General features: G+C 39.5%; 1 protein-coding gene and 2 long non-coding RNA genes across 4 annotated transcripts; 2 read left to right on the top strand and 1 right to left on the bottom strand.

Moving 5' to 3' along the window:
• Positions 1 to 1,207: 1,207 nt before the first annotated feature.
• Positions 1,208 to 3,227, top strand: LOC127530412 (uncharacterized). 2 transcript variants are annotated; one of them, XR_007937002.1, is made up of 3 exons: positions 1,208 to 1,849; positions 1,895 to 2,144; positions 2,213 to 3,227. It is a non-coding gene; the product is annotated as an uncharacterized LOC127530412 (long non-coding RNA). The 2 variants fall into 2 exon arrangements; XR_007937003.1 differs by having other exon boundaries at positions 1,208 to 1,894; positions 2,032 to 2,144.
• Positions 3,228 to 34,696: 31,469 nt separating this feature from the next.
• LOC127530304 (uncharacterized) lies at positions 34,697 to 51,635 on the bottom strand. The gene is made up of 3 exons (XR_007936857.1): positions 50,274 to 51,635; positions 49,286 to 49,357; positions 34,697 to 41,150 (listed from the first exon to the last, which is right to left on the bottom strand). It is a non-coding gene; the product is annotated as an uncharacterized LOC127530304 (long non-coding RNA).
• A 1,037-nt stretch (positions 51,636 to 52,672) lies between these two features.
• Positions 52,673 to 54,407, top strand: lratd1 (LRAT domain containing 1). The gene has a single exon (XM_022207946.2). It carries the CDS (start codon positions 53,077 to 53,079, stop codon positions 53,878 to 53,880), a length of 804 nt encoding a protein of 267 aa, XP_022063638.1. The 5' UTR covers positions 52,673 to 53,076; the 3' UTR covers positions 53,881 to 54,407.
• The last annotated feature ends 17,682 nt before the right edge of the window (positions 54,408 to 72,089 follow it).

Raw genomic sequence — 72,089 nt, 5'->3', positions numbered from 1 at the left:
GTCCTGGTTTTGTCCTGATCATAGACTGGTTTTGTCCTGGTTTTGTCCTGATCATAGACTGGTTTTGACCTGGTTTTGTCCTGATCATAGACTGGTTTTGTCCTGGTTTTGTCCTGATCATAGACTGGTTTTGTCCTGGTTTTGTCCTGATCATAGACTGGTTTTGACCTGGTTTTGTCCTGGTTTTGTACTGGTTATAGACTGGTTTTGTACTGGTTATAGACTGGTTTTGGACTTTGACTGCAGAATCCAATAGAATATCCAAACCAAACCCAGTGTTCTTGGGATCTTTGTGGTTCAAACAGGGCTGAGCTGAAGTTCTTAAGACTCTCTGCTGTCGTGTTGAGTCTGGAGTCTTTGTGGCTCAAAGCAAAGATCAGTTCTGCGACAGCGAGTGTTAAAGTGCAGATCTCAAAGATAGCTCGACGCTTGTTAGCAGCTCTCAGCATTGGAGGGTTTGTCTCTGGAAGCTGCACTTCACTTCAACTCCAGGAGATTTAATCTTGTTCTGGCGTCTGCAGCCGGCTGTCAGGAATTATTCTTAGATATGATAATCACTGAAAGTTAATACAAGAAAAAACATCCTGAATCCTCCTGAGACGTCCGAACCGAGGAATCCTCTCAGGAGGCTCCGTCAGGAAAATAAAGACGTCATGAAGAAGGGAAATGAAAACAGACGGCGCTCTGATGGATGAAAGTGAAGCAGAGATGTAAAGACGAGCAAACAGCAGCAGGATGCAGCTCAGAACCACAACGCCGAGTTTAACAGGTAGAATAGACGCTTCACAGGAATACGACGTCTTCCACATACAATATCTGTTTATAGACAGCGAGGACATGGCAAAAAATGTCCAAAAATAACCCAGAAATTGTCTAAAATTAGACAAAAAATGTCCAAAATGATATAACAATGGCCCAAAATGACACAAATCTAAACCAAAACGACTCAACAGTTGACAAAAAATGGCCACAGGATTGTTTTTGGCTGATTTAAGGCTTTGGACTGGTTTGAAGATGGTGTATCGCTGGTGTTGGACTGGTTTAAAGCCAGAATTGGGCTGGTTTGGTGCTATTTTTGATTGGCTTTAGACTGGATTTAGGCATGTTTAGCATTGTTTCCTGGCTCGTTTAAGGATTCAGACTGGTTTTAGGATGGTGTTTAAACTGGTTTTAGGATGGTGTTTAAATTGGTTTTTGGTTGGTTTAATTCTCTGCCAGGGTGGGTCTAGTTACCTTCCATAAGGCTCGAGGTTGGATGCTCCTAAAACTGGCTGACGAATCACCATGAAGTGTAGAGTCAGAAGGCGGGCGTAACTAAGTGACGATAGAGGCGCAACGATTCTGACAGAAACAACCGGAAACAACTGGCCTAGCCGCGCTAGACAACCCACGGCAACAAATTTAATTCTCTGCCAGGGTCGACAACAAAAACGACAACAGTCGTTGAGCTCCATTAGCACCGACTCTGAATAATCTTTCTGTTAACATGTCTGTAATATACTTGAGCTTCACCCATTGACTGTATAAATAAGGCTTCACCGAACTACCGCATCCTCTGATTTCCGGTGCTCTAGGAGCCTATTCGTTGCGCTGATTGGTTGTATACCTACCCAGTTGCTGCAGAGTGATTTGAAAGACAACCTTTTAGCCCGCCTCCCTCCCTGTCGAGAGTTCCTAGACCCTTGCGTCTTCAGACCTGGGTCTAGCGCGGCTCGGCTAATTTAAACTTGTTTTAGGATGGTGTTTAAACTGGTTTTAGGTTGGTGTTTAAACTGGTTTTAGGATGGTGTTGGACTGGTTTTAGGATGGTGTTTAAACTGGTTTTAGGATGGTGTTGGACTGGTTTTAGGTTGGTGTTGGACTGGTTTTAGGATGGTGTTTAAACTGGTTTTAGGTTGGTGTTTGGACTGGTTTTAGGTTGGTGTTTAAACTGGTTTTAGGATGGTGTTTAAACTGGTTTTAGGATGATGTTGGACTGGTTTTAGGATGGTGTTTAAACTGGTTTTAGGTTGGTGTTTAAACTGGTTTTAGGATGGTGTTGGACTGGTTTTAGGTTGGTGTTTGGACTGGTTTTAGGTTGGTGTTTAAACTGGTTTTAGGATGGTGTTTAAACTGGTTTTAGGATGATGTTGGACTGGTTTTAGGTTGGTATTTGGACTGGTTTTAGGTTGGTGTTTAAACTGGTTTTAGGATGATGTTGGACTGGTTTTAGGATGGTGTTTAAACTGGTTTTAGGTTGGTGTTTAAACTGGTTTTAGGATGGTGTTGGACTGGTTTTAGGTTGGTGTTTAAACTGGTTTTAGGATGGTGTTGGACTGGTTTTAGGTTGGTGTTTGGACTGGTTTTAGGTTGGTGTTTAAACTGGTTTTAGGATGGTGTTTAAACTGGTTTTAGGATGATGTTGGACTGGTTTTAGGATGGTGTTTAAACTGGTTTTAGGTTGGTGTTTAAACTGGTTTTAGGTTGGTGTTTAAACTGGTTTTAGGTTGGTGTTTAAACTGGTTTTAGGATGGTGTTGGACTGGTTTTAGGTTGGTGTTTAAACTGGTTTTAGGATGGTGTTGGACTGGTTTTAGGTTGGTGTTTGGACTGGTTTTAGGTTGGTGTTTAAACTGGTTTTAGGATGGTGTTTAAACTGGTTTTAGGATGATGTTGGACTGGTTTTAGGATGGTGTTTAAACTGGTTTTAGGTTGGTGTTTAAACTGGTTTTAGGATGGTGTTGGACTGGTTTTAGGATGGTGTTTAAACTGGTTTTAGGATGGTGTTGGACTGGTTTTAGGATGGTGTTTAAACTGGTTTTAGGTTGGTGTTTAAACTGGTTTTAGGATGGTGTTTCACTGGTTTTAGGATGGTGTTTAAACTGGTTTTAGGATGGTGTTGGACTGGTTTTAGGTTGGTGTTTGGACTGGTATTGATCTGGTTGTGGATTATTTTTGCTATGATTTTATCTTTGCACTGGTTAAAGGCTGGTTTTAATTGTTGGACTGGTTTTAGGTCAGTGTTGGACTGGGTTTAGACCTGGTTTGAGGGTGAGTTTAAGCTGATTTTGTACACTTTGAAAATTATTTTTTTATTTAACATCTGAAATATTTCTTTTTTTTACTATCACAAACTCTGTCTTTTAAATAAAGTTTGAAAAAAACTTCATCAGATGGAATAATCTTCCATCAGATTTTTATAGATTCATATGAGAAATGTGAGTTTTCTTTTTAAACTGCTAAACAACATGGTGTTTGAATTATAAGTTAATTTTAATTTATTTAATTTTATTGTATGTTTCATCTTCTACATGCTTTTAGTTTTCTTATCGTTTGTCTTTTCCTGTTGTTTTAGTCAGTTTTAATTATTTTATAAATCTGTGTTCACTTCAGTCAACCTGTCTGTTTTGTTTTCATTTTATCTGATTGAATTAATTTTATTCTGTTGTATTTTTATTTCATCAGCTTTATGTTTTTATTGTACCTTCGCCTGAAAAGCACTTTGAATAATTTCTATGATAAGGAGCGACAGCGTCGGTGAAAATACTGGAAGTTTTGTTTTGTAATATTGAATCGTGGTGGATTTAATTTGACTTGGCTAATGAGAAATTATAAAAAATATAAGTTCATGTTTGAGTGAAAACAGATTTATACAAATTAATGTCAATTAATTAAAAATAAGTGACTGCATAAGTAATGTCCCCTTTCAGTCAATATTTAGCAGATTAACCTTTGAATGCAGTTCCAGGACCTGCTGCTGAAAAACATGATGCTGCCTCCACCGTGCTTCACATCATGATGCTGCCTCCACCGTGCTTCACATCATGATGCTGCCTCCACCGTGCTTCACATCATGATGCTGTCTCCACCGTGCTTCATATCATGATGCTGCCACCACCGTGCTTCACATCATGATGCTGCCTCCACCATGCTTCACATCATGATGCTGCCTCCACCGTGCTTCATCATGATGCTGTCTCCACCATGTTTCACATCATGATGCTGCCTCCACCGTGCTTCACATCATGATGCTGCCACCACCGTGCTTCATCATGATGCTGCCTCCACCGTGCTTCACATCATGATGCTGCCTCCACCGTGATTCACATCATGATGCTGCCTCCACCGTGCTTCACATCATGATGCTGCCTCCACCGTGCTTCACATCATGATGCTGCCACCACCGTGCTTCATCATGATGCTGCCTCCACCGTGCTTCACATCATGATGCTGCCTCCACCGTGCTTCACATCATGATGCTGCCTCCACCGTGCTTCACATCATGATGCTTCCTTCACCGTGCTTCATCATGATGCTGCCTCCACCGTGCTTCATCATGATGCTGCATCCACCGTGCTTCATCATGATGCTGCCACCACCGTGCTTCACATCATGATGCTGCCACCACCATGCTTCACATCATGATGCTGCCTCCACCGTGCTTCATCATGATGCTGCCTCCACCGTGCTTCATCATGATGCTGCCTCCACCGTGCTTCATCATGATGCTGCCACCACCGTGCTTCACATCATGATGCTGCCTCCACCGTGCTTCATATCATGATGCTGCCTCCACCATGCTTCACATCATGATGCTTCCTTCACCGTGCTTCATATCATGATGCTGCCTCCACCATGCTTCACATCATGATGCTTCCTTCACCGTGCTTCATCATGATGCTGCCTCCACCGTGCTTCATCATGATGCTGCCTCCACCGTGCTTCATCATGATGCTGCCACCACCGTGCTTCATCATGATGCTGCCTCCACCGTGCTTCATCATGATGCTGCCACCACCGTGCTTCACATCATGATGCTGCCACCACCATGCTTCACATCATGATGCTGCCTCCACTGTGCTTCATCATGATGCTGCCTCCACCGTGCTTCATCATGATGCTGCCTCCACCGTGCTTCATCATGATGCTGCCACCACCGTGCTTCACATCATGATGCTGCCACCACCATGCTTCATCATGATGCTGCCTCCACCGTGCTTCATCATGATGCTGCCTCCACCGTGCTTCATCATGATGCTGCCTCCACCGTGCTTCATCATGATGCTGCCACCACCGTGCTTCACATCATGATGCTGCCACCACCGTGCTTCACATCATGATGCTGCCTCCACCGTGCTTCACATCATGATGCTGCCTCCACCGTGCTTCATCATGATGCTGCCTCCACCGTGCTTCATCATGATGCTGCCTCCACCGTGCTTCATCATGATGCTGCCTCCACCGTGCTTCATCATGATGCTGCCTCCACCGTGCTTCACATCATGATGCTGCCACCACCATGCTTCACATCATGATGCTGCCACCACCATGCTTCACATCATGATGCTGCCTCCACCGTGCTTCATCATGATGCTGCCTCCACCGTGCTTCATCATGATGCTGCCACCACCGTGCTTCACATCATGATACTGCCACCACCGTGCTTCATCATGATGCTGCCTCCACCGTGCTTCATCATGATGCTGCCTCCACCGTGCTTCATCATGATGCTGCCTCCACCGTGCTTCACATCATGACATGAAGCATGGTGGTGGCATCATCATGTCTTGGCGGCCTCCCTCCCTGATGTCTCAGGTCTGGAAGACGTCCTGCTCTATTCAGATTTATTGATCTTCCTTCCATTCCTTAATGATGGATCTAACTGGACTCCAGGAGATCTTCAGGACCTCTGAGCTCTTCTTGTCTCATCTCCTGACTGATGCTTCTCAACAACTTTTCTTCAGAGTTTCTTCTGTTTTTAAATCCCTCCTTCCTGACAGGTTCTTCTAGCTCAGACCAGTTCCCTCTTCATCAAACTGTCATGTTCTGAACAGATAATTAATAAGTGCAGGTATTTTTCCACTATCTTCCCTCGTCTCCACACTAACCCTGGTCACGTCCTTCTGCTTCAGCCTTCATCCACTGCAGCTTTCAGCCTCTCTGAGTTCTCCGTCTTCACTCTGAGAAGTTTTGTTTTCTTCATTGTGTCAGCATCCCATCTCCTCCTTTATTTATTTTCTCCTCTCAGTTACTGTGGAGTTTGGTTTTGGAAATCCCTCCCTGGAGCTCTGAGATGTGGGCTGCAGCCAGAACAAGGTCATTAAAGTCCTCGGGTCGGTTCTGGATTGGAGATGCAGCCACATCGTTTTTAATGGTTCTGGAGGCTCAGCTGTTCTGATCAGATCAGTCTGATGGCCTGTTGATTAGCGTTAGCATTGCAGAGGGAGCATGCTGGGGTGGATTCTCACACCAAACACATCCTCCTTCCGACCTCAGATTTACCTTGTGTGGATCCTGAAAAGCCTCTCGTTATCTGGAATCCATTATCAGGGTCTGAAAGCTCTTTTCATCCAGCGGACGCTTTGAATCTGAATTATACGAGTCGTTTTCTTTCCACAGCTTCTGAAAAAACACCTTAAAAATATTCCTGTCAGTGGCAACGGCTGCATGAATAACAGGAAGTCATTTCACACCACGCTGGCTGCTTCCACGAAAATACCAGGGTCCATAAAGGAGGAGGAGAAGAAGAAGAAGGAGGAGGAGGAGGAGAAGAAGAAGAAGAAGGAGGAGGAGGAGGAGGAGGAGGTGAAGAAGAAGGAGAAGAAGAAGGAAGAGGAGGAGGAGAAGAAGAAGAAGGAGGAGGAGGAGAAGAAGAAGAAGAAGAAGGAGGAGGAGGTGAAGAAGAAGGAGAAGAAGAAGAAGGAGAAGAAGAAGGAAGAGGAGGAGGAGAAGAAGAAGGAGAAGAAGAAGAAGTTGTCGTCATGAGGAGACAAATCTGCAGAGTTGTTCAGGTGGACAGCAATGATTGTGTTGTTGTGGACAAGAAAAACTATTAATCACTGCAGTTTCCCGAAATTTGCTCAAAATAATTATAAAATCGTCCACATTATTGTGAGATTCAAAAAACTTGTATGGCTCCAAATTAGTTTAAATCAGGTAAAGATTTGTTCAAAATGAAAAAAAAAATGTCAAAATTACACATTATTTGTCAAAAATAACTAAACATTTTCCAGAATGACAAAAAAAAAAAAATCTGAAAGGACAACTTATCAATAATTTGTCAAAATTGGCCCAAATTACTTCAAAATTGTCTAAAATGTCAAAAACTTTGTTTACATCATTTGTCCAAAATTATTCTGACTTTGTCCAAAATGACAAAAAAACTGTGTCAGAACGGAAAACTTGTCAAAAAATTTACACAAAATTTGTCCATAATTATTAAAAAAATGTCTAAAATGATACATAATGTGTCCAGAATGACACATAGTTTGTCCAAAATGTCAAAAATCTGATCCAGAAACACTGAAAAATGTCCAAAATGACAAAACATTTGTTCAGAATAGCAAGAAATTTGTAGAGAGAGAGAGAGAGAGAGATAGATACATATATATATACTTTTTTTTAGTTTTATTTACTTATTTGCTCATTTTTTCTGTGTTTGGGTCTGACAGGGTTAACATAGAAGTTGTAGGTGACCTTGAGGTGTCAGAGGTTTGAGCGTGTTCAGGTTTCGTCGTAGCAGCAGGTGATTCTAACACCTGGTGAAGCTTCAAACCAGAGCTCAGACTTCCTGCTGCTCCTCCAGGTGTCCTGGTCTGTCGTCTTCACAGATCATTCTGGGTTTCCATCGGTCTGTCGCCAGCTGAAGGCTTCTCCTGAGGCCTTCAGATCAACCACAAACCTTCAGGTTTTCTCCAACATGAACCAGTAGAAACCCACAACAACCAACAGATCAACACCGTCATGTCGGTTTTTACACGATGCACCTGAACGCACCTCAGTCAAAGGTCAGGTTAGCTCCTTAGCTAGTTAGCAACTAGCCCGAAATATGCACAAACAACACCAAAAACGCATAACAACAAGTAAAATGGCACAAAAACTCTATGGTGTCTACCCATTTTTGTCTTTTTGTCTGTTCTTTAGGAGTTTCTGGTGTGTTTTTGCAAAAAAGACTTTGTTTTTAGGGTTTCTGAGTATTTTTGCAGGTGAACGATGAAATCTGTTTTCCAGCTGACTTCCTGTTGGTTTTCAGAGTAAATCGTGATATTTGAAGAACATCCAACGCTTTACTTCTTTTCGGTGTTGTTTACGAGCCTCTGATGATCACTCTGAGCATCAGAAGACGCTTTCTCAGCTCGTATTTGTTTGCTGGTTTGCTGAGACGTCTGCATTCGCTCCTCGTCCTCCTTCAGTCTCATCTTTGCTCTGCGGGGTCGATAGGCCAGGTCCTCCTATCAATCTGCTGATTAATAACACACATGATGGAGACGCGCTCGCAGGAGGAATTGATTATTCTGCCGCTCTCAGACGAACCAACAGAAGTGGAACAGAAGCAAATAGTCGAAGGCGGTTTAAAAGAGACACAAACAATCTCTGAGAAGTGAACAAATCTGTCAGAAGGCCTTAAATCCTCCTCTGTGGAAAACAGGCTGCGGAGTGAATGAGATATTTATGGAAAAATGGGTGTAAATGTGGACGAGTTTGTTCTCTGTTTGGGCACGATGCTGCAGGGACGATCATTTTTAGATTCTTCAGCAGGATGGAAACGTTTCTGGAGGATTCTGGTGACTTCAGTAATCAGTCAGTGGTTGATGTTTAACCCCGGTGTCGTCCTGCGGGTCAACACTGACCTGTTTTAAAGTTTGAAAATGGAGAAAAAATAGTTTAACGTTGAAACTTCTGATGTCCACATCTTCACCATTTTGGGGAACATTTTATGGTGGAAAACAAAGAAATGTTAAATATGTTTCTTAAGAACGTTCACAAAAAAATCAACCAAAATCCAGCGATTTTTTTCTGAATATTCATCAAGAAAATATCAGAAGTTTTACTGACATATATGGAATCACTTTACATATTTTTAGGATTTTTTTGGAAGAGTTTTGTTCATTATTTGAAAATATTAACAAGAAATTTTTTTGCCAAATTTGGAAGATTTTTTTTAAAAAAGCCTTGAAGGGAAACTTTAAAGGAATTATAGGAATTTTCTTTCTGAAGGTTTTGAAAATTTTCAGAAATTTGGTGAATTTTTTTGGTGAATTTTTGGGATTTTTTTTCATACAAGGAAACAATTTTTTGGTGTCCGTAAATGAGGACAACAGGAGAGTTAAACGAATAATCAATGATTCTGACAATCGATCTGATTCATTAAAATTTGTCTAAATTCTCTGACTTCAGGTTCCGTGTGAATCTTTTCTGGATTGTAAATTTCCCCGCTGTGGGATTAATAAAGGTTTAATCTATCTATTAGCAACATTTTTGTGGTGAGTTTTCATCTTTCTGCAGCAATTTTGGAGCTGTTCATGCTAATTTTGTATGTTTTTTTTGATGACTTTGTGCCTTTTCTTGTGTGTTTGCACTATTTTTGTGGGAATTTTGACCGCTTAACATCGTTTTGTTTTGAGTTTTCATCTTATAGCACTGATTTTGGAGCTTAGTGTGGTGATTTTGCTTCTTTTTGTGCTAAATTTGCATCTTTTTGTAGTAACTTGGAATCTGTGGTGGTTTATCATCATTTTTGTGGCAGGTTTTCATCTTCATCTTTCATCTTTAACTGTGGAAACATTCCCAGTATGAAGCTGAAACTCTGAACATTAATGAAGTCACTGCAGATAAAGAATCAGCCTAAAGGCCTCAGCCGACCTGCAGGTGTCCACCTTTCTGCTGGTTCTTTCCTGGTCAGCTTCAGAGCTTCGTTTGCTCCTGGAGGCTGCAGAGGTGCGCTGAGGGGAGCAGGAGGCTGGAGAACGATAAACCTCCACACATATACTCATATAAACGTGTGTTTTAGCGGCATAAGCCTGCGACTAATCCCAGCAATGCTTCCTCAGCTGTTCTCCTGCAGAGAACGGAGCAGGAGTAGAAGATGAGCTTCCTCCACCATCTAATGGAGGTGTCGGTGTGGAACCTCCGACTATTAAAGCGGAGGCCGGTTCTGTTCTGCGGCTCTGAGATTAGACGGTTTGTCTGCGGAGCGTCCTGCACCGATGCATCAATCTGCAGCTGCAGCGGAGCGTGGACCGGCTTATTCCAATGATGACGATGGATGTGTTTATCTGCCGGTGTGGATCCCACCTCCTCCTCCTCCTCCTGGTTTGGGTTTTCCTCTTTGTCTTTGCGCAGACAACATGTTCCTGAGCTTTCTGTGGAGTTTCTGCTTGAACAGCTCCTGGTTTTAGAGGCTTCCTGTGCATTTCTGCAGGAAAAAAAAAGAGTTCTGAGGGTCGCAAGAAACACAACGAGAATGCAAATAGACAAAAGAAATGCTGCAAAAACACACAAGACTACGGCAAAGAGACACAAAATGACCACAAATATATATCTGCAAAGATCAGCAACAAGACACAAAACAACCACAAAGAGACACAAAACAACCACAAAGAGACACAAAACAACCACAAACAGGCAAAAAAATAACCACAAAGTTGCACAAAATCAGTGTTTCTTGAGTGTTTTTGCTGTAACAGCTCCGTGTTTTAGATTCTTCCTTTGAATTTTTGCAGAGACAGCCTCTTGATTTGGGTTTTTCTTGGTAGTTTTTACAGGTAAATGCCGTGTTTTTCAGGTTTCTTGTGCATTTTTTAGGTGGTGCTTCTCGTTTTCAGGGTTTCTTCAGCATTCTTACTTGAAAAAAATCTTTGTTTAAGAGGCTTCTGGTTCATTTGGCAGGAATAACTCCTTGTTTCTTTCAGATTTTTGAAGTGTAACTTCCTGTTTTGGACAGACTCCTACAGTTTTGCAGGAACAGTTTCTTTCTTGGGGTTTCTTGTGCATATTTGCACGATTAACTCCTTATGTTTATGGTTTCCTAAGACTTTCTGCAGAGGCAGCGTCTTGTTTTTGAGGTTTCTTGTGTATTTTTGCTTGAACAGCTTCTCTTTTTAGATTCTTCTTATGCATTTTTGCGGAGGCGACCCCTTGATTTGGGGGTTTGTGTGTTTTTCTTTGTTTTTTTTACGTTTTTTTAAGAATTTTTACTTGAAAAGATCTTTGTTTAAAAGGCTTCTGGTTCATTTGGCAGGAATAACTCCTTGTTTCTTCCAAATTGTTTTAGGTGCAACTTCCTTTTTCGTGGGATTCCTGTACGTTTTTCGCAGGAATGACCTCTTTTTTGGGGTTTCTTGTGCATATTTGCAGGATTAAGTCCTTGTTCTTACGCTGTCCTACAAGTTTTTGCAGGGACGACTTGCTTTCCTTCTTTACAGATTTGTTTTTCCACTGCACCTCCGTGTCCGTCTGTATCTTCGGGGGTTGATGAGGTGTAGAATTCAAGCCTCGACTCGGTGCTCCCTGACATCCCCTGAAGAAAACCCTCCATCTCCTCTGTTTTCTGCTGTTTTTAGCCTTTCGCTGCACGACGGGCCTCCGAGAGAGAAATCCAATTTTCAGGGCACCTTCTTTCACGCGTCCTTGTGCACATCCATCCATCTGTCCGACCGCTCGAGTCCCAGAAGCCAGATCCTTTCCCTCTGCGGGTCAGCGAGCCCGGCGAGGATTAGGACGCTGGAGTGACAATCACAGAGGCAGCGGCCGGAAATGATGGAGGCCGCTCCGACATATTAAAACTTTCTGCCCACAGAAGAACTTCCAGCTCATAAAATACTGATTCTGACAAAAGTATCAGACTCTGGGGTTCGCTTTCATTGCAGCAGATCAAAGCAGTCTATGGCCGTAATGATGTAGAGAGTTTTCAAAAGAGCAGCGGAGTTAAATCGAACAAAGCGGCTACTCTGCTCTCAGATAAATAAAGGTTCTGAAACGGTTCCTCTGCTGAAGCTCCACTGGTTCTTTAAAGCACCAACCAGAGAATTTCTGCATGGAAGAGACGGTTCTTCATGTGGTTTCTGTGCACTGCAAAGAGACACAACATTACTGCAAAGAGACACATCACTGCAAAGAGACACATTACTGCAAAGAGACACATCACTGCAAAGAGACACATTACTGCAAAGAGACACATCACTGCAAAGAGACACATTACTGCAAAGAGACGAAACATCACTGCAAAGAGACACATCACTGCAAAGAGACACATTACTGCAAAGAGACGAAACATCACTGCAAAGAGACACATCACTGCAAAGAGACACATCACTGCAAAGAGACACATCACTGCAAAGAGACACATTACTGCAAAGAGACACATCACTGCAAAGAGACACATTACTGCAAAGAGACACATCACTGCAAAGAGACACATTACTGCAAAGAGACACATTACTGCAAAGAGACACATCACTGCAAAGAGACACATTACTGCAAAGAGACACATTACTGCAAAGAGACACATTACTGCAAAGAGACACATTACTGCAAAGAGACACATCACTGCAAAGAGACACATTACTGCAAAGAGACACATTACTGCAAAGAGACACATCACTGCAAAGAGACACATTACTGCAAAGAGACACATTACTGCAAAGAGACACATCACTGCAAAGAGACACATCACTGCAAAGAGACACATTACTGCAAAGAGACACATTACTGCAAAGAGACACATCACTGCAAAGAGACACATTACTGCAAAGAGACACATTACTGCAAAGAGACACATCACTGCAAAGAGACACATCACTGCAAAGAGACACATTACTGCAAAGAGACACATCACTGCAAAGAGACACATCACTGCAAAGAGACACATCACTGCAAAGAGACACATCACTGCAAAGAGACACATCACTGCAAAGAGACACATCACTGCAAAGAGACACATCACTGCAAAGAGACACATTACTGCAAAGAGACACATTACTGCAAAGAGACACATCACTGCAAAGAGACACATTACTGCAAAGAGACACATTACTGCAAAGAGACACATCACTGCAAAGAGACACATCACTGCAAAGAGACACATCACTGCAAAGAGACACATCACTGCAAAGAGACACATCACTGCAAAGAGACACATTACTGCAAAGAGACACATCACTGCAAAGAGACACATTACTGCAAAGAGACACATCACTGCAAAGAGACACATTACTGCAAAGAGACGAAACATCACTGCAAAGAGACACATTACTGCAAAGAGACAAAACATCACTGCAAAGAGACACATTACTGCAAAGAGACAAAACATCACTGCAAAGAGACACATTACTGCAGAGAGACACATCACTGCAAAGAGACAAAAACATCACTGCAAAGAGACACATTACTGCAAAGAGACACATTACTGCAAAGAGACACATCACTGCAGAGAGACACATCACTGCAAAGAGACACATTACTGCAGAGAGACACATCACTGCAAAGAGACAAAACATCACTGCAAAGAGACACATTACTGCAAAGAGACACATTACTGCAAAGAGACACATTACTGCAAAGAGACAAAACATCACTGCAAAGAGACACATTACTGCAAAGAGACACATTACTGCAAAGATACAAAACATCACTGCAAAGAGACACATTACTGCAAAGAGACACATTACTGCAAAGAGACAAAACATCACTGCAAAGAGACACATTACTGCAGAGAGACACATTACTGCAAAGAGACAAAACATCACTGCAAAGAGACACATTACTGCAAAGAGACACATCACTGCAAAGAGACACATTACTGCAAAGAGACACATTACTGCAAAGAGACACAACATCACTACAAAGAGACACATCACTGCAAAGAGACACATCACTGCAAAGAGACACAACACTGCAAAGAGACACATCACTGCAAAGAGACACATCACTACAAAGAGACACATCACTGCAAAGAGACACATTACTGCAAAGAGACAAAACATCACTGCAAAGAGACACATTACTGCAAAGAGACACAACATCACTGCAAAGAGACACATCACTACAAAGAGACACATCACTGCAAAGAGACACATCACTGCAAAGAGACACATCACTGCAAAGAGACACATGCAATGAGACAAAACATCACTGCAAAGAGACACATTACTGCGAAGAGACACAACATCACTGCAAAGAGACACATCACTGCAAAGAGACACATCACTACAAAGAGACACATCACTGCAAAGAGACACAACATCACTACAGAGACACATCACTGCAAAGAAACACATCACTGCAAAGAGACACAACATCACTACAGAGACACGTCACTGCAAAGAAACACATCACTGCAAAGAAACACATCACTGCAAAGAGACACAACATCACTACAGAGACACGTCACTGCAAAGAAACACATCACTGCAAAGAAACACATCACTGCAAAGAGACACAACATCACTACAGAGACACGTCACTGCAAAGAAACACATCACTGCAAAGAAACACATCACTGCAAAGAGACACAACATCACTGCACAGAGACACAAGAGGACCAAAACGACACACTAAACAACTGCAGAAAGACAAAGAAGCTGACAAGACACTAAATTACCTTAAAGAAACTCAACAAGAATGAAAATAGGCAAAAAATGACTGAAAGAAACACACAAAACAACTGTGAACAGACACAAAACTACAGCAAAGAGACACAAACAACACAAACACACACACACATCTGCAAAGATACACAACATAAATACAAGACATAAAACAACCAAAAAAAACAACATACAAAACAACAACAAACCTCTTTTATGGCTGTTTTGTGTCTCTGTGATTGTTTTGTGTTTTTGTAGTCATGTTGTGTATTATTAGTTTCTTTGCAGTGATTGTGAGTCTTAATATTGTACCTGTTTGTGGATGTTTTGTGTCTCTTTGTGGTCGTTTTGTGTCTCTCTGCAGTCGTTTTATGTCTTAATTTCTGTTAATTTCAGTGATTATGAGTTTTAAATTTGTGCATTTTTGTCTCTTTGCAGTATTTTTTTTTCTTTCTGGTATTTTTTGTTTCTTTGTGGTCATTTTGTGCCTTTTGTGGTTGTTTTGTGTCTCTTTGCAGTATTTTTTCTTTCTTTTTGAGCTTGTGAGCTTTTAGAGCTTTAATCGGTTTCCACAGACGGTCTCATTTTCCACATCTGGGCTTCTGTTCTGAGCTTCAGCTTCATCTGTTCGTCCTGACGAAGGTTCTCTGAAGGACTCTGAGCTTCCACACAGCAGATTGATTCAGTCAGAAACAAACATCTGGAACCGTCTGCAGACACAATCAGACAGTTTGTCACCGAGCTGCTCCTGAAAAAGGCTGAGACTCTGATTTATCTTCCAGGACTCGTCGGCGCCTCGAGGCGGTCGAGTCTTCAGCGTCGGCCGTGACACTCGATATCACGACGCCTTAGAGAGTTGGAGGGGGAGATTACACGGAGCATCAGGCCATGACAGCAGCAGGATTACACACTGGTAGGGAAGAAACACTCTGTCTGCAGGAGAAACTCACCAAAGATCCAAACATCGGTCCAGTCAGGGATCAATAACCTGATCAGGTACTCAGCAGAACCGTCTCCATTTGTCTCAGGGAGGAATTCAGTCTGTTTTAATTAAATTATAGTTGATTTATCAAATCTGTTTATGTCTTTTGTGCCATTAATTTGGGTTTCTGTTTGGTTTTTGTGGTTGTTTTGTGTCTCTCTGAGGTCATTTTGTGTCTCATTGCAGTTTTGTGTGGCTTTGCAGTCATTTTTTGTCTCTTTTTTTGGTCATTTTGTGTCACAAATAGGAATTGTTTTTGTGCAGAAAAGAAAAATTCTGAAGCATAAAGTCGTAACTATAAAATAATGAGTCAAAACATGCTAATGTTAGCATGCTGCTAGCTAGCTAATGTTACCAGCTGATCTCTGAAGTTAATAATTTTTTTGTAAAATTTTTAAACTAAACATGGAAAACTAGAAAAGCACTGACCCGTTTTAAAGTTTGAAAATGGAGAAAAAAATAGTTTCACATTGAAACTTCTGATGTCCACATCTTCCGCCAAGGACAGAGAGGAAAACAGGAAACCCATGCAGTAAAGGATCCTGAGCTGGAATCAAACCTGCATCTCTGACACAGTTCTGTTTATGAATCACCTTCTTAACCAGGTGAGCTATCTGGACACCTTGCTCCAATCTGTTGGACAACATACTAACCTATGATGTTTTTGTCATATTTTGGACCACATACTAAAACATACTAAAAAATTCAAAGTGATCCAGAATCCAGGATCCTTTCCGGATTGCCACCAAAATTAAATCAGCTCTTCCTCTTACCATAGTCTACATCCCCTCAAAATTTCATATGAATCTGCCCAGGCTTTTTTTAATTATCTTGCTAACAGACAGACAGACAGACAGACATACAAACGCCGGGTGTCACATAACCTCCTTGGCAGAGGTAATAAAGTGATTTTTATTAAATATTGTGACTTTAAGCTCAGATTTGATTGTTTTTCTGCATAAAACTGTGTGTGACACATGATGTTTTTACAGTTTCTGACTGATAACTGGTGTTTGTTTGATGATTTTTAAAAAGAAAACTGAGCTAAAGTACACACCTAAACATCTAATTAATGAAAAGTTTGATGATAAGGAAGTTATTAGACTAATAAACAAATAACTATGTAGCAGCAGGATCATTTAAGAGATGATAAAATACAGTTAAAGACAAACATGAACCGACATCTCATCTGTGCGCGAGTCTACGTGTGTGTTTCTACACGTGTGTGTTTCTGTGTGTCTACATGTATGCATGTCTACACGTGTGTGTTTCTGTGTGTCTACATGTATGCATGTCTACACGTGTGTGTTTCTGTGTGTCTACATGTATGCATGTCTACACGTGTGTGTTTCTGTGTGTCTACATGTATGCATGTCTACACGTGTGTGTTTCTGTGTGTCTACATGTATGCATGTCTACACGTGTGTGTTTCTGTGTGTCTACATGTATGCATGTCTACACGTGTGTGTTGCTACATGTCTGTGTGGATTCTCTATTGATCTTTTTCCTGATGATCACTCTGATTTAACATCTCCTGATTTAATGAGCTCCACGCTAACATGAAGCTGCTGCTGCACTCAGAGGAAGAAAGGTTCTACCAGGAACCATCTTTAGACCATTTCTGTGTTTTTTTTGCGTTTTTTGTGTCTCTGCAGTTTTTTTTTTTGCATGTCTTTGTGGTTGTTTTGTGTCTGTTTGTGCGTACACACAAAGCAACCACAAACTGACGTCAAAAATCACAGCCTCCAATGGAAAAAGAGCAGAATCTGAACTAAAAACATTTAAACCTTGATTCTGAGCTGGAATTCAAGGCTTCTGCTGTGATTTTAAGGACCTGGACTCTGACCTGGACCAGATACTCGAGTTTAACCTGAAAGTCGACCAGCTGGACCTTCAGTGACACGCTGCTGACTGTAAATGAGGAAGAACGGCTTTCTGTGGTTCTGACCTCTGAGGAGAGAAAATAAATCCTGACTGCAGGTTTTTGTTCCGGTCGGAGCAGAAAAACAGTTTGTGAGCCGCTCTGATCGAACCGAGGAGAGAAATATCGATCTGAGAGCTTCACAGAAATCTCCTCCTTCACGCTTTCCTCTCACATTTCTGCCTCATCTTCATCCCCGAGTGGATTCTACAGCCGTGGTTAGGAGGAGGTCTGGATGAGGAGGTCTGGATGAGGAGGTCTGGATGAGGAGGTCTGGATGAGGAGGTCTGGATGAGGAGGTGTAGATCAGGAGGTGTGGATGAGGAGGTCTGGATCAGGAGGTCTGGATCAGGAGGTCTGGATCAGGAGGTCTGGATGAGGAGGTCTGGATCAGGAGGTCTGGATCAGGAGGTGTGGATCAGGAGGTCTGGATCAGGAGGTCTGGATCAGGAGGTCTGGATCAGGAGGTCTGGATGAGGAGGTCTGGATCAGGAGGTCTGGATCAGGAGGTCTGGATCAGGAGGTCTTGATGAGGAGGTCTGGATGAGGAGGTCTGGATCAGGAGGTCTGGATGAGGAGGTCTGGATCAGGAGGTCTGGATCAGGAGGTCTGGATCAGGAGGTCTGGATGAGGAGGTCTGGATCAGGAGGTCTGGATCAGGAGGTCTGGATCAGGAGGTCTTGATGAGGAGGTCTGGATGAGGAGGTCTGGATCAGGAGGTGTGGATCAGGAGGTCTGGATCAGGAGGTCTGGATCAGGAGGTCTGGATCAGGAGGTCTGGATCAGGAGGTCTGGATCAGGAGGTCTGGATCAGGAGGTCTTGATGAGGAGGTCTGGATGAGGAGGTCTGGATCAGGAGGTGTGGATCAGGAGGTCTGGATCAGGAGGTCTGGATGAGGAGGTCTGGATGAGGAGGTCTGGATGAGGAGGTCTGGATGAGGAGGTCTGGATCAGGAGATGTGGATCAGGAGGTGTGGATGAGGAGGTCTGGATCAGGAGGTGTGGATGAGGAGGTGTAGATCAGGAGGTGTGGATGAGGAGGTCTGGATCAGGAGGTGTGGATGAGGAGGTCTGGATGAGGAGGTCTGGATCAGGAGATGTGGATCAGGAGGTCTGGATCAGGAGGTCTGGATCAGGAGGTCTGGATCAGGAGGTGTAGATCAGGAGGTCTGGATCAGGAGGTCTGGATCAGGAGGTGTAGATCAGGAGGTGTGGATGAGGAGGTCTGGATGAGGAGGTCTGGATCAGGAGGTGTGGATGAGGAGGTGTAGATCAGGAGGTGTGGATGAGGAGGTCTGGATCAGGAGGTGTGGATGAGGAGGTCTGGATGAGGAGGTCTGGATCAGGAGGTCTGGATCAGGAGGTCTGGATGAGGAGGTCTGGATCAGGAGGTCTGGATCAGGAGGTCTGGATGAGGAGGTCTGGATCAGGAGGTCTGGATCAGGAGGTCTGGATCAGGAGGTGTGGATGAGGAGGTCTGGATCAGGAGGTGTGGATGAGGAGGTCTGGATGAGGAGGTCTGGATGAGGAGGTCTGGATCAGGAGGTCTGGATCAGGAGGTCTGGATCAGGAGGTCTGGATCAGGAGGTGTAGATCAGGAGGTGTGGATGAGGAGGTCTGGATCAGGAGATGTGGATCAGGAGGTCTGGATCAGGAGGTCTGGATCAGGAGGTGTGGATGAGGAGGTGTGGATGAGGAGGTGTGGATGAGGAGGTCTGGATGAGGAGGTCTGGATGAGGAGGTCTGGATCAGGAGGTCTGGATCAGGAGGTGTAGATCAGGAGGTGTGGATGAGGAGGTCTGGATCAGGAGATGTGGATCAGGAGGTGTAGATCAGGAGGTGTAGATCAGGAGGTCTGGATCAGGAGGTCTGGATCAGGAGGTCTGGATCAGGAGGTCTGGATCAGGAGGTCTGGATCAGGAGGTCTGGATCAGGAGGTGTGGATGAGGAGGTGTGGATGAGGAGGTGTGGATGAGGAGGTCTGGATGAGGAGGTCTGGATGAGGAGGTCTGGATCAGGAGGTCTGGATCAGGAGGTGTAGATCAGGAGGTGTGGATGAGGAGGTCTGGATCAGGAGATGTGGATCAGGAGGTGTAGATCAGGAGGTGTAGATCAGGAGGTCTGGATCAGGAGGTCTGGATCAGGAGGAAAAAATTACAAAAAATGAGCCAGAATGACACAAAATAGAAACCAAATGACTAAATAAATAAAAAATATACAAAAAAGAGACACAAAAAGGAGAAAACAGAAATATATTTTGTCATTTCATGTCTCTGTTGTCATTTTGTCTCTTTTTATAGTCATTTACATTTTAACTCCTTTTATTTTAAGTTATTTCAGACAAGTTTTAGCTCATTCGGACTAGTTTTAGGTCATTTTGGATTACTTTTTAGTTATTTTGGGCCAGTTTTAGATCATTTTGGACTACTTCATAGTCATTTTGGACTAGTTTCAGGTCATTTTGGGCTAGTTTTAGTCATTTTGGACTAGTTTCAGGTCATTTTGGACTAGTTTTAGTCATTTTGGACTAGTTTCAGGTCATTTTGGACTTGTTTCAGGTCATTTTGGACTAGTTTCAGTCATTTTGGACTAGTTTCAGGTCATTTTGGACTTGTTTCAGGTCATTTTGGACTAGTTTCAGTCATTTTGGACTAGTTTCAGGTCATTTTGGACTTGTTTCAGGTCATTTTGGACTAGTTTCAGTCATTTTGGACTAGTTTCAGGTCATTTTGGACTTGTTTCAGGTCATTTTGGGCTAGTTTTATTCATTTTGGACTAGTTTTAGGTCATTTTGGGCTACTTTTAGTCATTTTGGACTAGTTTCAGGTCATTTTGGGCTAGTTTTAGTCATTTTGGACTAGTTTCAGGTCATTTTGGGCTAGTTTTATTCATTTTGGACTAGTTTCAGGTCATTTTGGGCTACTTTTAGTCATTTTGGACTAGTTTCAGGTCATTTTGGGCTACTTTTAGTCATTTTGGACTAGTTTCAGGTCATTTTGGGCTAGTTTTATTCATTTTGGACTAGTTTCAGGTCATTTTGGACTAGTTTCAGGTCATTTTGGGCTAGTTTTAGTCACTTTGGACTAGTTTTAGGTCATTTTGGAGTAGTTTTTAGTCATTTTGGATTACTTTTTAGTCATTTTGGACTAGTTTTAGGTCATTCGGACCAGTTTTAGGTCATTCGGACTAGTTTCAGGCCATTTCGGACTAGTTTTTTTTGGTCTTTTTGGAGCTGAAAATCATTTCAGACAAATTTTTAGTCATTCTGGACAAGTTTTGAATGATTTTGGACTAATCTGGTTCCCGCAGAGCTGCAGGACTTTATGGAGAAGTATAAAATGCTGCTCAGGGTTGGGAGGGTTCATGCAGAGCCTGATTTAGAAATGATTTCCATGAGGTGGTACATGGCAGCGGTTCGCCTCTAATCTTCCTCCTCTCGGTGTGAAATGTGTTTCTGGATATTGTTGGGCTGCTGTTTGCCAGAGCTGGAGGTGTGTGTCGGCAGTCTTTTCAGCTTCAGCCGGGCTTCAGGCTGAGAGTCTATCTGCTGCGAGAGCTTCCACTCTGAGCGCCACAGATAAGACGGAAACCACAGCTGGAAGTGTCGCAGCTCAAACCGGCGTTCTGCCTTTAGAGACGCAGAGAGCCGGAGGTGGGCGTCAGCAACAACCACAAGCAGATGGCAGCCGTGTGCACTTTGAAATGGAAATGGCGTGAGAGGATGCTGCCAGGTACGCTGACAGAGCGCACGGCGGGGGAAGCGTGCACGGTGAGCCACTTAGGAGCGTGCACGGAGCCCAACGTCTGCAAGCAGAAAAGTTCAGAGATGCATCTTCAGCCTCAGACGTGGAATCGTGGATCAGCAGAAGCATTAAACTCTGAGGAAATCATCCAACAAACGTCTGAGCAGCGACCGGAGCTGAAAGTCTGCGTTATATCAGAAAACAGGACGAGGGGAGCTCAGAAACCTGCAGATAAAAACATGGAGCAATGGGAAAATGGCAAAGAAAGCAAGGAAAAAATCTACAGAAAAATTTAAAAAACGAGTTTCAACATTATGAAAATCTAAAATTTTAATCAACAAAATATAAAGAAGAATCTGAAATATTTCAAAAATTGCAAAAATGAAATAGTAAAATTAAATTGACATTTAATTTACAATTGAAATAAAAGTCAGAAACTGCTGAGATTTTTGAATAATGACAAAATATATTTTAAAAATTAAAAAAATTGAGAAATTATTAAGACATCAGAAAATATACAGAAAAAATGTAACAGTGAGAAAATATCATAAAAATATTAACAACATTTAAGACAAATTACAAAAATAAAATCAAAGAAACATGCAAAGATATCAGATAATATAAAGAAGCTACAGCATCAAAAAAATCTAAAATTTAATCAGCAAAATATAAAGAAAAATCTAAATATATATATATATATATATAATTACAAATATAAAATAATAAAAATAAATTGACATTTAATTTACAGCTGAAATAAAGCTCAGAAACCTGCAGAAAAATCTATAAAAGTGAGAAAATATTATAAAAGAAGAAAAAAATAATTAAAGCAACGACATAAAATATGAAAACAAAATTAAAGAAGCACGCACAGAACATCAACAAAGAAGCTTCAACATTTAAAAATAAAAAAATGTAATCAACAAAATTAAACTCTGAAATATATCATAAACTACAATTTTTTGCAACGAAATATTTTAGATATATCAAGCATTTTAATCTGACAATATATAAAAACAAATATACATAAAATATTAAAATATAAAATACATTTAAAGAATATCATTAATTTAAAAATGACAGAGATTAAACCAGTAGTTGTTTTCAGAAAATAATAAAAAAAAATTTTACAAATGTCAAACATTTTCATTGTAAAATAACAAACACAACAACAACAACAACAACAACAATAATAATGTAGAATAAAGTAGAAATAGAAAAAATGAAATAAACTAAAAATCTAAAATATTTTTAAAAATGGGAAAAATAATGTAAAAACATTTAAAGATTAAATCAGCAGTTCTTTTTCAGAAAATAATAAAAATATATTTACAAATATCAATCACTTTTATTTTAAAATAACAAATACAATAATAACAATAATAAGAACAATAATAATAATGATATAGAATAAAGTAGAAATAGAAAAAATTAAATAAGCAAAAAATCTAAAATATTTTTAAAAATGACAAAAATAATGTAAAAACTTTTAAAGATTAAATCAGCAGTTCTTTTTCAGAAAACAATAAAAATATATTTACAAATATCAATCACTTTTATTTTAAAATAATAAATACAATAATAACAATAATAATAATCATTATAATAACAAGAAGAAGAAAAATATTAAATAAATTAAAAATATATATACTACCATTTGTTATGAATTTTTAAATGAGAGAAAACTATTCTATCAGTCAGCTGATATTTACATCATACATATAATTTCTGATTTTTTCTGTGAATTTTCAGTTTAATAAACCTTTAAATGTCCACATATATGACAGAAAAGATCCTGAATGTGAATACTGAGCTTAATAAAGCCGTGAACGTCCACATGTATGAACAGAAAACCTCTTGCATCACTGAATATTTGGATTAATAAACCTTTAAACATCCACATGTATGAACTGTGAACAGAACAGCTCCTGATCTCTGAATATTCATGGAGCCGTGTTGCTGTTTCATGTCAGCGTCGAGCAGAATTTGTTCTCAGATGAAAAACGATCCAGCAGAAGAAGCCCTGGAGGAAATGAATGTTTAATGTTTACTGGATCTTATTAATTCTCTGCTTTTGCTGAACAAACTCCGCCGCAGGACGACGACGTAAAAACAAAAGAAGAAGAAGAGAGGCGGCTTCCTGTTTTAACGTTCAGTTCATGGAGATCAACGTAGCGTGGAGACTAAAGAAGAAGAAATGAAAAGAAAGGAGGAGAGAGATGGTGGAAGCATGTTATTGACGTCATTTCACTCTAATTTTGAGCCATTTTGAACTTTTTTGGTCATTTTCTAGAAATTGTGAGACATTTTCAACTTTTTTTGGTCATTTTTGAGCCATTTTGGACATTTTTTTGGCATTTCATAGAATTTTTAAATACTTTTTGTTTTTTAAAAAATCATTTTGGATAAATTTTGAGCCATTTTGGACATTTTTTTGGTCATTTTATGGAAATTTTGAGCCATTTCATAGATTTTTTTTGGGATCAGTTTGTTCTTTGCAATTTTATAGAATTTTTGAGTCATTCTGGAAATTTTCTTGGTTAATGTGGAGAAATTTTGTGGAAATTGAGCCATCTTAGACATTTATTGGAATTTTGTTTGACCAATTTATAGAAATTTTGAGCCATTTTTGGACAAATTTTGAGTGATTTTGGATAAATTGTAATAATTTTGCCTTTTAGTCATTTTACAGAACGTTTCAGTCATTTTGGACATTTTGTTTTTTGTGCAATTTTATAGAACTTTTGAGGAACTTAGGAAACTTTTTGGTCATTATAGATACATTTAGACAATTTGGAGAAATTTTTGTGGAAATTGAGCCATTTTGGGCATTTTGTGGATTTTTTTTCCTATTTTATAGAAATTTTGAGTAATTTAGGAAATACTTCGGGCAGTTTTTGGTTATTTTCAACAAATGTAGTGGAAAATATTGATCAATTTTGGACAAATTTGGAATCATTTTCGACATTAAAAAATTTTTAAGCCATTTTTGGACAAATCTGTAATCATTTTGTCCCTTTTTTAAGTCATTTTACAGAAGGTTTCAGTCATTTTGGACATTTTTTTTTGCAATTTTATAGAAATTTTGAGTAACTTAGGAAACGTTTCGGTCATTGTAGATACATTCAGAACCATTTTGGACACTTTTTTTGGTCATTTAATAAAAATTTCGAACCATTTTCTAGAAATTTTCAGGGATTTTAGCAAAAGGACCAACAGGAGCTCAGTATCTCTGGAACTCCTTCAAACTGTTGGAAACGGTTCCAGGTTCTCCCTCATGAAGCTCATCCAGAGAATGTCCAGAGTGTTCAAAGCAGGAAGCAAAGAATCTAAAATATCAAACATGTTCTGACTGATTCCACACTTTCTGTTTCCTCCATAATTCCAGATGTTCATTCATAGTTTTGAAGCCCTCAGTGAGAATCTGCAGTGGAAATAGTCCTGAAAACACATAAAAACCACTAAATGAGGGAGCGATGGAGTGTGATGTGTTCCTTCTGCAGCTCGACCTTCATCACAGCGTCTCTCTCTCTAAATGTTTTCTGTGCTTCGGATCAAAGATGCATTTTCATTCCTGGAATCTGAAAAACCGCCGTTGGAAGCAGATTTCCATGCAGACGTGATGCGGGAGGATAAAGTTCTTCTTCTTTTCTGGGCCTGAAACACTGAGCATCTTATCTGCACCGTTGCAGTTTGGATTTAGTGTCACGGAGCGATAAAAGCTCATTTTACTGCAGCGCTCACGGAGCTTTACAAGTCATTAAGTCACATATCTGACCTTAAATTTTACCCCCGAATCTTCAGACTCTGCAGCTCGTCGAGTTTCCGATGTTCACCTGCAGGTTGAATTTTTAAATTTAGACTTTATGTTTCTTCTGAACGATCGTTTGAAAAGTTAATGCAGGATTTTATGTGTTTTTATGAGACTTAAAGGCAGAAATTCAGAGAAAAAAAGCGACGTTTGGAGTAAAGCAGGTTCAGAACCTCCTCAGAACATCTGCTTCTTCATCTCCAGCAACTTCTACCTTCAGACCACACACTGCTGCTGTCAAAGGCACAAGATCAACACAGGAACTGCCAAAATCACCACAAAGATTCAAAGTCCCAACAAATGATGTGAAATAACCCAAAAAAAGCAAAATCACTACAAAAAGCTGCAAAATCATTTTTAAAAAATGCAAAATCACCACCAAAAGGTGCAAAATCACCACTCAGTATTGTAGCAAATAACATGAAATAACCTCATAAAAGCTACAATCATCACAAAAAGCTGCAAAATTACTGCAAAAAAAGCTGAAAACACATCACAACATGATGATAAACCAGCATCGAGTCAAAACTGACACAAAATATTGCAAACAAACACAAAAAGACACAAAATTATGACAAAAAACGAAATTACCATGAAAAATCAACTAATCAAAGGGTTCTCCAGGATTATTATTAATAAAAAATAAATAATAATAATAAAAATAATCAGAGGGTTCTCCAGGATTATTTACTATTAATATTTATTATTATTATTTATCTGAGGGCTCTCCAGGACCACTAGCAGCCGGCTAACAGCTAATTTTCCTGCCTCTCTCCAGCGGCTGTTTGGCTGCAGCTGATTGCTCCTCAGAGATGTAATCAATCGGTGAGTCGGTCCATTTATCACGTGAAATGATCCTAATCAAGAGGCCCTGATTAACCAAGAGCTTCCATCGGAGGCTGAGTCAGAGCTGCAGCTTTTATCTCCCACTCATCCTCACCCACCTCCCTCTCAGCTGCAGATTTCACCGCCTTAGTCCGTCCACAAGCTCGATACGACGAGTTTACCTCCAGGAAGCTGCAGGTCTGAGACATAAAACCACATCTAGCAGCAACTCTGACATGAAAATATGAACATACTTGGAGTATTTGCCTCCAGTTCTACCTTAAAGCTGCAAAAATTAGATTCTTTTCAGTCACTCAAATGAACTAATAGCGAGTTAAGATTAACAAACAGTGAGTTAAAATGACTTAAAGGAGTTAAAATGAAATAAAAATTAGTTAAAATGAACTGAAGGTGAGTTAAAATGAATTAATAAGGAGTTAAATGAACTAATAGTGAGATAAAAATGAACTAACAGTGAGTTAAAATGAACTAATAGTGAGTTAAAATGAACCTAAAATGAGTTCAAATGAACCAGCAGTGACCCAACAACTCATCACAGACCTCCGTTTGTTGATAAATGATGAAATTTTGTAGATTTTTATGAGATTTCAGTTTTCAGGTCAGATTTGGTTCAGTTTCCTTCCAAATAGCTCATCACAGATCCTCTTGTGGCTGATAAATGGTGTAATTTCGTAGATTTTAATAAAACCACGTCCTGTGCTTTGGAGGATTAATGCAGATTTTTCTGCTCCGTCTAATGTTTGATGTCAGCAGCACCGACAGCCGTCTGATGTTCATTAAAATGCTGTGATGGCAGGACGGACGTGGACATCCTGCTGATCCTTCATCCCATCGGTGTTGTGGCGGCTGCTGGGATGCGGCAGGACGCTGACCTTTGGGTGCCGCTAGCAGATGAATAGTTCATTAGCGTAGCGGCTAACGGTCACTCTCTGAAGGGCCCAATTAGGATTGATCATCAGCTCCTATTAGTGGCACTGCGCTTCGACGTGCAGCGAGTTCAGGATGAGCAGGATGAAAGATGATCTACTGTACCGGGATCCTCCAGAGGCTTCCAGGGTCTGCAGCCGTATCGGCCATTAAAGAGTCATGAGCTGCACTGGAGGAAAAAAAATACTCCTGGAGAAAATCTGGCAGCTCGATGCTCAGAAAACAAACGATTTAACCAGAGAAATACTGAAACATCCAAGAAGTATATATATATATATATATATATATATATATATATATATATAAAACAATATCTATGAAATAATGAGGCATTTTCAAGTTCAACAAGTTAGCTAACAAGCTATCAGCTAATTAGTTATCAACTGAGTTATTAGCTAACAAGCTATCAGCTAATTAGTTATCAACTAATGAGTTATTAGCTAACAAGCTATCAGCTAATTAGTCATCTGCTAATGTGTTATTAGCTAACAAGCTATCAGCTAATTAGTTATTAATTCATAAATCATCAGCTAATAAGATACACGCTAACAAGTCATCAGCTACAAGATATTAGCTAACCATTTATCAGCTAATGACTTGTCAGTTAACAAGTCATCAGCTAAGAAGGGATTAGCTAACCAGTTATAAGCTAATTAGATGTCAGCTAGAAATTCATGAGCTAAGATGGGATTAGCTAACCAGCTATCAGCAAAGAAAGTATTAGCTAACAAGTCATCAGCTAAGAAGGTTTTAGCTAATTAGCTATAAACTAATTAGTTGTCAGCTAACAAGTTGTCAGCTAAGAAGGGATTAGCTAACCAGTTATAAGCTAATTAGTTGTCAGTTAATACATTTCTAGCTAACAAGGTATTAGCTATTTAGTTGTCAGCTAAGAAATTATCAACTAAGCAATCCTCAGCCAATGAGACATAAGCTAATGAGTCATCAGCTAAGAAGGTATTAGCTAACCAGTTATGAGCTAATTAGTTGTCAGCTAACAAATCATCAACTAGCAAGATATAAGCTAACAAGTAATTAATTAACAACTCACCAACAAATGCGTCATCAGCTAAGAAGGTATCAGTTAAAAAGTCTCTAGCTAATGAGGTATCAGCTATTTAGCTTTCAGCTAAAATCAAGTCAAACTCAAATCAAATTTATTTATAAAGCACATTTAAAACAACCTTGACCAAGGTGCTGTACATAAGCATAAACAACAAGATTAACATAAAAACAATAATAACAAAAACTAAGATAAAACATTAACTAGGATAAAAAAAATAAGAAGTAAAAACAGTAAAAACAACTGCACAATAAAAACAAAAGCAATAAATAGACTAAACAAACTGGACTGCCCCTCCCACATATATATACGTGCACATGAAACAACAAACCTACGTGGTGTGAAATGCCAACGAGAAAAGGTGGGTTTTAAGAAGGGTTTTAAAATTAGATAACGAGGAGGCCTGTTTAATGTGGCAGCTCATTCCAAAGCTTAGGAGCTGCCACAGAAAACGCTCTATCTCCTCTGAGCTTCAGCCTTGTTTTGGGGATCCTCAGGAGCAGCTGATCAGCTGACCTGAGGGAACGGCTCGGAGTATATGGATGAACAAGCTCAGACAGGTATTGGGGGACGAGACCATTTAATGATTTAAAAGCAAATAAAAGCATTTTAAAATGAATTCTAAAAAGGACAGGCAGCCAATGTAGTGAAGTTAAAATCAGTGAAATGTGCTGAAACTTTCTTGTACCAGTTAAAAGACGTGCATTCTGAACTAACTGCAGACGAGCAATGGAGGACCCACTAACCCCCATATAAAGAGCATTGCAGTAATCCAGCCGAGTGGTCACAAAGGCGTGGATCACTGTTTCAAATTGCTGTCTCTGCAGAATGGGTTTGATTTTTACCAGCTGCCTTAACTGGAAGAAGCTATTTTTCACCAAAGCTTTAATCTGGTTGTTAAACTTAAGATCAGAGTCCACTTTTATCCTAGATTCGTGACTATTGGTTTGGTGTACTGTGCCAAGGAACCCAGGTCAATTGGAGGAGTCACAGAAGTGTCACCAAAGACCATCACTTCGGTCTTTTTTTTATTAAAACAGAGAAAATTTAGGAACATCCAGGCCTTGAGGTCATCCAAGTAATTTAACAAAGGTTTGAGGGAAAATTACTTGGCCTTTGTGAGAGGGACATAAATCTGGCAGTCATCAGCATAACAGTGGAATGAGATCCCTTGCTTCCTGAGGATTGAACCAAGGGGGAGAAGGTATAAAGAAAATAAAAGAGGTCCCATCACCGAACCCTGAGGAACCCCACATGAGAGAGGAGCAGTGGAGGACACAGAGTCACCAAGGCTGACACAGAAAGTCCGATGTGAAAGGTAGGACCTAAACCATTGCAGAGCCTTGCCACTGATGCCCACCCACTGCTCCAGACGAGCAACCAGGATGTCATGGTCCACTGTATCAAATGCTGCGGTTAAATCTAAAAGCACAAGGATCACACAGTGACCAGAGTCAGTAGCTAAAAAGATGTCATTAAAAAAAACTCTTAAAAGGGCCGATTCTGTGCTATGCAGTGTTTTAAAACCAGATTGAAAAAAATGAGTTATTAGTTGATGAATTATTAGCTAATGAAATATATGTTAGCAAGTCATCTGTTAAAAAGTTAGCAGCTAACAGGATATAAGCTAACGATGTCGTAGCTAATTATTCTTTACCTAGGCTGCTATTGTTGCGTTTACAGCCTTGTAAGGCATTAAAGAGTCATGAGAAACAGCAGATCTATAAAATGTAAAACAATTAAAACAGTTTATTTTAGTGAGTACAGAGCAGATAACTGAAGTTTCATCTTTAGATTCATCTTTAACTGGAGTCTTTCTGCCTCCTCAGGTAAAAATCTGCAGCTCGATGAGGACGTTTCGGGATTTTTCACCGCAGCTCCTTTATTAAACATGTTTTTTATAATGTATTATAGAATAAAGTTCTTCTTTACCACCAAATCCTTAAATAGACAATACAGTCTCAGTAATACTGCAGGTTTATTGATGTTTTCTTGGATCACAACGAGACTCGGAGTCAGAAATCTCTGCTTTTTACTCTTATTTCTGAAAATGTGACAAACAAAAATGTCGCTGAAATGAAGTCTCACTCAACTCATCTGGTTTAAAGTGTTTTTTCCATCACTGCAAGACAAACCCTGTTTATTGCATCTTATTTTAGAGTTATTCTGCATCATTTTATGTGTAAAACCTGATGTTTTTGCTGGAATGCCACCACCGTGCTTCACATCATGATGCTGCCTCCACCGTGCTTCACATCATGATGCTGCCTCCACCGTGCTTCACATCATGATGCTGCCTCCACCGTGCTTCACATCATGATGCTGCCACCACCGTGCTTCACATCATGATGCTGCCTCCACCGTGCTTCACATCATGATGCTGCCACCACCGTGCTTCACATCATGATGCTGCCTCCACCGTGCTTCACATCATGATGCTGCCTCCACCGTGCTTCACATCATGATGCTGCCACCACCGTGCTTCACATCATGATGCTGCCTCCAACGTGCTTCATCATGATGCTGCCTCCACCGTGCTTCACATCATGATGCTGCCTCCACCGTGCTTCATCATGATGCTGCCTCCACCATGCTTCACATCATGATGCTGCCACCACCGTGCTTCATCATGATGTTGCCACCACCGTGCTTCACATCATGATGCTGCCACCACCGTGCTTCACATCATGATGCTGCCTCCACCGTGCTTCACATCATGATGCTGCCTCCACCGTGCTTCACATCATGATGCTGCCTCCACCGTGCTTCATCATGATGCTGCCTCCACCATGCTTCACATCATGATGCTGCCACCACCGTGCTTCATCATGATGTTGCCACCACCGTGCTTCACATCATGATGCTGCCACCACCGTGCTTCACATCATGATGCTGCCTCCACCGTGCTTCACATCATGATGCTGCCTCCACCGTGCTTCACATCATGATGCTGCCTCCACCGTGCTTCTCAGTGGGGATGGTGTGTTTGTGATGACATTCAGTGTTTGGTGTCCATCAAACATATCATCTAGTCTGATGGTCATAAAGCTCCATCCTGGTCTCCTCAGACCAAAGAACCTTCTTCCAGGTGTCTTCAGAGTCTCCACATGTCTTCTGGGGAACTCTAGTCCAGATTTAATGGAGCTTTTTCCATCAGAGTCTTTCTCTTTGTCTCCGTGAAGCTTTGACTGGTGAACAACAGACAGCAGTTGTTGATGAACAGTCTGAAGCTGGAACTCCTTCAGAGGAGTCATAGAGTCTTGGTGGCCTCCCTCAGTTCTCACTTTGGCATTGAAGAGTCTTTTCATCAAAAAATGAAGTTGACCGTGATTCAACGATGAAAAGCAATAAAAGGAGAACATTTTCTTTTTATCGATGCTGTAACTCAGTTAAACGAGCTCCAGTAAAGACGGAGGAGGAGGTTTGTCCTCCATCCAACAGCTTAATATTCCTCCTCGGCGATCTGGGCTGTTTTTAGACTTTAAAACACCAAAGTGTGCCTTGCAGCGATGCTTGGATAATTCAGTCGATGTGCCGCTGGCCAGAGAGACACACAAAAAGAAACTCCCTTTGAATGTATTTTAGGAACAAGGAGGAACTCTGAATGGGAGAGACTTCTTATTTTTCTATTTCCAGGACAAACCCCTGGAGCACCGGTGGGAATCAATCAACCGGTCAGTGATTGGCTGCAGGGGGAAGGAGGTGTGATTTCAGGGCCTCTGTCCTTCCTTCCTCCCCTCGGTGATGGATCCGAGCAGCACGACTTAATCCGGCCGGTTCCTCGGATCATCGGCCTCGGCGGCGCTAAGACCCGGAGATGAGAGCGACTGGAGAGACACAAAGGGAAGCTGATATCCCGTCCTGCTTTGTTCCTTTGTTTCCTGAACAGCCAGCGTTGGAGGACTCGGCTGCTTTGACTCTGACTCCTATTGACTCTCAGCTCTTTGTGTTTACGTCTTAAAACCACATGACAGGAAAAATATTCTATTTGCCGGCATTATTATTTCTGCTTTCCCCCACCAAATCCTGTTTGAATCTATTTTATATTCAGATGAGGCCTGAGCAACAAACAAAGGATTGAGCCGCTTCAGTTCACTGAAGAAATAACTCAATCACAAGCAGATAACTGGTTGAATAATTAAATATTTGTTTCTGAAAAACAGACTAAATTCTGTGATTCCTGCTTCTTAAATGTGAATATTTTCTGGTTTCTTTCCTCTGTGACAGTAAACTGAAGATCTTTGGACTAAACCAGACATTTTTTAACATTTTATCACATTTGAGAGTCCAAATATTCAATATTTAATATAATCTTTAATTTAAGCTCTTTAAAAACCCCTTTTCGAACCAAACTTCATTCAAAAACTTTCAAATTTCAATCCAGACAAAGAAGGTTTACAATTGAACCCTGAATTTTAGCTCCAAGTTTGGTCGCCTCCAGCAGATTTTAAGATCATCCGTTAATAAAAACAGTCTAAATTCTGTGACTTCAGCTACTTAAATGTGAATATTTTCTGGTTTCTGTCCTCTGTGACAGTAAACTGAAGATCTTTGGACTAAACCAGACATTTGAGGAAACTCTGACCCACATTTTTAACATTTTCTGACATTTTAGAGACCCCCCCCAAAGTATTTTAATCAATATTTAAAATAATCTTTAATTTAAGCCCATCAATAAACACTTTTTACGTCAAACTCCATAGAAGAAGTTAAAAAGAAAGAGAATATTTAAGAATAAATTCAGATTTTTGGCTCCAAATTTGGTCGCCTCCAGCAGACTTTAGAAGAATCTGGTAATCTGTAAATAAAATCATCCATCTCCATCCATGCGTCCATCCATCTTCATCTCCACACATCTTCCATCCTTCCATCGTCTCTACATCTCCAGCTTCTTTCCTTTCCTTCTCCATCTCTTCTCTCCATCTCTATCCTCAGTCTTCATCCTTCTTTCCTTTTCTCTGTCCATCCTTCATCTCCATCCTCCTTCCACCTCCTCCACCCATCTCCATCCTTCCACCTAAAGCCTTCATCTCCTCAACCCATCTGGATCCTCCTTCCTCCCTTTTCCCTCTATCTCCATCCTTCCTTCCTCCATCTTCTCTCTCTTCTAGTGTTTTTCCTCCTCCTTGACCCTCTGACATGTTTCTTCTCATCTCTTCTTCCTGTATCCTTCCTCTAACCAGCAGGAAACTAGAAACAGGAAATAGAAGCAGCTTCTGAAGTATCTTTAACTCTAAACAGTCCTGAAGTTCTCCTTGTTGAAGAAAGATCTGCTGATGTTGAACCTTTTAATAAACCAACATTAATACTTACTGATCATTTTTATGAGTCTGTTTGTTCTGTTTTTTATGGAAAGCCTGTAAAACAAAGGATAATAATTATTTACTTCTGTATGTATAGTGGATAATGAGAGGTTTTCTGTTATTTCTGAATAAGTGAAGAGCATCTGGTTGTTCTGGAGGATGTTCTGCCAATATTTAATTTATAAAAATAACAGATTTACAGTAAAATGTTGAAACAGGAGGAGAACAACGAGTCTTCCTGCAGCCACTTTATCGATGAATTTCCTTCATCAGACGGAGCTTTTGTTCTCCACTGTGGAACGAATCCCACAAAGACTCCAGACGCTGCTCAGAACAGAGACGTTTTCATTTCCACCATGTCGGCATCTTGACGGAAAAACATCCTGAGTGACAGATTCTACAGAACAAAAGATGAGAAAAATACGAATAGAAAACCAGAAAACACAATAAAAATGTTTTATTACAATAAATGTCTTTTTTAATGACCAAAAGAGACAAAAGAAGCAGAAACGTAATTAAATTGTGTTATTGTTATTCATTGATGAAAGATTCCATTAAAAGTTTATTACTAATTAAATCGCCAGGATTAATTAATTCATATAAACAATCAAAACGATTCATTAAAGTTTGTTGTTGGTTCATCATGATGCTGCCTCCACCGTGCTTCATCATGATGCTGCCTCCACCGTGCTTCATCATGATGCTGCCTCCACCGTGCTTCATCATGATGCTGCCTCCACCGTGCTTCATCATGATGCTGCCTCCACCGTGCTTCATCATGATGCTGCCTCCACCGTGCTTCACATCATGATGCTGCCTCCACCGTGCTTCACCATGATGCTGCCTCCACCGTGCTTCATCATGATGCTGCCTCCACCGTGCTTCACATCATGATGCTGCCTCCACCGTGCTTCACATCATGATGCTGCCACCACCGTGCTTCACATCATGATGCTGCCTCCACCGTGCTTCACCATGATGCTGCCTCCACCGTGCTTCATCATGATGCTGCCTCCACCATGCTTCACATCATGATGCTGCCTCCACCGTGCTTCATCATGATGCTGCCACCACCGTGCTTCATCATGATCCTGCCTCCATCGTCCTTTACAGTGAGGATGACGTGTTTCTTAATTTCATTTATTCTCATCAGGTAAAGCAGTATTTTAGATTATTTTTGTTGTTTTTTTAATCCCTTAGAGAGTGCTAACTTTAATATTTACACGTTGGGTAAACATTTTTGACGGTTGTATAAATAGCATTGACTTGACTTGATATAAATAAGTCAGATATTCCTGTTGGACAAGCTGCCATACAACTGTTGCAATAGGAGCATAATTTCTGAATGTAGCACTCCAGTTTTTGCAGGATTTTAGCCATTGAAGGTTGTTTTATTGAAAATGATATCAAGAAACTACCTCAGGATGTATTTTAACAGAAAAACTTGATGTTAACAATAATACTAGTAATAATTCAGACTATTGAGATACAATAAAATCCTGGCTCTGGGTTCACACACCTTTCCTATATACTTAATATAATTATATTTCTGCTGTTTTACTGTATTTAGACTCTTTAATACACTTTTAAAATTCTAAATACCACAATCTCCACCTGATTTTTCCTGTTTTTCCTTAAATCTAACATGTGAGCAGCTGGATGAATTGAGTTTATTCAGAATTAAATTGATGTTGTGAAGAAGCTGCAGGTTTTATGTTGCAGAAGAACAAATAAAAACACATTGAGAACATTGACATACTCGCAGCCGCAGCGTATATTCTGGTCTGGAGGGATCTGCTCATGCATGCAAATGGTACAAATTATTCTTGCTGCTGCAACAGTATTCATTTTTCAGAATTTGCATGAAATGAATTATCTGGGGGATATTCCTCTCAGCACATGTTTCCAGCCTGAAAGCTCTCAGACTAAAACACAGCACAGAAATTATGGTCTGGATTTCTGCTCTCACAGCCTCTCGGTGTTCTTCTATGATGTGATTAACTGTGGATGTTCAGCGCTGAACGTAAACCCTAGAAACACATCTGGAAGAATGTTTGGGTTCATTAACTGTTAAAAAAACAGAAGAATATATTCAGCAGTATGAAGCTGTGTTCATAATTTATAAAAAAAACGAAGCATTTCTGTTGCCAAAGGTAAATTTATTATAAAAAATTACATTTACTGTTGTTTGTGACTCTACAGTGAGAAATCAAAGATATACTGTTGTTCAATAGTAAATTGAAAGTAAAAAATAGACGTTCGCTATTAATTATCTTGAGTGAAAAATACAAAAAGTTCTGTTATTTAGTTGTAAATCCACAGGATAAAAACTGAAAATGTTCAATTAATCCTTAAAATATCTGAAAACAAAAATTAAAACATAGATTTTAAATATTGTTTTTAGAGATAATGTGTAGATTTATACTTTGAAAAAGTATATTTTACTTGTTATTGTCTGTAATTTAACAAAACAGAATTTTGTTCAAATAAAAGCAAATATTTGTAAATAAGCAAATCTTACATACAGTTTAAAAAAAAGGATATTTCACAGTCAAAGATTGTAAAAAAAAATCAACCTACCATTTCTAAAAGCATCGATTTTAAATGAGAACATTATCAATCCTTTTTTGGCTGATTTTATTAGTTAATATTATTATTATTTAAATACTTTAAAACAGGGTGATTTTATGGTCACTTATTGTACAAAACCTATTATTTGTAGAAACAAAAATACAGATTATTGATGATTACAGTATTTAGTTTTGGGATTTTTTTGCTGTTAAAATATAATGAATACAAAAAATGTGCAGAGGATTCTCTTCACTCCTTCACTGTTTCATATTATTGATCTCCTGGATCTGTTTTTATTACATTTCATCACCAGGGATTTTCTCTGAAGAAGTAAATCTTCTCTCTGCAGCAATATATCACCAACCACACACGTTTTTACAAAGGATGTGTCCAAAATGACTTAAAAAGTGTCTGAAATCACAAATAAAAACTCCCAAATGGCTTACAAATTCTCCACAATAACTTGAAGCGTGCTCAAAACTTCTCAAAACATGCTAAAAATGGTCCAAAATCTGTTAAATCTGGCTCAAAACCTGGCAGTGTCCTACGTACTTCCTAGATGGTTCCTGGGAAGTTCTTGGATAGTTCCTAGATGGTTCCTGGGAAGTTCTGAGATGGTTCCTTGATGATCCATTCAAAGTTCTTGAAATGTTCCTGATAGACTGACCTTCATGTGTTAAAGTAGTGATGGACTTCCAGGTGGGTTCCTGGGTAGTTCTGAGACAGCTCCTGGTAGGTTCCTGGATAGTTCCTAGATGGTTCCTGGTAGGTTCCTGGGTAGTTGCGAGACAGTTCCTTATAGGTTCCTGGATAGTTCTTAGATGGTTCCTAGTAGGTTCCTGGATAGTTCCTAGATGGTTCCTTGAGGATACATTCAAAGTTCTTGTAGTTTTCTGGACTGACTGACCTTCAGTTCTTATAATAATGGACTGTTGTTTCTCTGAGCTGATTGGTTCTTGCCATAATATGGATTCTAACAGTCAAACAGGGCTGTCAACTGTGGACCAACCTGACTTCTGATGGACCAACCCAATGAAGAAATTCCACTAATGAACCTTGACAAGGAACACCTGTGAAGTGAAACCATTTCAGGTTCTACCTCATGAAGCTCATCCAGAGAATGTAAAGAGTGTTCAAAGCAGGAATCAAAGCAAAGAATCTAAGGCCCCATGCACACGAAGACAAAACGCTTAACAGTTTCAAAACCGATCGCCATAAAGATGAAGGCGTCTCAGAAAATGTGTGCGTCTACATGAATGCACTCGATATGCATGGAAACGCTGTAAAACACATCAGACCTCTAGGGGCGCTGTAACGATATGACGGAAACACGCAAACAGAAGAAAAAACAGTGGGCATGCGCACTTGCGGCAAAAGTTGTAAACAGAGACCAAGCCAGGAAGTAAATAAAGTGCCGTAATGTGTCCTTGATAATTGTTTGTTCAACTCGGTGGTGATTGAGAAGAAGGAGATTTTGCTGCAACAGGGATAGTAGGGTCACTAGTTTCGTTGCCACGTGTGGTGCATGTGTGTCAATGCAGATACGAAACTATGATGCAAGCATATCTGAAAAGTAGCGGAGAGCCGGTAAACACAGAGCTGCGTATACGGCGTTTGAAAATGTTTCCACTCTGGAACCTGGTTTCAAAAATGATCGTTTACAGACCCCCAAAACGCCGTCTTCATGTGGATGATACGCAGATTCAGCAAGAAACTTATGCGTTTAGACCTCGGTTTGTCTTTGTGTGGACGGGGCCTAAAACATCAAACATGTTCTGACTTATTCCACACTTTCTTGCTTCCTACATAACTCCATGTGTGTTTCAAACCTTTGACTGGTAGTGTTCATACAGTATGTATTTATATGGGTTGATTTTTCATGTTCAGGTTTACGTTCACTAATAAAAGCTTGTGGGTGCAGCTTTTATCTGCATCAGTTTGTGTTTATTGTTCAGAAATCGACTCCTGAACTCCTCAGAAACCTTCAGAAATGCAACAAAGACGGAAGTTACAGGAGGAAATGGAGGATCGCTGCTGCTCACAGACACATAAAGAGGCGATAGACGAAGCGAGTCTCCAGGTGAAGGAAGACGCTGCTCACATTCCACACAATTACCACACATAATGAAAAATATCCCATAATAATGGAGCTGGAACTGGGTTCTGATTGAAAGGCCTCCAACCCAAACAGAAGAACACATCAGCAGACAGAAGAGGAGGAAGTTACCGTTTAAAGAGCTGAAGGTGACGAATAATAAAACACAGTCGGTTAAATAAAACCCCTAAAGGACGATAAACTCACATTACAGCAGCAGTGACTGGTTTGGATCATTAACAAGAAAAGAAAAGAAATATAACACTGAGCAGCAGCCATGTAAGTAAATAAATAATATGGTAAAAAGGCAAACAGATGATATGATAAAATAATAATCTGAGTTTTCTGATTTAAATACAGTAAAAATGGAGTAATTATGATGCTGCCACCACCATGCTTCACATCATGCTGCCACCACCGTGCTTCACCATGATGATGCCACCACCGTGCTTCACATCATGATGCTGCCTCCACCGTGCTTCATCATGATGCTGCCACCACCGTGCTTCACATCATGATGCTGCCTCCACCGTGCTTCACATCATGATGCTGCCTCCACCGTGCTTCACATCATGATGCTGCCTCCACCGTGCTTCACATCACGATGCTGCCTCCACCGTGCTTCATCATGATGCTGCCTCCACCGTGCTTCATCATGATGCTGCCTCCACCGTGCTTCACCATGATGCTGCCTCCACCGTGCTTCACCATGATGCTGCCTCCACCGTGCTTCACCATGATGCTGCCTCCACCGTGCTTCACCATGATGCTGCCACCACCGTGCTTCACCATGATGCTGCCACCACCGTGCTTCACCATGATGCTGCCACCACCGTGCTTCACATCATGATGCTGCCTCCACCGTGCTTCATCATGATGCTGCCTCCACCGTGCTTCATCATGATGCTGCCTCCACCGTGCTTCATCATGATGCTGCCACCACCATGCTTCATCATGATGCTGCCTCCACCATGCTTCATCATGATGCTGCCTCCACCGTGCTTCAGAGTGGGGATACACCAACCCCATATGAAATTATAAAAGTGCGTACAGATGTAAACTTGTTTGAAAGTATCTGTATTAAACGTACATAAGCATTATCAGGATAGAAGCCCGTATGTGACGTCTTTAAAATCCATCGGGGAGGTAAAAGTTTTGTCAGCGAGCCTTTTTTCGACTCGTCAGTGACCTGGTGCACTCGAACACTAGACTTGGACGTTCACAACCCTGCAGCCGTCCACACCAAGTGTTTACCTCCATCCATCCTGCAGCACCGGCTCCTCGCTAATCTGTTGACTGCTGCAGGTTCATTTGTTTCCATCACCAACGAGCACCGGCGGGCAGACTTAATGGCTGCTCTGCTCCCCACTCACAGATAGCAGGAACCCGAGGACGGAAACAAGCCATCCTGAAACGTACGAGCCTGAGCGAGCGGCGGCAGGAAATCACGCACCACCAGGAGGATGTTTTAGGATGCTTATCGTCGGTGTGTGTCGAGCCATTCGGACGGACGGATTCAAGGATTTCAGTTTGACTTACAAGAAGTCAGGAGAGGATCTGCGGGTTTAATTATTCATCTGTAGGCATATAAGCACCAACCAGGAAAGCTCCTCAAGGCCACAGGAATCAGTACCACTGAGAGTCTGTATGAGAGGGAGTGGAGCACTGCAAAAACTCTAAATCTTACGAAGTCTATTTGTCTGATTTTTAGTCTAAATGTCTCATCCCACTTGATTTAAGATAAATTCACTGAACAAGAGACATTTCAGCAGATGGAAGGACTTGTTTTAAGACAATGCATCTTAAATATCTTAAGTCAAACAATCTTGAAATGATCTTGTTTTAACCCTCGTGTCGTCCTGCGGCTCAAATTCACTCGTTTTACAGTTTGAAAATGTTGGAAAAATATAATATTTTTACAGTGAAGCGTCCACATTTTCAAAATTTTTGGGGAAATTTTTGAACTTTTTTTGGTGGAAAAAAGAAATGTTAAAAAAATGTTTCTTGAAGAACATTCACATAAAAATCAACGCAGGATTTTGGTTGATTTTTATGTTTATGGTCTTCAAGAAAATATTAGAAGTTTCACTGATATATATGGAACCATTTTAGATATTTTTAGGATTTTATTGGACTATTTTTACAATTTTTTTGAAAATATTTACAATTTTCATTTAAAAAAATTTTTTTCTTGTCAAATTTGTTTTTCTAAATAAAACTTTCAAGGGAAACTTAAGGAATTTTTGGCTGAATTTTTGGATATTTTTCAGACGAAGAAACAACATTTTTGGTGCCGTAAATGAGGACAACAGGAGGAGGAGGAGACACCTAACCTTGACAATCCTGGTAAAATAGAGCTTAAAATAAGTTTTCCAGCTAATTTTAAGATCTCAGTGTTCTAAATATCACATCTTATTTCCAGAAATCTTACCAAGACATTTTTCACTTGTTCTATTGGCAGATTTTTTCACTTATTTTAAGGTAAAAGGTTTTTTTCTTGTTTTGAGAGGGGCTTTTTTCCGGTGTGGAGGATGATCCACGCATGGCCGAGCCGGGAACCAACAGAAAAGGCGAAACAGAAACCGATAATTGGGCGTAATTACTGCCAAGCGGCTGCCGGGGAGGTCAGACGCATTTAAATGCGCCACTCTGGGCTTTAATTTCTTCACCTCTTCGCCTCGGCCGCGTGACAAGTGATGATCCGTCGCTTCTCTTCAGGACTAAATTCATTAGCTGGGCTTTCCTGACGTCCCGCCGTCATAACGCTGGACCAGAGCTCATTTCATGTGATCAGGAAGCGTTACAGGCCACAAACAGGAAGCGTTTCAGCTTAACGAGGAGCCGGAGAACGTCTCAGTTCTACAGAGCTTCAAGGAAAAGTCCGTCTGAAACGTTACGAAGAGGAGCTCAAGAAACGGATTCTCACCACATTAATAAATGAATGAATAGAAGAGAAAGAAAATCACAGTTGAGTTACAAACAGTACTGAAAGGTTGTGTTGACATCATACTGTTGGTAATTAAATCAACTGTAATCCAAACTCACCTCTTACTGAGGAGTCATGGATGTCTTGGTGGCCTTTCTCTCTGGTCTTTCTCCTTCAGAGGAGTCATAGGAGTCTTGGTGGCCTCCCTATCTCGTCTCTTTCTTCTTCAGAGGAGTCATAGAGTCTTGGTGGCCTCCCTCTCTGGTCTCTTTCTCCTTTAGAGGAGTCATGGATGTCTTGGTAGCCTCCCTATCTCGTCTCTTTCTAGTTTTATTCCATGTCGTTTCCAGAACATGAAGCTGTTTCTACATTAAATCCTCTGGCAGGAAGCTGGAATCGTCCAATCACAGAAACATGCAGAACCTGAAAGTGTCCGATCCGTGCTGCTCCACTTCCATTCTGCACCAGAGCAGCACACATGGCCACATCTCCAGAGACGTTCAGACGCTGAACCGGCCGTCAGCCGGAGCATCAGAATGAAGCTTGATCTGCATACGGCAGCAGAGGCCACAGTCTGCTGCTGAGCATCAGCCAGAGGAAGCAGAAGACAGAGGAACCCTGCAGAGGAATCAAAGAGACGCATCTAATCTCACAAAGGTAGAGCAGGAAGTAAACACGGCGAGGTATTAAAGACGGCAGCTCTTCAATCCTTTACACGCTCCCAGCTGGAAACAGAATCTCTACGAAGCACCAGCACTGGGAGGAGAAACACGATTCAGCAGCTCTGACTGAACACGACAGACTGGAAGGAAGAGGAATGAACGTAGAGAGGAGGATCTGCACAATAATTAACGCTGGCCTCCTCAGAATGAACACACAAAAGCAGCAGCACAAAAACAAGCAAAAATGAATTTAAAAAAATGAAAAATCAACAAAATTACCACAAAAATACAAAAAACACAACAAATGACATGAAAAAACTACATAAAGACTGATATCACCACAAAAGATGATTTAAAAACACACAAAATCATGACAAAAAGACACACAACCAGCAGGAAAAGCTGCTAAATCTCTGCAAACAGACTCACAACCAGCACAAAAACATGCAAAAGCCCTTTAAAAAAGAAAAATCAGCATAATAAGATGCTAAACTACCACAAAAACACAAAAAAATCACAACTAACAATGTGGAATAATGTTATTTATATATTTTTATAATTGTATCTAGTGGTTTTTCATCATTTTGTGGTGAATTTGTGCCTTTTTCTGGTGGTTTTGTGTCTTTTTGTGGTGGCTTTTCATCTTTTTGAGATGGTTTTGCGTCCCCTTCTGCTGATTTTGAATGTTTGTGGTGACTTTGTGTCTGTTTCTGTTGGTTCTGCATCTTTTTGTGTTGATTTTGAGTGTTTTTAGGCGGTTTTATACCCGTTTGTGGTGGTTCTGCATCTTTTTTGGATGATTTTGTGTCTTTTTCTGGTGGTTGTTCATCTTTTTGTGGGTGTTTTGCATCTTTTATGGATGGTTTCTTATCTTTTTCTGCTGATTTTCAGTGTTTGTCTTGACTTTTTGTCTTTTTCCAGTGGTTTTGAACCTGTCATTTTTGGTGGTTTTTCATTTTTTCTGGTGGCTTTGAATCTTTTTCTGGTGGTTTTGCATCTTATTCTGCTGATTTTCAGTTACAGAATATATACTGTGTTCTGTGTACAGATATTTGAGTTGTTAAATCAACAACAGATTGAATTTCTAAACCCTTGAAAAGCAGATTTTGGACCCAGAACTGCTGTAAAATCCTCCAGTTTATAACAAAGAGCTGTTGGTTGGACTGAATGAGGAAACACAACAACAATAACTCAGATGCTGATGTTTTATTTCCTGTTTTTCTGACCTTCGGCTGGACGGTAATTACACACTCCTGCTGTTTGGGCTAATACCTCCACAATAAAAGCCTAGAATGCTCTGAAAAGGAGCCCTTTGTGCTGATTTTTTGGTGCCGTTCGCTGATTGAATTCTTATTCCGCCGAGTTTTTTCCTCTTTCACACTTCAACAAAAGCCTCGTTCACAAAGAGGGAGGAGATGGAAGGGTATTTTATTTTATTCACAGGAATGTGGGGGGAAGGAAATGAAAACAGGACGCCGCCGCTGGAGGAGAAAAGAGGAGAAAATGAAGCATTTTTAGATTCAGAGTCCTGAGATTATCGACTGGAAACGTCAGCAGGAAAAAAAGAGATGAAAGGAAGAAGAGAAATGAGGGAGCACTTTATGGTTTATTCACATTTTTAGAGATTTTACAGACAACAAGCACTAAAATCACAGAAAAATGTATTTATTTAGACGTTTACTGTACAAGAACCTGCATTTTAAAATGTTGATTTGTTCTTTTTATAATGTTTTACTGGAAATATACACTTATAGTTTTTAAATCAGCAAAAATAAAATAGCAATATAAAATAATCATCAATTTATTTTCCATGTATTTCCAATTATTTGGAAGAAAAAATATAAATATTAGGACAGAAAAATGCTCAGCAATGTTTAAAAATATTGTTTATAGATTTCCAAAAATAGTACTTAATTAAAAAACTGTAAATAATCAAAAAATAGCTAAAAATGAAAAAAGATTAAAAAAAAATATAAATAGTAAAGAATCAAAAGTGGGAAATAATTAAAAATGTTATTTAAAAAAAAGTTTAAAAAAATCCAAAAATAGTAACTAATCAAAAAGTCTAAAAAGATAAAAAAAAATGTTTAAAAACATAAAATCCAAAAATAGTAAATAATTCAAAAATGGTAAATAACCATTGCATCTTTTATTAGTGGTTTTACTCATTTTTCTGGTGGCTTTGCATCTTTTGTTGTTTTGATCATTTTGTGGTGATTTTATGTCTTTTTATGATGGTTTTCTGTCTTTTTGTGGACGGTCTGTGTCCTTTTGTGGTGGTTTTCCGTCTTTTTATGGTGATTTTATGTCTTTTTATGATGGTTTTCTGTCTTTTGTGGTGATTTTTTTGTCATTTGTGGTGGTTTTCCGTCTTTTTATGGTGATTTTATGTCATTTGTGGTGGTTTTCCGTCTTTTTATGGTGATTTTATGTCATTTGTGGTGGTTTTCCGTCTTTTTATGGTGATTTTATGTCTTTTTATGATGGTTTTCCGTCTTTCTGTGGTAGTTTTCTTTTTATGGACGTTCTGTGTCTTCCTGTGGTGGTTTCTAGGACAGAATCACTGCAGCCACACCTGCTCACATGCAGAGAAGCTGTTAAACCGGAGGACGACTGGGAAATCAAACGTGCAGGAATTGATGAGCGGCTGCGTTTAGCCTTCAGCCTGTTAGCGGTGGTGAAGCTCAGGGGACGATCTGCAGGAATAAAAGCTGTCCAGGCGACCTCCAGCTGACTGAGCCTCTCCGTCCTACATTCCATGACCTTCAGATCAGAAACGAGGCTGCAGGGATCAGTCTGCTGCAGGGCTTCAGGAGAACCACCTGAGTGACTTCACCTGATCGGCCTCCGTCTGTATCTGGAGCTCATCACATTGTTTTACTTCTCTCAGCTCCAAGCAGCACTTTCTGGGGTGTTTATTCCCTTTGTCATTTTGTTGTGGTTTTGTGTCTTTTTAGGGTTATTTTGCATCATTTTGTGATGTTTGTTTGGTCTTTTTTTGTGGTTCTTTGTCTTCCTGGGATGATATTTGCATCATTTTGCAGTGATTCTGAAAACTAGTGGTGATTTTATGTCTTTCTCCAATGAGTTTGCATCTTTTCGGGGTTATTTTGCATCTCTTTGTGGTGATTTTATGGCTCTGTGGTGATTTTATCCCTCTGTGGTGATTTTGTGGCTCTTTGTGGTGATTTGATCCCTCTGTGGTGATTTCACGTCTCTTTGTGATGATTTTATGTCTTTTTGTGGTGATTTTATCCCTCTGTGGTGATTTTGTGGCTCTTTGTGGTGATTTGATCCCTCTGTGGTGATTTCACGTCTCTTTGTGGCGATTTTATGTCTCTTTGTGGTGATTTAGAATCTTTTTGTGGTGATTTCACGTCTCTTTGTGGTGATTTTATGTCTTTTTGTGATGATTTTATGTCTCTGTGGTGATTTCATGTCTCTGTGGTGGTTTAGAATCTTTTTGTAGACACTGAGTCGGTAGCAACAGACTGGGAACAGACCAGTTTCACACATAATTACAGTTTTTAGATGATCTGCATGCTGGTTGTTGAACTTTGATCCAAAACTCCACATTTTGTCGATCAGTTTGAACCAGAAGCAGAAACTCAGACGACTTCTTTCTGACCACAGCTTCTCCCATCATTCTGGTCAAACAATCAACCAACCAGTCTACTTGAACTCTACAAGCTTTTTGAATCGTCTCTGGCTTGTTGTAGAACCAAAGCAACCAGACAAAAAGCTGTTTTATCTCTGCAGGATTTCAGCGACGCTCTGATCGTTGTTGGTTCGAAGAATCCTCGGCTATTGTCTCCTCTTTTATCTTTTGTTTTGCAGCTTGAAACAAACAAAACTTTCAGCACATTTGTGTTTGAAAAGAAGCGATTTGTAGTTTTAGATAATGACTGAAGACAAAAGGAAGCGGCTCATCTGTTCCACCACATCTTCTGTCTGCTTTCAGAGCAGAACAACAACACGTGAAGGTGAGAATCCTGCTGTCAGACGCTGTTCAAAGGCAGATAATGAAGCAGATTCTCAGACAAACTTCCCCTGAATTCATCCTCGCCGTCTGCAGAGCTTCTTGTTGCTCCTGCAGCTATTCGCCGGCTTAATTAGAGATTGTCGGGGGGAATCTAATTTGCAGCGATGTTCTGTTCCAATCTCAGACACTCGCGATGATTCAAAAGTTCTGCAAACTGAAAATTTCTATTCAATCCTCTCCAGTCTGACGGAGCCGATAGATCAGATCTGAGCGCAGACAGAAGCCAGATAGAGGCCGAATCAGACCGCAGGCAATTCCACTAAACTGAAGACCAACTAAAAGACGCTGGCAGAAAAACAGAGGGTGACGTCTGAACAAACAGACCGAAGGAAACGTCTGCAGCAGGATTCAGCTCACAAGTCTGCAGAAATAAGAGTTTCTGATTCATCTACAAAACAGATCAGTGGGTTTTAGTGCATTATCAGAGTGGACTTGGTTTTATCCTGGTTTTGAATGTGATTTTGGACTTTATTTTGGTCAGGTTTGGACGGTTTGTTTTAGGTTTTACATTTAGTTCTGACCTGCTTGTAGTAGCAATTTTCCAATGATTTTGGACTTAGTTTTGTCAAGGTTTGGTCTGAGTTTGGTCTGGTTTTGGACTAGTTTTAGACTTTGATTTGATTGGCTTTAGACTTGGATTTGGACTAAATTTTAAACTGGCTTTGGACTGGTGTTAGACTTGGTTTTAGACTTGGTTTTAGACTGGTTTTAGACGAGTTCTGGACTGGTTTTGGATTTGGTATTCTTCTGGTTTTAGACTTGGTTTTGTTCTGGTTTTGAGCTTGGTGTATCTGAAACGAGGGTTTACGTAAAAACCTGATAATTTAGGACCAACCTATGACGGTACAGAACTTCAGATAAACTCTAAAAGCCCAGTAATGATCGAGCAGACGTAATCATTAACGGATCAACTGTAACACAGAAAACATCTTCATGTTTCCGTCCAGATGAGCTCCTCAAATGTTCTCGTTCTTCCTCCTGTGATCTTATCTGATGATCTTCAAGACATTTCAGTTCCTGAGGGTTTTAAAAATTCAACATTATCCTCCTGCAGTCTGTAAAATAAATCTTTCTTTCTGTATGAAAATCTCTGTCCGTCTCCTTCTTCGACTTTCCAATCAGTAAAACAACAAAACAGGAAGAGCCGCTGCACTAATCGCATCATTTGCTCAGATCTACAACAGGTTTCACTTATTTACTTCTGTAACATCCACTGTGGAGGGCATTTTTAATCTTTATCTTCCTCATTCTATGGAGAACTTAGAACAAAGCAACAGAGATTCACCAATAATCAATAAAACTAAAGAAAGTAAAGCAGCTGTTAGATCTGCTGCTGGACGGAGAAGAACTGGTCCAGCTGATCAGAGCTTCATGTAACATCAGCACCAGTCAGAGGTCAGGAGATCAGGACGAGAAGAATATATTAGTGAGGAAACATGTTTGCTGGTACAGAGAACATGTTTAACTGAGTAGAACATGCTTGGTGGCAAGAAGAACATGTTTGTTGTTGTAGAAAACATGTTTGTGTAATAAACATGTTTGTTAGCAAGAAGAATGTGTTTAATAGTAAGAAAAACATGCCTGTTAGCAAGAACGTGCTTGTTAGCAGGTAAAACATGTTTGATAGCAAGAAGAACATGTTTAGTAGAGAGAACATGCTTAGAAGAACATGTTTGTTAGCAAGTAAAACATGTCGTCAGCAACATGTTTGCTAGCATAAAAACATGTTTAATAGGGAGCACAACGTGTTTTTTTAGTTTAAAGAAGATGTTTGTTAGCAAGTAAAACGTCTGTTATCGAGGGGAACATGCTTGTTAGGAAAGAGAACACGTTTGCTAGTAATAAGAACATGTTTAACAGAGAGAAGAACACGTTTAGTTTAAAGAACACGTTTGTTAGCGATGAGAACTAGGTTCTAGTTGATCCCAGTTTGCCTTAATCTCCTGCGTTCTGGTTGGAGGTCATTAACCGCCTCAGGAGTCTTTGCTACAGTGTTAAACAGGAAGCTGTAGCTGGTTGTTCCCCCTGCTGGATAAACCAGGTACTACAGCTCATCTATCTAACATGTTGTGAAATCATAAAATAATGGTGGGTGTTGACAGAAACTAAGCATTAAGGCTGAGCTCCAGTCTGAAGGGAAACCGGTTGATCAGCTCTGTTCTTGTCTCTGCCTGCAGCAGCTTTAATTCACTTCTGCTCAGCGCTGAACTTTGATATTTGAATTCTTTGTCCGGCAGCAAACTCTTGTGACAGCCGACCTTTGAGAGATTAACATCAGATCAGTTCTCGTTTCACTCCGTCAGAGCAGGAACTACAGAGGAATTATTTTGCAGACAAACACAACAGATCTGCACTTTTAATAATTTCTTTTTGCTTCTTGGATCTAACTTTTCTAATTTACATGTTTGCAGCCACAATAGATGCAGCGACAGAAATCCTCCAAAGCTAGCAGATGGTGGAGCCGGCTGAGATTCTTCATGGAGCGCACGCTGAATACTGAGCATGCTAACCCACAATGAAACACAGAAACGAGAAGACGGTGCAGATAAAGACGGAGCAGCTCGGGTTTGACTCCAGGTTTGATTCTGGAGTCACCAGGAGGATCACAGCCGTTATGGAGGATCCGTTTTCCGTTCGTCTTATGTGAACGTTTGGGCGTCGACAGAGCAGGAATGTTGGTGTGAACCCGGTTCTTCTCGTCTCATTGCCTCCGCTGAGCCTCTAATCGGGCCAAAGGTTTGACAGCAGATTAGTGGAGGCCACACAGGAGGAATCACATGAAGCCAGACCAGAACCAGCCGGACGACAGGGGAAGGAATTCCACCTTCTGGAGGCCAGACTGGGAATGAACAGAAAACCAAGTAGAGCTGTGGCCGACAGGTTTAGGATTCATTAGACTTTGGTCTGTTTTTAAAGGTTTTAGACTTGGTTTTGGACCAGCTGTAGGTAGACATGGTTTGAATGGATTTGGACTAGCTTTAGACTTGGTTTTGGTCTCAGTTGTAGATTGGTTTGGGGCTTGATCTGACTTTTTCTGGGATCTGTGATATTTAACTAAACAGGACAAACAAACAATAAAAAAACAAGTAAATGAGTTTCCCCTTTTCTGTTTTTACAGTGAAATCTCATCATTCATTAATATCGCGTGCAGGTTTTTATTTAAACTCATTATAAGGTCATAATTATGTACTGATAAAAACAGATTTCCTCGATAAAACAAACTGCAGCTCCACTCCATTCTGCATGAAAATAACCAAAGAGTGAAATTTAATGAAGTAAGTTAAAATAATGATGAATAAATAAGCGCTTGTGCTCCACTTTGTAAAACATGAAATCACAAACTGACAGCTTCCTGCATCGTCTTTCAACAATAAAAGCCTGATTTGTAATTCAGATTTCTGCTGACTCCAACTTTTGAACCTTTGAAATATTAAAGCTCATTAGAATTCATGATTGAGGCTCTCTGAGGGTTTCACTGGATCATAATTAATCATTAAAGATAAAATCTTCAGTGTGGATGTTACATGTTAAATCCTCTGAAAGACTCATTTTCCTTTAAAAATGAACAAAAACACTTATTTATCAACCAGAAACTGTAAAATCTCAGCTTAAAACGACAATATTTTAGTGAAATCACTTGATTTTTCTTGTGAGATTTAAAGTTTTACCAAAAATAAAGTGTTTCCTCTACACAGATTCTGTAAAAAACTAAAAATTCTGCATTCTGTACTGCATCTGTACACTTTAGACTAGCCCAGCTGTGACCAGCAGTCTGATGACAAAAAAAGACTGATTTTTCAGATGAGCTGCAGGCAGTGTGCACGGATTAAAGTGTTAGTTAAATATCAGCAGCATGTGGAGAATCAAAACAACTGCAAAGAGAAAAAACCTTCAGAGAGAGACGCAAAAAGACAAAAAAACCCACAAGAAAATGAGACAAAAGTGCTCCAAAGACACGTAAAGCAACAGAAATGAGACACAAATTGAGAAAAACTACACTCAAAAATGTGGTGCAGTAAAAATCACAATAAAGTGTAGAAAATGCTCACCTATACTGGACTAAATGCACTTCTGTGGTTCCAGTTGGATGATTAACGGAGCAGAAACTGGTTTCATGTTTCCTGAAACCGGCAGCAGAAAGAACAAAAGCCGGTTTTAATAAGTGAAGCTGATGCAACATAAAAGTCAAAGAGAGCAAACAGAGATCCAGAGAGAACAAAGAAATACCAAGAAATGAAGAAACCACACAAAACACCAGAAACGCAACCTGGTTGCCATGGAAACAGGCCGTTTATCAGAACACCAACTGCAAACATGTAGTTTAATGGCAACAGAAAGGTAATTCTTAACACTAATCTTGTTTATCTTCATTGTAAAAAGAGAAAAAACACTGCAGAAAGTCAACAAACCCTGTCTGTCAGTCTGAAAAATGTAAATAGTTAAATATCTACAGAATGTGGAGCCTCAAAACAACTACAAAGATACAAAACTGTCACTGAGAGACTCAAAAAGACAAATTAGAAAAACAACACAAAAATAATTCAGACAGAATGACTACAAAGTGACAAAACTGTTCCAAAGAGACACAAAATGAGAAAAATGACACACAAAATGAGAAAAATGATACAAAATGAAGAAAATGAGACAAAATGAGAACAATGAGACACAAAATGAGGAAAATGAGACAAAATGAGAAATGAGACAGAAAATGAAGAAAATGAGACACAAAATGAGAAAAATGATACAAAATGAAGAAAATGAGACACAAAATGAGAAAAATGAGACAAAAAATGAGGAAAATGATACAAAATGAAGAAAATGAGACACAAAATGAGACAAAATGAGAAATGAGACAAAATGAAGAAAATGAGACACAAAATAAGACAAAATGAGAAAATGAGAAAAATGAGACAAAATGAGACAAAAAGAGAAAAATTAGACAAAAGAGACAAATAAGACACACGACGCATGAATAAAACCTACATCAACATCTTTAGTAGAAACATCTCAAACAGAGAAATAATAAAGATGTAAAACCTTATGATTCTCTCAACAGACGACTGAACCGATCCAGAATTTAAATAACTGTAGCAGCAAACTGAGTCCAGCAGCTCTGGTTCTGTTTGGATCCAGAATCTCTAGAACCGAAGCTCCAAAATAATCCTTCACTCTGGAACAAAAAGCAGCGACTGGTGACCAAACAGGAAGAAATCTGGAGACGGACCGGAGCCATATGTAGGATCTGGACCAGAACCAGAACTTTAACCGTCTGGACCAGAGCCAGAATTTTAAACCGTCTGAACCAGAACCTTCACGATCTTCTTCTGTCTGGAGCTGAATTCATTTAGTTTGTGTTCAGTTTGTTCTGGAAATGAAACCGAAGCAGCGGAGACAGAAAACAAGATTTTTTTTAATTCACCTTTTTAATTTTAACGTCTTCAAAAATTTACAGGTTTTCCTTATTTTGTTAAATTACAGAAAATACTGAGGAAAATACAGAAAATATAAATTTATTCGTAGAATTCTGCTTTTTTTTACATCATGATGCTTTCACAAAAATTAATTTTAAATAACATTGAAATATTATTTGGACCAAATAATGTTTCAAATATTTATCAAACTAAAAACTTGTGTTCATAATGTGGTAATTAAGTTAAAAAAAACACAAAAATAATTTTAAATAATGTTAGAATATTTAGTTTATTTTCCTTACATATGAAACATGATTTAGATTTTGTTGAATTTTACACATAAAAAACATTTTTCAGGCAGATAACCCTGTAGTTTTCTGTTTCCTGTGTAGAAGTGGAGATAAATGTGACTGAGATCATGTTCCAGCTGTTGGAGGATTAAAAAGGTCCGATCAGAGCTGGTTCTCATGGATTCCTGCAGCTGGGATGCAGAAACGTGTCGCTGTTTCTCTGCTGCAGTCGATGATTTAGCTTGTAATTAGGGAATTGAGACGTTTCCAATTATTGGGGTTGTGAAATATCGCCTCTCTGCAGCAGCTCGTTCTCAACGTCAGACCAGCCGAGTGGAAAAGAAACGACACAAAGTAAACCCGGAGAAACGACGTTTAATTAAAGCAGGAGAACGGCTCCAGTTTATTAATGTGGACAAAACGCTTCAGTTTCAGACATCATTTAATGAGTTCAACCAAAAGAACGACACTAGGCTGCACGAACAAAATACAATAAAACAAAATAACAGGAAAAAAGTACAGAAGAAAATCTGAATGAAGGAAATTAATTCTTAAAATGTTTGTCTAAATTAATCTTCTGTTCATAGTTCTAGTAAATAAGCACAAAATGTTTAAAAATTATTTAAAATAATAATGAATTACTGCATGGAGCAACTTCATTTTAAAATGCTTTTCAAATTAAAAATTTGTAATTACACAGAAATGTTGAAAATAAATAATTAAGTTGCATTATAATTTGAAAAATACTTAATATATTTATTTGAAATATATTTACTTTTTTTTTCAAAATTATACAATTTTCACAAATTTTTGCAACATAATATCTAAATTATATGTATAATTTGAACATTATATATATATATATATATATAATATGAATAATAAATAATGCACTTTAAAAAGGAAAGTTTCAAGTTGAAAAATTGTTTTTAGTTGTTTCAACTATTATTTCCTCCTTATTTTAAATTAATTTTTAATTGTTTTTAAACACGTATTTACAGTTTGCTGTCATCTAAAGTTTTTTTTAAAAATGTGAGTTTTTAAGCTAATTTCAAGTTTTAAATAAAGAAAAGCAGAAATCTGAGTTTAAATTATGATAATATTAAGTTGATTCCAGTAATAAAACCATCAGAATGTTTTTTATAATTTTAGTTTGGATCTAAACCAATAAAAAAAAAAAAAGATTTTATTTCTTCCTGTTTTCCTCCATCAGAAGTCATTCCTTCATTTTTCAGTTTTTCACATTAAAATCCTCTGAAGCAGCAGAAACAAAGAAGCCTGCAAACATCTGGAGCTCCAGATGAAGAAAACCAGAGGAGGTTCTGCAGATGTTCAGGCGACACGTCTGTCTGTTCACGTCCTTCACTGCGGCTCTTTGTTTGGAGGAACCGATCACCGGTTTACCGCAGCGCCTTCATCACGTCTCCGGTGCAGACAGAGGAACCTCCTCCCGGTGAGAAGCGCGGATCGGTGCCACCGGCTGCCGTGAACTTCTCTGATCATGTGCACGATTCCACGGAGCTCAACAACAAACCCCACGCCACGGTAACAGCCGCCAGCCGCCAGCAGCCGCCCCGATCCCCGCCGGTTGGACCGAACCTCTGACTGACGGATCAGTCCGCGGCTCCCATTGGCTGCCCGGTGACGGAGCCGTGACCGCGAGCCAGTGAGACGCACCGGAGGCGGAGCCGTGTCCGGTATTTAACCGGAGCCGCTGCCGGAGAAGCGGAAGAGTCGCTGGCAGACAGCCGGAGCGGCCGGTGGCGGAGCGGAGAGAAGAAGTGAAGAAAAGGACCGAGAACCGGACACCGGGACAGCGGAGGACCGAGCAGCCCTCCGCACCGATGGACAACCGGGATATTTAACCGTCTGCCACCGGGAGCGCGCAGGTCGCCGCGCTTTGTCGCCCTCCAGCTCCGTGCGTAAAAGCGGATCTGCGCGTGTTTTTACGCAGCGGCGGCTTCATTGTTTGCGGAGAGTCACGGGCCTTTTACCGATCACCGGATTAATGACGGACTGAGGAGCATGAGGGGATCGGTGGGAGTAGGTACCGGAGACCCGCTCTGCTCCGTCCCTCCGCTCTCTGAGGACCCACGGATGTTCCGCTGAGTCTCCAGTCCTCCGCCTCCCGGGTCATTGATGGGAAACCAACTGGACCGGATCACCCACCTCAACTACAGCGAGCTGCCCACCGGGGATCCGTCCGGGCTGGAGAAGGACGAGCTCCGGGTCGGGGTCGCCTACTTCTTCTCGGACGAGGAGGAGGAGGTGGAGGACCGATCTCCGTCCGACTGCGGCTTCAGCCAGGACCTGAGCCCGGCCGAGGACGGACCGTTCCCGGTCAGCGAGGTGGAGTTCTCGGCCTTCTGCTCCCAGGAATGCATCTTCTCCAAGCTGCGGGAGAACGAGGACCTGAACGTGTTCGCGGCGGAAACTTTGCTGACGATGTGCAAACCGGGAGACCTGCTGGAGCTCGTGGCCGCCGCGCAGCCGCCGCACTGGCTCATCTACGAGCGGGACGAGCGGGTGATCCACCTGCACAAGGGCCAGATCCGCCGGGACAGCCTGCTTGAGGTGAGCGGCGGCCGCCACGGGAGGATAGTGAACAACCGGTACCGGTACCGGCCGCTGCCCCCAGATCTGGTGCTGCAGAACGCGGCAGGACACGTGGGGCTGCGCAGCGAGGAGATCTGCTGGACCAACTCGGAAAGTTTCGCCGCATGGTGCCGCTTCGGGAAGCGCGAGTTCAAGGCGGGCGGAGAGGCGCACTCCGCCGAGCAGCAGTACTTCCTCAAGGTGCACCTGTCCGGCGGCGGCGTCCACCTGTCCGGCGGAGGCGTGCACACGCTCGTGTTCCGCAGCCTGGAGGACATGATCCGGGAGCGGCGGCGGGTGGACGCGAGCGGGATCCTGAAGGAGCTGGTGCACGGCGGAAAACCGTGACCGACCAGAGGAGGAGGAGGAGAGGGGGGATTCCGGGTTTCGTCCTCGTGCACACTGTTTTTCCTGCGCGCGCACACACACCAAGCACACGGACACATGCAAGGACCTGTTGGACCGGGGGCGCGCCCTGAGCTGGAGAGGCGCGCGGCCACAGACAGACAGACGGACGGACAGACAGGCCACGCCCCTCCAGTTCCGACCCATCAAACCCACAGAACCGCAGAATCACGCGTCAGACCCGCACATTGCTCACACGGCTCGGTTCCGGTTCCGGTGCCGCAGCGGTGAACCGGGAGAGGGGGGGCACCGGATTGGGGGAAGTCTATTTTTTTACTGTTAGCTTTAAGAACCGGGACAGAACACCGGAGCCGGTCCCAGCTCTCTGCCATACCGTCCCTGTGGACCAGGACCAGGACCAGGACTCATACATTGACTTATTTTTCTATTTAATTTGGTGGATTTAAACCTGATCTTTTTTTTTTTTTCCTTTCTTTTTTTGGTTCAAATAAATGGAGGTTGAAATATGATGAAGAACTTCAGGTGTTGTTTGGTCACACGCACGCACGCACGCACACGCACGCACACATGAATAATAGATGGTGACCCTGCAGGCCTCAGATCTGCATCAAACCCATAAAGGATTCATCAAATATCCATGCAGGTCCAGCTGGACCCTCTGGCTGCTGGAGCTTCATTTGATTTGATTCCTGGACGGGTTTGGAGGAAGTTCCAGCTGCAAGAGGTTCCTCTGGTTCTCCTAGTTCTTCTGGTTCCTGGCTGTAAACAACATGTCCTCCTGTTGTTGTTGTTTTCTGTTTACTTCCTGTGAATCAATCCGCTGCTCTGCTCTGGTTCCTCCTGGTTTCTCTTGGTTCCACCTGATTGCTCTTGGTTTAATTCGGGTTCATTTTGGTTCCTCCCGTTGTTATTGTTGTTGTTGTTGTTTTCTGTTTACTTCCTCTGATCTCTGCTCTGGTTTCTTCTGCTTCACTGAGTCTGAAAGAAGCAGGTTTGTGGTTTTTCCGTTTCTGTTGCAGCTTTTTGAAGCTGCTTGTGGAGCTGGTGATGAGATCAGGGGGTTTTCTGGAGGTTTCCTCGTCTGGCTGCTTGTTTTATTGTTTTGAGATCAGATTCATGTCAAAACTCTAACATGCCTGAAAATAGCTTTGAGTTCTTTTGTTCAGTGTACGAACAAGGAGACATAAAGAATGTTTTTGAGATATGCCAGAAAATAGTTTATTTTACAGCTGTTCACCCAAATACGTTCCCACAACGTTTGCTAAGCACTCTGGAAACGTTCTACGGTTTTACTCTGAAGGTCAGAGAATATTTTTAGATTTAAAAATGAACCAAGAGAGAAAATCTCAGCTGCAGAACATGAAATTATGGAATTACATACACTATAAAAATGTTTTTTATTGAAATGTTTAGATTTTGAACATTTTTGTAAATTGCAGACAGTTTCTAGTAAAATAACAGGAAAAATAAACTATATTTACATGTTAAATGTATAAAAACTATAATCACAACTTATATTTTTCTAAATGGCATTTTGTTCTTATGACATGTTTGACTGTAAAGTTACATAAGTTATTTTTATTAAATAAGTAAAAATTATATTTTACAGATATAGAAACTAGAAAAACATTAATTCACATGTTAAATGTAAAATAATGTAATTATTTTACAGATATTGCAAAAAGATTTTAAAAGTTTACCTATAATTTTACAGATTTTTTACAAATAATAGTCAGATCACTAGAAACTAGTAAAATGACAGAAAACAACTTATTCATTTACATGTTAAAAATAAAATATTTTTTCTAAATGTTTTTTAGTATTTTTGACAGTAAATCTTTTACAGTATTTAAATTAGAAAAAAATAGTTTTTAGATATTAAAAATGCATAAAAATATTTACCTGCTATTTACAAATGCTTTGTTAAAATATAAATAATAAAATCACTAAAACCCTGGTGAAATCACAGAAAAAACTTAATTTATATGTAAAATGTAAAAAAAAAAAAAATCCATTTTACAGATATTTATACAGATATTTTCTACAGATAATAGTAAAATCACTAGAAAAACTTAGTAATTTACATATTAAATGTAAAAATTCTTTTAAAAACTAATCAAAATCTCTATTTTTCTAAATGATATTTTGTTCTTTTACCATGTTTGACTGTAAAATCACAATATTTCCTCTAGTTGAATTAGAAAACAAAATAATTTACAGATATTAAAAATGCTAAAAATATTTACCTGTTATTATATAAATGTTCTCTGGTTTGCTGAAATACAAATAAAATCAGTAGAAACTCTAGTAAAATCACAGAAAATATGTATATTTACTTTTTAAAAATAAAAAATTAATTTATACATACTACCTGCTATCTTACATAAAAGAGAAAAATAAAAATAATCAAAATTAGCACTTTTCCAAATCCTATTGTATTTATGTACAACATGTTCCCTTCACAAAAAAACCTGCTCTTGCGAACAAACATTTCTTGCTAACAAGCATGTTCTCCTCGCGAGCAAACATGCTCTAATCACCAACATGTTCTCAAATTCGTGTTTTATTTGGTAACAAACGTTCTTTTTGTGAACGAACACATTGTCCTTGATACTAAACATGTTCTTGCTAACAAGGTAGCCTGTTAGCTTTTTTTCTTGCCAATATGTTCTCTTAGCTAAAAAACATGTTCTCTTTGCTATTTCACATGTTTTCTTTGGTAACAAATATGTTCTCCTCACTAAAAAACATGTTCTGGCTAACTAACATTTACTGGCTAACAAGCATGTTCTTCTCGCTAACAAACATGTTTTTGCTAACAACTATGTTCCTCTTGCTAAAACACGTTCTTCTCACTAGCACACATGTTTTCTTTACTGACGATTCTTTTTGCCACGACACATTCCTGTCACTAACACACAACATTTCTTTGCTAACAAACATGTTTTTCTCACAAACATGTCTCGGTCAAAAAAATCGTGTTTTCTTAGCATACAAACATGGTTTCTGTGCTAACAAATGTGTTCTTTTTGCAAACAAACATTTTCTCCTCAGTTACAAACACATTCTTCTTGCTAATTCGTGTATTCTTTGGTAACAAACATGTTTTTTTGAAAATAAATACGTTGTCCCCGTTAAACATGTTCTTGCTAACAAGCATGTTTTTCCTCACGAGCCTATTAGCTGTTCTTCTCATTAACATGTTCTCGTTGCTAACATACTTTCTGCTTGCTAACAACCATGTTCTCTTTAAAAAAAAAAAACATGTTCCCCTCACTGAAAAACATGTTCTTGCTGACAAACATTTACTTGTTAACAAGCATGTTTTCCTCGCTAACAGCCATGTTCTTGCTAAAAACCATGTTCCTCTCGCTAAAACACGTTCTTCTCGCGAGCATGCATGTTCTCTTTGCTTTTCCTCACTAAAAAACTGATTCTTATTGCCAAAACACATTCTGTTCAATAACACACAACATTTCTTTGCTAACAAACATGTTCTCTTGGTCAAAAAACTTGTTTTCTTAGCATAGAAACATCATTTCTGTGCTAACAAATGTGTTGTTTTGTAAACAAACAATTTCTCCTCACAATCATGTTCTTCTTGCTAATCCATGTTTTCTTGGGTAAGAAACATGTTTTGTTGTAAACAAACATGGTGTCCCCGTTAACAAACATGTTCTTGCTAACAAGCATGTTTTCCTCACTAGCCTATTAGCTGTTGTCCTTGCTAACATGTTCTCTGACTATCTTGCTTTGTTTTTGTTTGTGATAAAAAAAACATTTTTCTTTTTGCAAACAACTATTTTTCATTGCTAACCAAAAATTTTTTGTGAACAAGAATACTGTCTTCGCTAACAAACACGCTAACCTTGCTAGCAAATATTTTCTCCACAGTAACAAACAGGTTCTTCTCACTAACCAACACATTCTCTTGGCTAAAAAAACATGTCCTCTGTAAGAAACATGTTCTCCTCGCTAACAAACACTTTTACAAACATGTATGTGCTAGAAAACATGTCTCCTTGTTACCAAACATGAACATCTATGCTAACAGACATACTCTGCACAATAACAAGCATGTTCTGCTCACTGACATGTTTTTCTTACATGTTACAATTGTCCAACATGTTTTTCTACATGTTCTTTTGGTAAACAGATTTTCTTTGCAAACAAACATGTTTGTTTTTGCAAACAAACATGTTCTGCTCACTAACAAACATGTTTTCTTTTGTGGCAAGCATGTCCTCACCAACAAGCGTGTTCCCTTTGAAAAAGAAAACGTTCTTACAAATAGACACGTTCTCTCTGCTAACAAAACACATTTTTTTGTGAACAAACACTTTCTCTTGGCAAACACGTTTTCTTTTGTAACAAGCATGTCCTCACCAACAAGCGTGTTCTCTTTGAGAGAACACACATGATTTGCTCGCTAACAAACACGGCTGGATTCAGATCTGCTGTTCTCTGCCGGCTGCTGATGACTGTTGAGTCGCTTTAGAGCATTTTACAGTTGAACTGATGCTGTGTGTGTGTTCAGGTGTGTGTGTTCAGGTGTGTGTGTGTGTGTTCAGGCGTGTGTTCCCCGGTGACGGTGTAATTGGGGTAGTGGGTCGGACGGTGTCGGAGTTTGTTTGCGGTCGCTGACTAATAGGCCTCAGAGAAACATGAGCTGCAGGCAGAACGTTGTAGCTGGAGGCTGCTGCCGTCTGACGTTCAGTGTGTGTTCATTAGTGTAGACGCTACACCGTCAGTGTGTGTGTGTGTGTTCACTAGTGTTGTGTGTGTGTGTGTGTGTGTTCACGAGTGTTGTGTGTGTGTGTGTGTGTGTGTTCACTAGTGTTGTGTGTGTGTTCACTAGTGTGTGTGTGTGTGTTCACTAGTGTGTGTGTGTGTGTGTGTGTTCACTAGTGTGTGTGTGTGTGTGTGTTCACTAGTGTTGTGTGTGTGTGTGTGTTCACTAGTGTTGTGTGTGTTCACTAGTGTGTGTGTGTGTGTGTGTGTGTGTGTGTGTGTGTGTGTGTGTGTGTGTGTGTGTGTGTGTGTGTGTGTGTGTGTGTGTGTGTGTGACAGTGTGAGACCTCACTACCAAAGCTGCTGCCATATGTTGTGTGATCGTACAGCCCATCATATACGCTGTTACCAAGGAAACCCCACACATCCCTGCATGTGTGCGACCGTGCAGAACCCTCAGAGCTAGCGGTTAGCGGCTAGCATTGGAAGACAGACATGTGAAATCTGCTTCCTGGAGATCAGCTGCCGTCGCCTCCTGATCCCAGAGCAGCCAGCCGCCGTCAGAGCGGCGTCTCAGAGGAGGTGTTCAGGGAGGAGGAACATGACAGAATATCCTGTCGGCCCCTTAAAGAGGATCTCCTCTAATCTAGAAACTGGCCGCTGGTCCCAGAGGAGCCACAGATCTTTATACGACGCTTTGTTAGCGAACAACAGCGAGCTGCAGCTTCCAGAGTTCCCAGTTAGCGTCTGCTGTAAACACTCTTTGTCTTCGGTACAAAGTGACATTTAGAATAATTACACGCTGCAGCACGTTGCTAATCTGAATTTCACGGACAGATAGACGCCCTCAGAGCTTCTTATTGGTGGCTGCAGCAGCAACAACACCAATATCTGTGCTAACAAACATGCTCTCCTCAATAACAAGCGTGTTCTTTTGGAAAAAAAAAACACTTCCCCTCAGCTATAAACATGTTTTCTTTACTGACACACATGTTCTCAGTAACACACATGTTCCGTTTGGTAACAAACATGGTCTCCTTGTTACCAAACATGACAGCGATGCTAACAAGCATGCTCTCCGCAATACCAAGCATGTTGCGTTCACTAAAAAACATGTTTTTGCTAACAAACATGTTCTTTTGTAAACAAACATTTCTTCTTGGCTAAAAAAAAAACATTCTCAGTAACACACATGTTCTATTTGCTAACATACATGTGCTCCTCGTTTCCAAACATGAATATGCTAACAAACATCCATCTATCCATAAGAAGCATGATCTGCTTGCTAACTAACATGCTTTTTTTCATTAGCAAGCATTTTCTTTGCTAACACACATGTTCTTTTTGTAAACAAATACATTCTCATGGCTAAAAAACATGTTTTCCGATCAGTGATTCCATCTGTGGCGGGGGTGTCCAGCATGGGGCCCGTGGGCCGGGGGTGGTCCTCTGGGGGGTCCGGTCCGGCCCTCAGGGTGTGGAGATTGCGGGGGGGATGTTGGCTGCGGATTGTGGATTGGTGGAGCTGTGAGTTTGGAATCGTTTCTGGACCATGGCGGGTTGCTTTGGTCGTGATGTGCTGGATTCTTCATTGTTCTTTTGTCGCTTTGTGTCTCATTTTTGTATTACTTTGTCTCGTTTCGTGTTTCCTTTTTTTGCTCGCTTGTGTTTTTTTGTTTTATTTTTGTCATTTAGTTTTTTGCTTTTGTCAGTTGTGTAATTTTTTTCTCATTTTTTTGTTTCTTCATTTTTTTGTCTAATTTTTTGGCTCCTTTTTGATTTGCTTTGTGTCATTTGTCTTATTTTTTGTCAATTTGTTTCAATTAAAAAAAAAACATGTTTTCTTTATTGACACGTTTTCACTAACAAACATGCTCTTCTCAATAACATGCATGTTCTGCTTGCTAACTAGCATGTTTTTCTCATTAGCAACCATGTTCTCTTTTTTAACACATATTCTTTTTGTAAACAAACACATTATTCCGACAAAAAAACAAAACAGGCTTTCTTTGCTGACATGCGTGTCGTCACCAACAAACGTGTTCTCTTTGAAAACAAGCGTGTTGTATTTGCTAACAAGCATGTGCTTCTTGCTACCAAACATGAACATCTATGCTAATAACCATGCTCTCCTCAATAACAAGCATGTTCTGCTCGCTAGCCAACATGTTTTTCCTGTTAACAAACATGCTCTAACGATCCAACGGTGCTTTGATTTAGATTGAAGCTTCGTTACAATCAGGACTTTAGACCGACATGTTTCAGACGTTATCAGCTCTTTAGATGACTATTATCAAAGATCATTCACGTATAAAACAGCTAGTAAAGATCAGCTCCACCTTCTAGCAGCTCAGAGGTCACCATCGGCTCGTTTAACCCTTACAAGGCCATGTTTCTGGAGAAGTACAAATACTAAAACATATACTAAAAACCACCTAATCCATTAAAATATCGATCAAGTCTTGCGAGGTCGCATTGTCGTAGACGTTCGCCATTGTGAATTTCGGCCGGCACGGGTGTGTTATTACGGTACATGGCCCCGATAAAAGCTTCGTAATTGCGGCTTCGTTATGACGGCTCATACGGCTTTATCGTTTTAGCAATCATAAACAAGTCACACGTGTTGAGCCGAGAATACTCGGTCCTGGCTTTATAAGGGTTAATGACAGTGGAGTCATTGTTTTAATCTCATAAAGATGAACTAAAGTCCAGGTCTAGAGGTCGGAAGGTTTGGTGGAGCAAAAGTCACCAGAGATTAAAGTTTGACTTCTCAGACCGTCATCATAATTTCATTTTTTATACATTTAACATTCATTTTAACAATATTTGCAGTTTTTCATTGTGTTTACTTGAATATTTCATCAATGATTGGTTAAGTTAAACCACAAAATCACCTGATTAAGTTTAGACACTGAAACTAGTTGGTTAATCTTAGGAATCAAGCTGCTTAGGCATCAAACTACTTAATTTAGCTTCGTCAACAAACTAGTAGGCACATTTAGGCACCAAAACTACTATCCAGCTACTACTAATACTATCAGTTAGAACAGGAAACCTACACAGTGAGCCACACTGTCCTGCTCTGTATCCTAAATATCTTGTTCTTATACAAGAAAACTGCTTCCTGTTTAAAGAAATCCCATCTCCTCCTGGATTATGCTGGTCATAAATATGATTGTAATGAAGGGGCACCATGACAAAGACTAGTGTGGAGGTTAATGACCTCTGACTAGAGGTCAGGTCTTCTCAACAAACTGGAAGTGCTGCTACATCATGGTGAGATAAAAACTGAATTTTATAGTGTAAATCATTACTGATTCCAATTTGTGACGGATTGGAGATCATCCCATTTTATAGACTTTATAGAATGATTTAAAGTGTAATTATATGAAACAAACATGTTCTCTTTGCTAACAATCATATTTCCTCCTGTGACACATCATAAATATGTTGGTAATTAACACATATTTGTCATATATTTAACTTCTTTACAGCCTCCAGTCACAGATCAGTGGGAATCTTTACTCTTGTAGTCCAGAAAATGGAGGAGAAGCTTCTAATATGTGGTCATAAAGTTGTATTTTAACTCAGACTGGGATGTTTTCCTGAATCGAACCAACTAGAGATAAAAACAAACTTAAGTCTATGAATTATTGTCTTTGAGGAGATCTGAACTCTGTCCTGCTGGGTTAAAGTTCTGCTACAGATATACAGATACCTGATGCATCCTTCTGGGGAAATTTAAGACATCCAGTTACTCATTGTGTTATATTTAAGAAAAATGTGGAAAATAATGTGCAAAGTAACACGCTGATTCTTCTCGTAGAAGGAATAAAATGCAAAGCTGTGCTGGTATTTACAAAAAAAACTAAATTAAGGGGATTAAATGGTGTCAAAGTCTGACTTTTTGTATAGAAAATCTATTTCTTTAGTTGTAGAAGATTCTTTTGAGGCTCCACTGAGTGACTTTCCAATGATTTTATTATATGAAGATCTTTGCTGCTGCTTGAATCCAACAAATCCACATTTATTCCTGCTTCAGGGAAACATAAGAGGAAACTCCAGAGTTCTGCTGCTTCATTTCAAAATAAAATAAAGTACAAGAAGGCAAACGTCTGAGGAGGAACCACAACCAGCAGCCTCGTCCTCAAAAGACGAGGTTTGGGACATCTGTTTTTTATTTTGCTCTCTTTGCTCCATTTATTTTCCTCAACTGATTTTTTTGTTGTTTCAATCTTTGCTGCAGTTTCTAGAAATCACAACTGAAGTCGCAATGGAAGTCTGATGCACGGGTTTTATTCCGGTTTGGTTAATTTACAGATAACTGGTAAAATTGCATCATTTTTGTAATTTTTTAAATGATTATTTGGTGTTTTACGTCATTTAACAGCAAAATTACATCATTCTTACTGTATTTAGCCACAACAATAGGAAAATCTTTGTTAGTTTGTAATGCAGCTAAAATGACTAACATTAGCATTAGCCACAACAGAGGGAAAATCCTTTCTGTTAGCCCAATGTGTGGTAAATATGGCTAACATTAGCATTAGCCACAACACAAGGAAAATATTTAGTTTTAGCCACATTGGCATCCACCTTGCTAACATTAGCTTTAGCCACAACAATAAGAAAATCTTTAGTTTTAGCCTCCAACATGCTAACATTAGCTTTAGCCATATCACCAAGAAAATGTTTAGTTTTAGCCACATTAGCGTCCACCATGCTAACATTAGCTTTAGCCACAACAATAAGAAAATCTTTAGTTTTAGCCTCCAACATGCTAACATTAGCTTTAGCCATATCACCAAGAAAATGTTTAGTTTTAGCCACATTAGCGTCCACCATGCTAACATTCGCATTAGCCACAATACTAGAAGAATCTCATATAAAATCTGTGAAAATGTGCTGAAATATCTTTGCAGCTTTCTCTAACCAATAGGAACCAGCTGAGGCAGCAGCTTCGTCCATTCAGAGTGATTAATGGAAGCCAACGTGGCCTCGTCTGAGCGTCCCTGTGGTTTTAACCCGTCTTAAAAAGTCACAGCAAAAGGTTACAGCAAATGTCATTATGAGCGTTTCACAACCTTCCCTCCGCTAAATGTCAGCCGCTAACATTTTCTCATGTTCGGCTCCCAAATGTTTCCTCACTGAGCTTTGAGTTTCCTCTGAATCTTTTACTGTCGATGGACGACGTCCTCGGAGGTTTGAGGGTTCATGTAAGGACAGATTGTAAAACGGAGAAGAACGTTTAGGAGGCGAAGCAGCAGATTTACGGCCGTCCTCAGAGCGTTGGAGCGCAGCAATAAAAAGAAATCTCAATATTTATCAGGCTTTTAACAACATGCAGCAGAGCTCAGCGTTTACCGACTCTCTGTGTAACGACTTAATAAATTACATAAAAACTGTGAAAAAGAATTTAAAAAACTCTGAAGATGAGGAGGCAAGAGTGAAGTAAAAAAAAAAAAAAACTGACAGTCTTTAAGAACTACCAGCATCTGAGGAAATGGGTTATTTCTAAGGGTAATGGCCTCACAACAATAGGAAAACCCTTAGTGTTAGCCACATTAGCCTCCTACGCAGTAACATTAGCATTTGCCACAATAACAGGAAAATATTTAGTGATAGCCACATTAGGCTCCTACAAACTAACATTAGCATTTGCCACAATAAAAGGAAAATATTTAGTGATAGCCACATTAGGCTCCTACATACTAATATTAGCATTTGCCACAATAACAGGAAAATATTTAGTGATAGCCACATTAGGCTCCTACATACTAACATTAGCATTTGCCACAATAACAGGAAAATATTTAGTGATAGCCACATTAGCCTCCTACATACTAACATTAGCATTTGCCACAATAACAGGAAAATATTTAGTGATAGCCACATTAGCCTCCTACATACTAACATTAGCATTTGCCACAATAACAGGAAAATATTTAGTGATAGCCACATTAGCCTCCTACAAACTAACATTAGCATTTGCCACAATAACAGGAAAATATTTAGTGATAGCCACATCAGCCTCCTACATACCAACATTAGCATTTGCCACAATAACAGGAAAATATTTAGTGTTAGCCACATTAGCCTCCTACATCTAACATTAGCCACAATAACAGGAAAATAGTGATAGCCACATTAGCCTCCTACATACTAACATTAGCGTTTGCAACAATAACAGGAAAATATTTAGTGATAGAAACATTAGCCTCCTACAAACTAAGATTAGCATTTGCCACAATAACAGGAAAATATTTAGTGATAGCCACATTAGCCTCCTACATACTAACATTAGCATTTGCCACAATAACAGGAAAATATTTAGTGTTAGCCACATTAGCCTCCTACATCTAACATTAGCCACAATAACAGGAAAATAGTGATAGCCACATTAGGCTCCTACATACTAACATTAGCGTTTGCCACAATAACAGGAAAATATTTAGTGTTAGCCACATTGGCCTCCTACATCTAACATTAGCCACAATAACAGGAAAATAGTGATAGCCACATTAGCCTCCTACATACTAACATTAGCGCTTGCCACAATAACAGGAAAATATTTAGTGATAGCCACATTAGGCTTCAACATGCTAATATGAGCAATATCCACAATAACAGGAAAGTCTTTAGTGTTCGTCAATTAGCATCCTACATGCTATTAGCCATAACACCACAAATGTCTTTAGTCCTAGCAACATTAGTCTCGAACATGCTAACATTAGAATAAGCCACAACACCAGAAATACCCTTAGTTTCAGCCACATTAGCCTCCTACAAACTAACATTAGCATTAGCCACAACAATAGGAAAATATTTAGCGCAAGTCACATTAGCATCCTACAAGCTAAAATTAGCCACAACACTAGGAAAATCTTCAGCGCTAGCTACATTAGCTTCAAACATGCTAATATTAGCATTACCCACAATAATAGGAAAGTCTTTAGTGCTAGCCACATTAGCCTATTTCATGCCAACAGTCACAAAATCATAAAAATATTTAGTGCTAGCCATATTAGCCTCCTACATGCTAACATTAGAATTAGCCGCACATTCTCATTATTTTTGTCATTTTTTCCAGTCTTTTGATCATGTTTTGAGTCATTTCTAATATATTTTTAAATATTGTGAGGAACATTTTGGGTAATTTCGGTTTGTTTTTAAGTTATTTTGGAACAGTTATATGATTTTTTAAAAATAAAACTGGACTCATTTTGCTATTTTGGACAGTTTTTTATATTATTTTAGACATGTTTTTGGGAATTTTAATGTAACTGTGGATTTTTTGGGACATTTTGGATTACTTTAGGCTAGTTTTTGAGACATCTCTAATATATTTTCGAATTTGGGTAAGTTGTGTAATTTTGGGTTAGTTTTTCAGTTATTTTGGACAGAATCTTTATGCGATCGTTGACAGAAATTTGAGTCATTTCGAATCAGTTTTGTTATTTTGGATTGATTTTATGTCATTTTTTCCAAGTCATTTTGGACATACTTTGAGTTATTTCGAATGCATTTCGAATTATTTTGGATGAATTCTGTCATTTTCGTTTAGTTTTTAAGTTGTATTGGACAGTCTGTAGTCATTTTGGGGAAATCTGAGTCATTTCGAACAAATTAAGTCAGGGCTCCAGACTGTGACTAAATGGTTGCATTTTGCAACCAAAATCTGAGCGAGCGTGAGTAAATTTCTCATCTACTCACGCATGTGCGACCAGTAAATTTGCCACTTTTTAAAATTACTATTGAGTATTTTTTGTTGCTGACAAACTTCTGCTCCACACTTCAGCCCAGTAGACAGTAATGTGCAAATGAGCTGGTTTAACCGACATCAACTCCAAAAGAAGAAGAAAGGAGACGAACATCAAAGAAGAAGAAGGTGGGCCAATGGCTGTGTCCGAAATGGCATACTAACGTACTACATACTACATACTCAATGAGTATATACTGTATACTACGTACTATAAGTATGATTAGAATGCCGACCGTTCACACTGTAGTATACTACTACGTTTCCCATAATGCATTTCAAACCTCCGACGACAAAAACCGGAAGTACGGCTATCTAATATCTCGGCTGAATGCCGGCTTCAGGTCGATTTTACGCTAACAAACAGTCGCATAATTAATGTGGTAATTTCAAGCCGGCACTCCTCATGCAGTTATTAGCCAGATTATGTGAATCGTTTCAGTTGTAGCTGCAGGCTACTGGAGGTAGCTGCTACTTGTTCTGTATGCAAAGCGAGCTGCTGCAACTAGCTGCTAGCATTCAGTAGCACGTTGTGAGGCGTCTGACAAATTTAAAACGTTGGTCAGAAAACACCTATTTCTCAAATCTGTGGGGTGATTAGGATGACTACTTAACCACATAAAATAAAATAAAAATCGCCCCGGTCCGGCCACAGATCCCGCGGAGGCTTGCATTTTGGTGGATAGCTCGCAAAGCATTATGGGGCGGTTGAGTATGACTAGTGTGGTCACCGCGCATACTTAAAAATTTTCAGATATAGTATATATCCGGGTATTTCTCGCGTACTCAGTCTTTTCATACTATCTAATGTGAACGCACTACATACTTATTTTGACGTCACACTTAGTATGAGTAGTACGTTAGTATGCCATTTCAGACACAGCCATTATGTGAGAGAGTGGGGGGTGAATGACGAAGCTCCTGATGTTTCACAAAGCCTTTATTTCCGTTCAGCATTATTTTAAACAAAAATTCACCTTTCTGTCCTGTCCCCATTCCAGCTGCTTCTAAGTTTAAACACATCCTTTGCTGGACAGCAGCAGCTGGAACAGTTTTCTTTCAACTTTACGTGGATTTTCGGAGTTTTCTGCAGCGTCTTCATCATGTCAAGAAACCTCTCCTTAGAGAAACACTTCCTGTACCGCTGGAATGGTTACAAAATAAAAGCCTGTAGCATTAAAATACGCCTTCAAAATAAGAGCCTGGAGGAAACGGTTATTTTAACACCAGCACAACAAAGGCTTACCAAAATTGATGAACTGATCAACAGACCTTTATAAGAGTAATTTACACGTGATTCAGTATAAATACATGACGTGCACATGCATAACACATGCCTGTACTCAGAACAAGGTTGTTTTTATTACAGATTACATCCGTCGGAAATGATCCGTCAACCGAGCAGCCTTGGCGGACTCAGTGCTTTTCTTATGTTGTGTCAACTGCTGCACTATAAAATGTGAATTGAAAACATAGTTTCTGCATTTATTGTGCAAGTATTTATCAGTAATACAGTGAAAGTGAGAGGAAATGTGAATATTTACTTTGCAAGTTGAGTTTGGTGTGCACCCCTAAATTTTCTGGTTGCGTTCCTAAAATTTTAAGTTTGGGGTCCACTGTGCTCCTCAGAAAAAAGTTAGTCTGAAGCCCTGGATTAAGTCATTTTAGGCTAGTTTTACAGTACATGTGAACAGGTTTGTTATTTTGGTCATTTTTTTGCTATATTTTGAAAATATTTGAGTCATTCTGGATGAGATTTTGTTATTTTGGAAAAAATGTTGCATCATTTGCATACTTTCTTGGAATAATTTTTTGACCAACAAGCATTTTCTCAGTCATTTTGGACTAGTTTTTTTAAACAATTATTTTTGTTATTTTGGGCAAATATTGTGCATTTTTGACAGGATTTTGTCATTTTCAACTAATTCCGAGTCATTTTGGGTACGTTTACGTCATTTTAGACCAGTTTTTGTTAATTGAGGAGGATAAATCCGGTCATTCTGCTTCATTTCGATCCTCTACACTCCTTTCCACTCCATCAGCTCTGCAGTCTCTCACCTCTCAGTGACCCTGAAGGTTTCTATTCTCACCACAGAATCTCATCAGACTGAAGCAAAGAAATACTCGGCTGCACCAAGGAATGGAAAAGAAGCTTTAAATTAAGCTTAAATCACATCAGACTGAACCAACGGCTGCCGTTTAATTACAAAATTAAAGAAAAGATCTGGAGTTTTCATGTTCAGGCGTCTTTGTTTTGTTTTTTTACATGTTTTTGTGCTGATTTTGAGCCCGTTTGCAGCGATTCTGCAGCTTTTCAAGATGATTTTGTGCGTTTTCTGCAGATTTTACATGTTTTTCCTCATGATTTTGTGTTTTTCACGTGCATTTGCAACATTTATTGGCGATTTTTCATCTTTTTTCAGTGATTTTGCATCTTTTTGTGGTTATTTCAGTCTTTGAGGTTATTTCACATCATTTGCTGTGATTTGTGAATATTTTTGTTGTAAATTAGTGTCTCTTTAGGTTGATTTTGCATTTTTTAAAGTGATTTTGCACCTTTTAATGTGCATTTTGAGTCTGTTTGCAGCTTTTCATGCTGATTTTTTTCATGTGCATTTGCAGTAATTCTGCAGCCTTTTGTGATGATTTCAATCTTTATGAGGTTATTTCACTTCATTTGTTGTGATTTTTTGAATATTTTCGTGATGAATTAGTGTCTCTTGAGGTTGATTTTGCATTTTTAAAAGTGATTTTGAGTCTGTTTGCAGCTTTTCATGAAGATTTTTCATGTTCTTCTCATAATTTTGGGTTTTTTCATGTGCACCTGCAGTAATTCTGCAGCTTTTTGTGATGATTTCAGTCTTTATGAGGTTATTTCACATCATTTGCTGCAATTTTTCGTATTTTTGTGTTAAATTTGTGTCTTATTTTGCATTTTTTTCAGGGTTTTTGAAGGTTTTTGAACACATTTTGAGTTCTTTCGCTGCAGTTTTGCAGCTTTTTGTCATGATTTTAGGTCTTCACGTGCATCTGCAACAATTTTGTGGTTTCATGTATATTTCTGTGGTGAGTTTTTGTCTTTTGCAGCAATTTTGCAGCTTTTCATGGTGATTTTGTGTCTTTTTGTGGTTATTTTGACTCTTGTGGTGATTTTGTTTATGATATGAATAGAAAACTTTGCTTCGCTGAATTAAAAATAAAGCTGTCGTTCTCCAGATGAAGCCCCGTTTGGGTGTTTTTATTTCCGCTGAATAACGTGCAGCAGCAGCAGCAGCTCACCTGTTTGCAGAGAAGCGTTTACCTGAAGATCACAGCGTCACATCAGAGCGTGTAAATAAATGATGAAGCTGAATTATGCAGCGCTTCTTTAGCCGCAGACTCCAGGATTGATCTGCTGCTGAGAGCTCAGCGACTGTTTAAACAGAAAACGTTCCACGGCCGAGTTCTGCAGCAGAAACGAGGAAAAAACGAGAGGATTTCTACCTTAAAGTAGAAAAACCAAACAGATTAGCTCCTGTGTGGACAAACAGATGGATTTAAAGTGTCCTCCTGTCACTGAGACCTGAAGAGCTTCATCATTAAAAACGTGCTGAGGAATTCATTCAGAGCACAATTATGGAGCTTTTGGGTTCTTTTTGACTCATTTGGAGCAAATTTGAGGATTTTTTGACAGTTTTATGTATTTTGGATGATATTGTAGTAACTTTGAATGAGACTGGGATCATTTTATACATTTTGGACAAAATTTTAGTGATTTTGGTAAAAAAAAAATTGAGACATTTTGGACAATTTGTACAATTTTTTTTCTTTTTGCCCAAAATTTTGGGTAATCTCTGACAATGTTACATTCTTTCACACAAAGTAGAAGTAATTTCAGGAAAAATTTGAGTAATTTCGACAATTTTATGCATTTTGGCTGATATTTTAGTCATTCTAGGACATTTTTTTGTCATTTTAGACAAAATTTTATTTATATTGGCAAAAATTGAGTGATTTTGGACAAAATGTTGACAATTTTATGTCCTTTTCAAACAAAATTGGAGTAATGTTGGACGATTTTAAACATTTTGGACAAAACTTCAGTCATTCTGATAAAAAAAAGTCAAAACAGACAAAAGTAATGATTCTGGCTAAAAAAATTTAGTCATTTTCATAAAAATTTTGTAATTTAGGAAAAACTTTGTCATTCTGAACATTTTTTTCATGCTGGTAAAAATTACAATAATTTTAGACCAATTTTTTGTATTTTTGGTTAAAAAAAAGTCACTTTGGACAAATTTCAGTAATTCTTATTTTTAAATGAGTCATTTTAACCAAAATTCTGGTTAAAAAAAAATAGTCATCTTGGACAAAACTAGTGATGGCAGAAAAACTGTAATTTGACAATTTTTTGTAATTCTGGTTAAAAAGAATGTTGTCATTTAGGGCAAAATTTTAGTGATTCTGACAAAAAAAAAAAGCTGTTTTGGACACTTTTTTTTGTCATTTTGCTGAAATTTGAGTCATTTGGGAGAAAATTTTAGTCATTCTGGTAAATTTTTTTGTCATTTTGGACCAAATTCAAGTCATTTTCAGACCATTTACATCATTTGAACATTCATGTGATTTCTTGACAATTTTATGTCTTCACACGACATTTGAGTAACTTTTGGAAAATTTTGATGAGTTTTGAGTCATTTTGGACAAACGTATTTCAGACTGCAGTTCCTTATAAAGAAAGACTTAAACAGAATTAAACTCCACAAAAGGCCGTTTTGAAGGATTTGGGGATTTTTATGTCATTTTGGATAAAATGTGAATCATTTTAAACTAATTTTTTTATTTTAGACCTCATTTCTCATTTTTTCAGTGGTTTTGGACCATTTCTTCTAACTTTGGACAGGATTTTGTGTCATTTTGTGAACGTTTACGTCATTTTAGACCAGTTTTTGTTAATTGAGGAGGATAAATCCGGTCATTCTGCTTCATTTCGATCCTCTACACTCCTTTCCACTCCATCAGCTCTGCAGTCTCTCACCTCTCAGTGACCCTGAAGGTTTCTATTCTCACCACAGAATCTCATCAGACTGAAGCAAAGAAATACTCGGCTGCACCAAGGAATGGAAAAGAAGCTTTAAATTAAACTTAAATCACATCAGACTGAACCAACGGCTGCCGTTTAATTACAAAATTAAAGAAAAGATCTGGAGTTTTCACGTTCAGACATCTTTGTTTTGTTTTTTTTTACATGTTTTTGTGCTGATTTTGAGCCCGTTTGCAGCGATTCTGCAGCTTTTCAAGATGATTTTGTGTGTTTTCTGCAGATTTTTCATGTTTTCCCTCATGATTTTGAGTTTTTCATGTGCATTTGAAACATTAATTTGGTGATTTTTCATCTTTTATCTCATCAGACTGAACCAAAGAAACATTCAGCTGCACCGAGAAATGGAAAAGAAGCTTTAAATTCAACTTAAATCACATCTCACTGAACCAACAAACCAGTTTTTCAGTCATTCTACAGCAGCTTTAAGTCTTTGCACAGGTTCTGGATGAAGTAACCTCATTTTTGTACCGAGTTTTCTTATTCTGGAGAAAGTCTGAGTCGTTTTAGACAAAAATACAGACAGGTCGATAAAGTTGAGCAAAGAAAGATTTAAACATGACAGAGACAGAAACTGGGATAAAAACACCTCTTAGAGACACATTACTGGATGCAAAATGA

This window comes from Acanthochromis polyacanthus, chromosome 16 (genome assembly GCF_021347895.1).
Source record: "Acanthochromis polyacanthus isolate Apoly-LR-REF ecotype Palm Island chromosome 16, KAUST_Apoly_ChrSc, whole genome shotgun sequence".
NCBI lineage: Eukaryota > Metazoa > Chordata > Actinopteri > Pomacentridae > Acanthochromis > Acanthochromis polyacanthus.
This window is presented reverse-complemented; position numbering and strand designations above follow the sequence as displayed.

Excerpts from the sequence above, each read along its gene's own strand:
- lratd1 (XM_022207946.2), top strand. The coding sequence starts at position 53,077 with ATGGGAAACCAACTGGACCGGATCACCCACCTCAACTACAGCGAGCTG.